This window comes from Pyxicephalus adspersus, chromosome 2 (genome assembly GCF_032062135.1).
Source record: "Pyxicephalus adspersus chromosome 2, UCB_Pads_2.0, whole genome shotgun sequence".
In the NCBI taxonomy this organism is placed as follows: domain Eukaryota; kingdom Metazoa; phylum Chordata; class Amphibia; order Anura; family Pyxicephalidae; genus Pyxicephalus; species Pyxicephalus adspersus.
Genome location: NC_092859.1, coordinates 34,627,176 through 34,699,264, shown reverse-complemented (window position 1 = coordinate 34,699,264; position 72,089 = coordinate 34,627,176). Strand labels below are relative to the sequence as shown.

General features: G+C 37.9%; 1 protein-coding gene across 1 annotated transcript; it reads right to left on the bottom strand.

Annotated features, from left to right (window-relative positions):
- Positions 1 to 24,450: 24,450 nt before the first annotated feature.
- Positions 24,451 to 52,662, bottom strand: LOC140324993 (tetraspanin-11-like). The gene is made up of 7 exons (XM_072403097.1): positions 52,576 to 52,662; positions 45,872 to 46,063; positions 31,994 to 32,068; positions 30,519 to 30,623; positions 29,189 to 29,347; positions 28,145 to 28,231; positions 24,451 to 26,010 (listed from the first exon to the last, which is right to left on the bottom strand). The coding sequence occupies exons 1-7, from the start codon at positions 52,660 to 52,662 to the stop codon at positions 25,930 to 25,932; spliced, it is 786 nt and encodes a 261-aa protein (XP_072259198.1). The 3' UTR covers positions 24,451 to 25,929.
- Between the last annotated feature and the right edge of the window lie 19,427 nt (positions 52,663 to 72,089).

Genomic DNA, 72,089 nt, shown 5'->3' with positions numbered 1-72,089 from the left:
GTTAAAACTGTCATGGATAACTACAGAGAATGATCAAGATGTTGTCACTAAAAGCTGTGTATAGGGCAGGGGCTGTCCCTCAATATTACAGCAAAGAATGCTTCTGCCATTACTGTCTTGTATGCATACCCTATAGAGGGCTATTGCTAGTTAAAGCAGCAAATCTGTCACTAATCTCAGCATTACCCAGCATGCTAGATATCCACTCAAATTATTGTGCTTTGTTATGGTTTGTGGTTACAAATACCCTGCAGAAAAGAGACATCTTCTGTTATTCTAGTATGTGTTTCTGGGAAATGGAGCACCGGCTATCTAACTGAACCGGCAGGGGGCAAACCTCAATCTGCTTCTGTAGCTAATCAGTCTTTACAAAAACACACAGTAGCTTTCCTTTAAAGCATTAGCACCAATTCTGTAAAATAATAACATTATAAAATCAGTTCTGTTCTATGTGACACAGTCAGATGTATGTTATACAGCGGATTAATCATGTAGGTGGTGCTCAGTTTTTAGGAGGGATCAGAATAAATCCCCGTGAGTGTTTGATGTGAGGCTCTAGGAAACCTTTGATCTCACTTTCAAGGTAAAATAAGCATGAGCTGTTTTGCTTATGGTGCATGAAAGATTTGACGTGTGATTATTTCATTAAAAACCCTAAAATAACAAGTGGAGCAAATGACTGGCAGAATTGTATTTTAAAGTTCACTTTTCCTCCGTCAATGACATGTGCTTGGTCACTTTAGTTTAACATCCATATGATAAAACATAAAGTTGTTACTGTAGTTTGGATGTCTGTCATTGGTGTTCCAATTCTCAATCCTTCATCACTCTGTGCCAACCAGAGGAGCGTTTTTCTTGCATTGTGTGCAGGTGGTAATAATCACTAATCCACCAGAAATTCAACTCTATGTAAGGTAGAATTTGCATGTTTGTATTGGAAACAGTAGGTTCAGTTAAATAAAAGCTTTCAGACCCATTTCTTTAAGACCCTTTAAATCCGACCACACAGTAAACAGCTGGCATGGTCTGTAGGACACCTATGAATGCTACCCAGGAGTACAGTGACTTTAGGCCGATGTAAAGGATGCAGCCCCAGGGGGTACGTCCATGGCGGCCTGGGCTCACAAAACTGGGTTGGATGATGTTGAGCTACATCCAGCTGAAATAGGATTGACACAGAATTTTTTTTTAAACCACTGCTGGGGCACTGACCATTGCAATGTTACTTTGTGCTATAACATTTACAAAGTGTTCCTTGCAAAACTCATGGAAGAGTTTACCACATTAGCCCAGAATGAGGATGGCGAAAAATCTTGGGGGAAAAAAGTTCAGCAGTGGAGGAATAAAGATGGCTATGTCTGCTTTTGCAGGGCAGGGCTTATAGTGCTTCTCTAGGAATATATTATTACCTTTCTCTGGCTAATATGCTAATAAATGTACCGTATAATCCAGTTATATCTTATATTATCTGGCTCCCATGTTTATTTAAAATGTTTATGATTTCTTCACCAGTAATGTCATCATCAGGTCATATCAGCTGCTTTTCTTTGCATTATAGGTAGATCATGGCTGGTGGACAGGGCAGGCAAGGTGCCTTATATTGCTTACTGAAAACATCATAGCACCCTGCCTACTTCTTCCAAAAGCCCTCAAGCAATAGCACTGCTCTTGGGTGGAGTTATATGAAAATTGATATGCCATAATGGGTTGATATCAGTTTGGTGGAATGGGTGTTCCAAGGTAGTCTCCATTTGCATCTGCAATATTTATATGGGAAGCTAAGACTTCAGGGTTAAAAAAAAAAGTTCTAATGTTGGTCAGAAATTGAAGTGTGGGCTCTATCTGATCTGCTGCTGCATTTAATGCACATTATGAGAAGTTCACAGTGTGCAGTGAAATCATTGTAAGCAGTTTTAGTACAGAAGAGGAGCCTGTACAAGTGTACTAGACTAAAAGTAATTTTGAGTTCAGCTTTTAGTGCTCTCATATTCATTCTAGATTATTTTATCTTTAGTTTTTATGTGTTGAAGGGTGATCTAAACTCTATCTGACATGCTTGTTTAGAACAATCCACACCAAAGCCTACCTTTTATTACCCATTTGAATTGCAATGATAACATATTATAGGTCATCAGACATATTCATTATGTGAACCCAAGCTGACATGTTTGCTTTCATGTATTCATTAAAACAGTTGATTATAAACAATGAAGTGCAAACCTGATGTAGAAAGCACATTTTCTTCCCAGACAGCAATCCAGGGACAACATGATAAATTAAAATAGTTTTGCATTGCTGAACAAATATTTGTGTTAATCCAAATACAGAGATGTTCTGGCATTTAACATTTAAATGTATAAATATTTTATACTCCACTTAATGTGACCCTCTAGGTGTTTGTAATGTTACATATACAGCTAGGTGCACAGTACACAACATTATCATTTATTCTTAAAGTAGAGGTAGGGACATGACAGTTTGTATTAAAGTAAAGTGTAAATCACAAATAATTGCTGTATTGCTGATTTTTAAAAAAAACATTTATGGTTGAGATCTACTTTAAATGAAATGCTCTATTAGTCATCTGTCACAGTGAATTTCTGTCCTTGAATTCTTGAGAAATATTTCATACCTTTTTTACAGCAGTTGATTTTATCCTCACGAGAAAAAATGTGTATATACTTAAGGTTTGTGATGTGCGATCAAAAACATTGCTGCCATGTTCTGGGTTGTGAAGTTTATTTAACGTGCGGCTGTGCTCACAGAACATACTTCTGTCACTAGCGAAGCGGAGCTACAAAATAATGTCGTAGCAGCACGCAAAAGATGAATTTAGTCTTCCAAGAATGTTTCAGTGAGTGGCTGCAGCTGTGAAGGGCCATGGCGTGCTACAAGATGGTGTGTTTATCACTTTAATCGCAGTTTAAGTTGTGCTGTCATCTCAGCTAAAATCACAATAGCTTCTTTAGCCTTACAAGTGCTGTTACTTGGGGCAAATCTTGTTTAGTGCTGCATAACCCTCATAGTGCCAGTGAGAAATGCTGTGAGAAATCTGGAACATCAAGTAGTAAGTCACCTGCACTCATGTGAATCCTTTTCAAAGATTTATTGGGAACATTTCAATTGTCCAGCATTTCAGGGGCTCGCAGATTACTTCAGGAGGCTTTAGAGTGGTTGCTGTCGACCCACTGAGTTCCTGATATATTGGAAAATTTCTTTTTGTGATTTGCAGTATTTTTTATGTCTGTAAGGCTAGGTACACACGTGCAATGGTTCTTGTTCGATAATCGGCTCAGGGCTGATATCGGACAAGAATCAGTGCTCGTCGTCCATCGTCTGAACAACCGGCCTGGCAGATCCATGGACGATGGATGACGAACGATCGTAATGGAAGTGAGGGGAAGAGAGCGCAGCGGGATGTTGCTCTGTCGTTCTCCCCCTCCCCTCTTCACGGAGCAGAATAGGGCTGTATGTACAGCACTCGTTCATGCATCATCCAGTTATTAGTTGTTGGAAAGGATATTGAAAAATCCTTTCCTAAAACAATTATTGCACATGTGTACATAACCTAAGTTTGGAATCTGCTAAATTGTTTGACAGTGGATCTCCCTTCTGGGGAGCTTGCAGTCACTCAAAAAGTTATTATCATTAGTCATTCTTGCACTATCTAACTGTATATACTATAGTAGCAGTTACAGTCCATTTCGTGCCCTAGGTTTATACTTGAGTCAAGGTAGCTTTCCTGTTTTTTTCAGGTAAAAGGAAGTACCTTTGTTTATATTCAGATCACTATATTTGGATGTGTTTTTATTCCAGTATATATTAGGCATAAACCCCTAATGTGAGCACAGGAAGAAGGGATTCTTTGGTGAGAATCTCCCAAAGCTTGCCAATCATGAATGTGAATCATGAATAATTGTACAGCCATTGCACTCCAGCATCAAACAGGTAAGAATTAAAACAATAAAGAAATCCTAGCAATGTTTGAATGAAATTTTTTTTTATCCATCAGAACTGTACATTTATATAGGTCTAGATAGGCCACACAGCCCGCGATTCCCCAGCTATTGTTAAATTACAATGACATGGAAAACTATCCATACACACAGTAACTGTCCCTGTATACTCAGGAAATTGTGTTCGTGCTGTACATAACATTTCAGCCGCGTCAGAATGAAACACTTATAGCCTTGCGGTGATCCACATGCATAATGTAATAACATTTTAGTGAGTGTTTGGGTGGCATTGTTATGTTTCCAGATGCATCATGGTCTAACTTTCCCAGTGTGATACATTCACTGCACCAGTAAACAGTGTTATATACATGGCAACATTGTAAATCTATTTCTTTCCAGGGATTTCCAAATTCTGAGTTTGTAAACTCAATGTGTCATATAGAATGAAAAGAATGCAGAACAAACATTATACATTCTCTGTAAATCGTATAAAATACTTGTTTTTGCATTTAAAGCACGGTTTATTCATTTGTGACTTTAAGTAGACGTAAACTCTAATTGGATAACATTGTGTATCAAAGATAATTGACATTTATTTATTAAATTCTGTTACTGCATATTTAAACCCCAAAACAAAAAAATATACTGTATGGCTACATTTTGCAGATTACCAGAATTTAGATGAGTGGGGGTCCTAAGTACTACAAAATAAAAATATCCCTATTTAATGTACAGCGCTGCTTAATATGTTGGCACTATATAAATCCTGTTTATTATTAATAATAATAATAATAATAATAATAATAATATTACTGGAGTTTCTTGGTGATGATAGGAGGATGAAGGTTTTTTGAATGAATGCTTACAAATACTTTAAATGCAGTAAATTGAAAGACCTTCTTAGTCTTTCATGGGCCATAATCTGTTATTAAAATCCCAGGTTCTCAGCCAGGACACGATCTGCAAGAAATTTGTATGTTGGATAGGTTACCTACCAGTTACCACTCACAATCCAAAAACATGCAGTTAGGTTAAATGGCCTTCCCTCAAAACTGCCCTTAGACTGTGGTAATGACATATGACTATGGCAGGGACATTGGATTGTGAGCCCCTTTGAGGGACATTTAGTGATACGACAATGAACTTTGTAAAACGCTGCATAATATGTTGGCTCTATATAAAAACAAGCTGATAATAATAATAGTTAATTATTGATATACCTATCTGTGACTGCTGCTATTACTTTATGTTTTATATGATTTTATGTTAGAAATCACGCTGTATTTGAAATCGGTCGTCCTATATTCTCAGATCGGTGGTGCACTGGACAACAGTACCAATTACATTCCATTACTGCTTTCAGGAGTATATATAAAAACCAGTGCTAGGAATAACAATACAGACTCTGGAGGCTGCAGTCACGAAGAAATAAGCCGTGGAGACATTGCAGCTTTATGTCATGATAAAGCCCAGAGCCGCATACATGTTGGATAATGTTTCAGTCCTGGTGTTGGGTATATAGATCTGTTTTCTGTTACAGTATAAAGAGTTGTTGCTTTTAGCTGTCCAGGGTGCAGATTTGTTTTCATACTAAACATGCATGTCACAAGGGGTTATCGACTTAACAGTACATGAAATTAAGTGCATTCATCAGACCTGCCTGCCATCACTATCTATGGCTCTTTCTATAATTTCTAGCACTATTTCCTAGTTTGTTGTTTTTCTCTGGATTGTCTATCTCCTGCATTGTTTAAAATTTCAGGTGCAGAAACTTTAGGGGGAACCATAGCATAATTATTTCTTAAATATATATGTGAAAAGAAAGAGCATAAAATAAACATAAACCCTAAGTGTATAACATTTGGGAATGCCATCTGCTCCTCTCTAAACAACACTAGGTTACTCTACACGATGGTTAGCATTTCTAATTCATTCATTAAATGCAAGCCATAGGGTGCAACCTTTGGTACAAATTAAGTAGGTCATGTGTTCTGGTGACAGTATTGCAAGTCGTGTCTCTGGGACAGAAAGGTAGAAGGGGGAACCTAACTCTTCAGCAGCCATGACAAGCATGTGAGCAAGGATCCAGGTGTTGAGAACTTCTTTGAACAGAAGAACTACTGCTGAAAAAAGCTGCAGTTTGCCAGTGACGGGTAGAATTTGAATAACCAAAGCTCATTTAACAGCAGATTCTTGTTTATTAGCCAAATATCTAATTGTGTTCCCTTCATGTGTATCTTCATCTAACATAGAGTTATGCATTAATCTTCCACTCAGTTTGACCTCAGCTTTGTTTTTTCAGCTACCCAGTTCTAAAGCTAGGTATACACTTCCAATAATTATCGTTAGAAAATGAACGATTACGACCGATCAACGATTATGCACGAATATATTTGAACGATCGTATTGTGCACAATTCTGTACATGCTGTAAGGATACGATCACTCACATATAATCCACCAATATTATACACACGCTGGATACAATCGTTTGAACGATGCAGGGAGCGACATGTAGAGGAGAAAGTGTATTGCAGAAACATGCACGATCCCTGAACGACCGTACACACGATAGATAGTGAACAATCATCGGCCAACCAGATTCACCGTGACGCTTGTTCATTTCCAACGACAATCCTCGTTCGTCAGCGTCCTTGGTCACCTTTTTTGTGAATGATTTTCGGCCATCATTTGGTCGTTCATCCTTTGTTTCCAACGATAATTATTTAGTTTAACTCCAGGAACTCTAATCCTAATCCTTATGGTCTTGAGATGTTGATTAGGCCCTGGCATGTTTTCTACAACAAATTATTAAGATGTAAAGGAAGTTTGTGTGTTCATTTATTAGGTTGATAAAGTTGGCTAAATTCACCCTTTAAGTATTCTGACTTCTCAACGCCACATTTTCAGAATGGAGCGGAAATATCCATAACAGGTACAAAGACTTCAAACCCAACAGAATATACTGGGGAACTCATTTTTTGTTGAGTTGGATCTTACACTTGTTTTTTACTAATTTTTCGTTGGTGAATCCAGAAATGACCCCAGTTTTTGCCATCACATCCAGTTTTTACGATACAGGGTACCCCCCATTTTTGTCAAAAAACATAAAAAATTTACATACAATGAAAAAATAATAAAATAATAAATTGAATGTGCTGTTTATTTAACTTTCTTTTGTTTATACAAAGGCTTTATTGTTACTCTATGACATTTTTACAGTAAAACATTTGAAAATTAATCGGGTAAGCGGTTAAGGTAAAAATTTACGCCTATAGCTTTTCCTGGAGAGTTCAGTGTTAGGACAATCCCGCTGAATGCTCCAACAATAGTCAGCCATCATATGTACATCTCATCTACCCTGATACCGTCCTTCCATGACCTTCAAATCTTGGTGGAATCGATCACCTTGCTCATCATTGACTGCATCAAGATTTTCCAGGAAGTTAGAAGGATGGCTATGCAGAAAATGCACCTTGATGCTCATATTGCAACCATGCATTTTGTAGGTCTCCAAGAGTTTCTGGATAATTTCTGTGTAATTATTTGCTGGTGTGTTTCCAAGAAAGTCCTTGACAATGGCTTTGAATGATAACCAAGCATTCTTTTGGACTTCTGACATTGTCCTGATGAAATGTTCATCTCTGATGAGCTTGCGAATCTGTGGACCATCAAACACACCGGCCTTTATTTTTTCAAATGACAGGTTAGGAAATGCCAAAATGAGGTACTTGAAACATTCTCCTTCAGTTGGCAAAGCTTTAACAAACTGCTTCATCAGACCTATTTTCATGTGCAGAGGCGGGAATATAATATTCTTTCTATCAACAAGTGGCTCATGTAGAGTGTTTTGATGACCTGGTTTTAGGGACGATCTTGGAGGCCAATTCCTTCCCACCCAATGCCTCTCACGAGCTCTGCTGTCCCACATGCACAGATAACAGGGAATTTAAGGTCAACACAGATGACCCAATTGTGTTGGTGATATGGCAACAACTCAATGACTCTCCCTATGTCTGTATATTCCCCACAAAGAGAAACTGAATGGCCAATTGGGACTGACCCAAATATATTGCCATTGTGAAGGAGGACACACTTTATGCTCTGCTTTGAGCTATCGATGAATAGTCACCATTCAATTGAGTTATAGATTGGAATTATCAATTCCTTCAATAAACCAGGTATGTTATGGCAATACACAAAGCCACTGTCAGTTCTAAAGTACTGCAGAAATGCAATTTCTCTGGTTGGAAAGTTTGATACCTTTGTTCCTTTTTCAAGTAAGTTTTTCTCATGCAGTCTTGATGCTAGGAGGTCTGAAGCCTTCTTCGATAATCCCAAATCACTTGCCAAATCACTCAACTCATGCTGATCAAACCCCTTACGAACAGAGTCCTCTTTGATTTCAAACTCTTCATCATTGTTGTCACCTAGTTCATCGCCATAATCAATAATCGCATAATTATAGACGTGATAGAAGAAAACTAACTGCACTTTCAGAATCAGCAAACCTATTTTAGTGTAAATAAGCTTAAAAATTGAAGTCAACAAAAACTTTGTTTAAAATTGTTCCTCAGTGATATCTAACTCAGTGTTTCTCCAGTTTCTAGGGTTCCTTCAGAGGTTACTAGAGGTTCCTTGAGCAATCTGTGCCTCTCAGGTCAGTTTAATAGATAATATTTTGGCAATCTGTAAGGGTGACATTCTTTCCACTAGCCAGCAATGTAAGAAGGATTGTTCACACTGCCACCACACTAATCTACTGTGAACTTTGGATATAGAAATTATAGCATGGGTTCCTGAAAGTTATGCCCATGTTAAAAAGGTTGAGAAACATTGCTCTAGCCATTTTTCAGTATGCAAAAACAACAAAGTTAAATAGGTTTTAGGCTGTGTTCCACATTATGATTTCATTTTTTTGCTTCATTCTATGTTAACCTTAGTAAGGACCTTCCATCTATATATAAATTTTGTCATTATACCATTAAAGTTAAAAATACATGCCTAAAAGTCTGCAGGGGTACATCAATGTCACTCTTGCACCCCACTTTCTAAACGCACTTCCTATTTTCCATTATCTTAAATCTAGAGCTGTCTGTTCCTTTTTTTTTACAGCCACCACTGGTGATATGTTGCTGGATCCCATGGATAAACACAATAAAATCTCACTGTCCATTTAAGTGTACACAAAATCTTGCAGTGCTTTATGTCTGCAGCCTACTGGAATTTATAACCATATTCTTGAGAAGGACAACACAGGGGCCACAGGTGGCCAGTGAAACATCACTCTTGCCTAGGTGAAAACTAAGAACGTTGAAGTTTAAAGTAAGAATATTAATATTATTGTGTTTTTGAAATATAAATAGCAATGAATGGCATAGGATAAAGCTGAAAAAAAAATACGTTAACATTCCAGTTGTTTCTGAAATGCTATAACTACCATTGGGACACCATCTATAATATCATGGCCAAGATCCCTCATCATTTCATTTTAATGTTTAGTCAAACAATAGCTGAATCTCTGACCCTGTCTGAATACAGTCATGCGGCTTGTTGTCTATAGGTATATGAAAGGTGTATTTGTAAGCAGGTGGCTACCGAGTGTCAATTTTTTTACATTTTTGCAAACATTTTCATCTAGGCTTTGAGACCTGATAATCTCCCTGCAGGAATGATTTGTTTGCTTTCTTGACAGCGAGAAAACCACAAATGATTCAGGATTGAAAGAAGGAGCTGTCAGCAGGCTGGCACATGGAAATAGGTTTGTCACTGCTTTCTGCATGTCATTTGCCACATGGCAGAGCTGTGCTATGTTTCCGGCGAGATATTCAGACACTAATATTACATGTCTAATGCTGCAGCCATTACCATAGCTATGTGATCACACAGCCTGATCCAACCTATCATTTATTGCATGGAGATTATGTACATTACCATGTAAGAGCTGCAGCCATCCATCTTACATCCCTTAAGTGCCAAGTTTACTGGATTTAATGGCTTCACTGCTTGCAGTTAGAGAAACAGAGCTTTATAAATCAGAATACAAAGACACACGATAATCTCTATACATAACAAATACAAATTTTGACAGGTTATTTTTCTAAAGCAAATGGAAAATGCAATATGTTTTGGAGAAGCTGATAGTGACCAATCATATTGTCATGTTCATTATTTCTGAAAAAATAAAGCCTATTGTAGGTCTTAAAATAGTTTTATCTCATGGTGGCCCTATACCACCCAACACAAAGTCAGGGGTCTAGTCATAAAAAAAGAAGAGGTGGAGTTGTAAAAGTGAAGGCTATCCATGGTGAGCATGCAGGGAGAACTTATACGGGGGAATGGGGGCATTCCCGAAAAAATGGGGGCATGGCGTGCCCACATGTGCCTGCCCCAATACACCCCTACACATAATATATTTGTGACTTGGAGATTCTTAATTTTTTTTAAATTGGTGTTTCTTGTTCTCCTGATGCAGCTACATCCATCTGCACAAATCTACCTCTAAAGCCGCATACACACTTGCAATTATAGTCGTTCGAAAGGATCTTTCAAGACCCTTTCTAACGACTAAGCACTCCACGATGCATGAATGGTGCTGTACATACAGTACTGTTCTGCTCCATGCAGAGGGGAGGGGGAGAGTGACAGAGCGGCACCCCGCTGTGAGCTCTCCCCTTCCACTTGCATTACGATCGTTCATCGTCCGTGGATCCGCCGGGACGGTCGTTCAGACGATGAATGACACACTTCAGATTCTCATCCGATATTGGCCCTGAGCTGATTATCAGCGAGAACCATTGGAAGTGTGTATGTAGCTTAATGCAGACTGCATACACAGGCTGGTATTTAGTTACCCTCCTCTTAAAAATTGTAACAGGAAAGTGCAGAGAAGACTGTGAATATGGAAATTGTTACTACAATGTCTATCTGACTATATATCTATTTCGGTAGCTACAAATATGTTTTGCATCAAGCGATTTTCTAATCTTACTGTCTCAGATGGTAAAGCAATCTTAACCATAACCAACTACAATAACTATTTTCTACCTTTGCCACTACCCAACCTTAAAAATGTGAGCTATGTGTAACAGTTGTTAGGTTTGTAGATCCTAGCCCAAAAAGATTTTGTGAGAGGTGACGCAAAACTGTCAGTATTACACTGGCATGTTGGTTAGCATATGTGCAACTGAGCTTTAAGTTTGAATTAGCTAACAGCACACCCGTTGCATCAAAACTAAAGGTGTGCAAAGTGTTACAGTTTGTTTTCTTTAGAAAGAAGCCATATTCTGAACCAAAACCATGTAAATAAAAACAGTGATCTCTCTGCAGAGGTCTGACATGCCTCCGGGCTGTTGCAACGCTAGAACACCTATCAACAGTAACCATAAGCTTGGCTTTAGCTGTGGCTGCTTTCTAAAGAAAATAAACTGTAAAACTTTGTATACATTTTGTTCTGCTGCACCTGAAATGTATTCATCTGGTTCATCATGAAAGTTTATTTGTGCTTTATTAAGGAAACAACAGGCAAAAATATCAGTGAGTCAGAAAAAAAAAACCAATCCTATTTCTATTGTGCCCTCTCCCTCCATGTGTAGCAAAAACCAGTGCCAGGAGATGTTGGCTCTCGTCAGATCAGGATAGTTACATACAAGGACTGAACATACTTCTTTGTCACCAGATATCCTCTTTATGGGCCTTTTAAAGAAGAAATCTGCTAAGTATTCTCACATCTCTGCATATATATAACAAGCAAAATACCACTGATTGCATATCTGAGCAGGTCTGAAACAAGAACAAAAAACAAGAATATCACCATGTCAGGCACAGCATGACTCTCATCGACTGTTGATCCTAAAGAAAGGAAAAAACAGACACAAATTGTTTAAGTTTGAAATACATAATAGTTTTTTTCTCTACCAAAATATTTGTCTTTCTGACCACTGATCCAAAGGTCTGCTCAGATCTGCCACATAGCACAGCTCTGTTTGGCATGAAAGGAGACCTGATTTTTCTCTGACCACATCACTCTATTCCTTTGCTTATTCTTCTTCAATATTTGCCTGTAACAAACTATATGTTGTGCTATTAGAAATGTTGGAAAGCTTTTTTCTTGGTGTCTTTTAATTGAATTCTTGCCGATTTCTGAGTGACAAAAGCTGATTACTGCATTGCATTCTTCTTCATGTTGTGTTATTTCTTGAGCTCATATATCTATAGCCTTTAAAATCCTGCTAAAGACGTGTTTTAATATTATGTATGATTTATGAATAACTGTAAAATATAAATACACATATTTATGGTTTAGGCTCCTATGTGTTGCTGAACTTTTTTTTCTTTTTCTTGAGTGAGGAAAGAGAAAATTATGAGCCTGCTGTTCTAGTGACATCCAACGTATTGTACAAAAATAATGATAGCTCCTAACAGTCAAGTGTTAAAGTAATTTACAGCCTTCCACCTTATCCAGGCTGAAAGTTTTATTCTGAAAGTAGAAAAGTCAACTGTAAAATAAAAGTAATTTGTGTGGAACAAAATAATGACTCCAAAATGAAAAAAAAATCCCAGCATCTTGCCACATGGAAAATGACTTATTAAAGAACACGGTTACTTTACCTTGTAAAGGTTTTATGATACCGCGCAACCGTACTAAAGTATTAAGTCTCAGTAGGGAGCTTGGCTTTACCTGGCCAGTTAAAGGTCCCTGGAGGGCGAAGAGGCTCTATGCCAGTGGCTTCATCCAATCACTCTGCTAGAGGAAGAAATATGAGATCATCCATTTCTTATGATGGAGGGGGATACTAAATAAATAAATAGTACATAAAACAAAAACATAATACATACCTACAAAAGGTCAACTTCTCAGGATTGGCATTTCAGTACTCATCAGCAGTCATCACAGCATGGGATCCTATTGGCTTTGGCAGCTTAACTGATAGTTGTGTTTGGACTTTGTTTTTGGATAGAGATTTGTAGAGATTAAAACAAAAAAGTGTAGATGAAGTGTTGCTGCAAAGAGTTCCTGAAGCAAAATCATGTCTGTTGGAATGAAAATTTAAGAAAAATGCCAGTTTTTTGGCCATGTCACAAAAATTTTGTCTGGAAGAGCCAGCCTTGACAGTGGTTATTATTACACAGTATTTACTTAGTGCCATTATATTACACATCACAGTACAAAGTCCATAATCATATCACTAGCTGTCCCTCAAAGAGGCTCACAATCCAATATATCTACCCACCTAGTCATATGTTTTTATACAGTCTAATTTATTTAGGGGAAAGCCAATTAACCTAAGTGCATGTTTTTTGGATGTGGGAGGAAATCCACACAAACACAGGGAGAACATGCAAACTCCATGCAGAAAGTGTACTGGCAGAGATTCAAACCTGGGACCTAACACTGCAAAGGCCAGCTCACTTACCTCTGAGCCACCATGCTGGTTCTAATTCTGCCCTGGTTTATCCAAAACTATATAAAGTTTTGGTTTAACATATACTTTAAATATGCTGCAAATAGGGTTTAAGCCTTAACATGTTTTATAAAGTGCTTTGAAGGGTTAGAGTTGAGTCTTTATTGTTGTCCCCACATTTCCCCTCATTTCCTGCCTATTTTATGGGTGTCCCAGTACAATAATACCTTGTACAATAATGCTAAGACCAAGTCAGTTCCTGGACCTCTAAAACATCCCATCTCTATCTCAGCAGCAGACTTGAGACTCAATATTGATGTTTTTTCCTTCTTGTACAACTGAACCAAATGACCAATATTCTGGTAAGTTTGACTTGAACCTGAAACTAAACAGCAACAGTTTTCAAAATGAACAGCATTTATTTGCATAAACTGAACACATTAAGTAATCTTTTTTGGAAACACAAGTAGGAAAAATACAGGTATGATTTGAGCTCATAAAAATGTACTGAATGTGTTTGTTCCTTAGCGAAAATAATGCCGTATCCGTCACTTAAAATGATTGCACGGAGAAAAGATTATACATAATTTCTTTATTGTATTTCTTTTGTGAATTCACACAAAGAGAAGAAAAGAATAATCAGTTGATATATTTAGTTGGGAGATGTGATGTCAACACATCCTGAAATCTAGAACGCAATTAGGAACAATTTATCTTTATACTGACATGCTTCTTCACGTTAAAATTGCAGCTTCATGAGAATCAGCCAAAAACAATTACGATATCTCACAGCTTCCAATATTCTCCAGAGTAAAATGCTAAGAACCTGATTGTCATAGACAAACAGAATGCCCTAACACAGGCTATTAAAGCTTGGGGAAAGTTTTTAGACTTGCAAAGTAGCTACTTTAAATTGAATCTTGTGAAAGGTATCAGCTAATGTGCGGAGTATACATGTATGCATGCATCCACTAGGGGAGGAGTACGACCCCATTGCTACTACTCTGAAATTGTGAAGCAGTCTGCACAACTTGTTGTCATATTGACGTTAATTGTGGAAAGTTAAAATATTTGTTGGTATGCAGAAGATAAATTGCTTTGTAATGTTTACTAATATAGCGTACCTTTGGCATTCAGTCCTTGCTCTGCTAAATTAAAGAATGGGTGCAGAATAAAGAGCCATTAGAAAAGGAATGCAATGGTTGTAGTTATAGTCAGCTGTTAGTTTTAAAGCACCATTTAAAAGCTATTTTTTGCAGCAACAGTCACCTGTTAAATTACTTAGCAAATCTGGTAAAAACAGCAGGGGTAATGTAAGCAGGAGTAGAGGGTCAGGGTGTGCAAATAATGCCAGATATAGTACACCCAGTATCTGCAACTGGTTAAATGAAATGTGTTGATTTAAATGTTACTTTTGTAAATACATTAACAAACATTATATGTGATATACATTTTCTATAAACCATCCACAATTCTAGGGTTGGTCTTAGGGGGTGCAAATGCTCAAGGCTCCCCCTTCTCTAGAACCTCAATTAACCGAATGGCAAGGGGTGCAAGAAGCTGGAATGCATAGATTGTTTTGCTTGGCCTGGGCCCTATTTTGTCTAAAAGCATTTCTAAAAATGCATTATTACCTGAATTATAATTCTATACTTACCTTATTTATATTTACATACAATTTCCTATCAAGTTGTTTCAGCACTGAAGCCTAAACCCTTAAAACACTGCAAGCAGGCAGGTTCTTCATTGCAGAAGGGACAGGCAATGTCTTTTCTGCAATAAAACAAACTTACTTGTCTGTTCAGACTCTAGAACACAAAGCTGTGCATGTGTAGCTCAGTGTATGTTTCTGGCATAGCTGGCGGCAGGGAATGAATTAAGTCCTGTGCACTTGTGTGGGAGGTATGGCACTCTGGCCTGGGCAATTAAGAAGTTCGAAGATCCTGATCTCCAGAAAAGGATTGTGAGAAGGTGCCAGTGAAGGAGAAGGGAGAAGTGAGTTAAGTTAAATAATTGTATACAGGCAGGTAAGTTTTATTGCAGAAGAGTCCTCCCCCGTTCCTTATGCAATAAAAAAATGACCTCCTTGCAAGTTATTACATTTAGTTTTGTGTTTTCACCCACCATGGTCACACTAATAGGAATGAAATAGAATGTTCGAATGGTGTGACTCTGAATACTGCTCTTTGTACTATAGTATATGTATTCCTTTTGCTGATGCCTTTGAAAGCCATCAGTTGATTTAAGTTACACAATGTTTTAATATTCTTGCTTTTGCACATTTTGCTGCCCTGCATACAAACCGGAATCTTTTTTAAATATTAAAACGCCAGAAGACAGAAATTGTTTAAAAACTGCTGCAAATACCCGTACTCTACCTCTGGGTGTTTCAAGTCAGCTCAAGCTAATCTCCCTGGACACAAGTAAGACAGATTCAAAACTGGAAAAAAAGAAATGAAAATGGCCAGCTTGAGAATATTCTTATGTAAAGCCGGAGAAAGGCTCCAGTCCTTAGGCTTCAGAGGATGCAGCAGACATTATGGGTTACCACAGTAGGAATCTCCCTCTGTCATGGTATAGACCAAGGAAATAGAAAAGAAATGACAGTTTACCCAATCAAGCCAAAAAACTTGTATGTAAGGAGCCTACAGGACAGGGCAGTCACATGAAACTGAAATTTAAATGAAACCCTGGCTTGGCTCACATGAAACCAGTTCATGCTTATACATGTTATATACTTATTATTACATTTGTAGATGAATTGTCTTCATGGTAGATTGAAGTTTTTAGTCCATTCAGATACGTGCCGCATTTTCTGTCCCTTTATATAGGTGTAGGATGCATGTACTGAAAGTGTGGGGACCTCAGAATGAGAATGGATTTGATTATGGTTCTGGGGCTTACCCATGTCTATTTCTGGTTCATATCGTATCAATATACAAGCTAAACTGGATTGCAAATTTTAACTTATTTCTGTTTTAGAAATATTGAGATTCGCCATGAATAGTGAGTCCTCGGAACAAGATAGATGGCTAGCTGTCATGCTGATTTTGTGGTAGATGTGTAACAAGAATGCAGATCAGAAAATTCAGAGTCAAGTCCACACTCCCAGCTTGTATACTTGTTCTGGCTCAGTGATCTAAAAACATTCATACAATGGCATAGCCAGTCACCTGGCATTTTCAGAACATGGGGTCTGAAAAAGCAGCTTCCATACTTCCTTAGTCTATGGTTGCTTTAGGGTAGCATTTCTCAACCCGGATTCTGTGGAACTCAGGGTTCTTCCAGAGGTTGCTAGAGGTTCATTGAACTTAGTTACATAGTATGTTAGGTTGAAAAAAGACAAAAGTCCATCAAGTTCAACCACTATGGAATTAAACAGATATAAAGTCTATAAGACATAGTTGGTCCAGAGGAAGGCAAAAAAAAACCCTGGTACAATTTGTTTTAACAAGGGAAAACAATTCCTTCCTGATTCCATGAGGCAATCGGATGTTCCTTGGATCAACAGTCACTGTTATCTTTACTTTAAAGCCTTAATGCCCAGTTATAGTCTGTGCTTCTAGAAACATTTCCAGCTTTTTCCTAAAGCAATCTATAGTAGTTGCTGAAACTACATCCTGAGGGAGCCGATTCTACATTTTCACAGACCTTACAGAAAAGAATCCCTTCCTTATCTGGAGCTTAAACCTCTTTTCTTCCAGACGCAAAGAGTGCCCTCTTGTTCTTTGTAATGATCTTAAAGTGAATAATGGGGAAGAGAGTTCTCCATATGGACCATTTATATATTTATACAAGGTGATCATATCACGTCTTTTCTCAATGGAGAATTGATTCAGTTCAGCTAATCTCTCCCCATAGCTGAGCTCCTCCATTCCTTTTATTAGTTTAGTTACCCTTCTCTGCACTCTCTCCAATTCCACAATGTCCTTTTTGTGAACCGGTGCCCAAAACTGGACTGCATATTCCAGATGTGGTCTGACCTATGCTTTGTACACTTGGGTTGATTCTTCTCCCATTTGATGATGTGTGCACATTTCTGGAGCCAACACCACTTGGTAGAGCAAGCTGCAAGGTGTCTATAATGTTTAATTTTAGCCTCCACAGGGGTCATTTTTTGCATTGTGCACTAATTTAAGAGGCCTTGTTTCCATTGACTCTCAAAAAAATGGTTTTAATAAGGGTGTCCTGAGACCTGAAAGTTTTTTCAAGGGTTATTCAGAGGGTGAAAGGGTTGTGAAAGACTGCTTTAGGGTAATGTATATTGGTTTTATGAAAGTTTTCTTACTTTTTTATGGTCAAATGTAAGGATCGCACACAGTAGTGAATTCATAGCTTTCAGCTGCAGGGTTAATGTACCATCTCATGGCAGGAGGGTGGCAAAATAGCCAGCAGGAAACAAGCTAAACAGAACAAGCTAAACTTCCTGCCTGCCTATAAAAGTAGCCAGTGCCAAATTCAATCAGATAAACAATCTAAAGGCAAACAGCTTCTGCCTTGCTCTCATTTTGGAAAACCTATAATAGTCCTGGAATTATATGTTATAGCTACACCCTAGATTACCCTATAATAAAATAATAACTAATTTATCTAAAATAGTGCCCTGCAGTCTGTGCCCCCACTGAGTAGATTTATCTTTTTGTTTAGTTCTAGTATACTGATATACATATACGTATAAGTTAAAGAACTTTTTTTCAGCATAGTAGTACTGGGGAAATGTGATATCTGTTCAATGACAACTAGGAGGGAATTTACCTTTGTTTTGTATCTGTGGGATAGGACTTAAAGTAAATTCTCCCCAAAGGGATGCGGCAAATACCTTGACAGCAGTTCTAGTAATTTCCTACTTTTTCTACATGTACACCAAAAAATAGTATAAAAGCATATTAGCTTTATTTTTGTTTTTAATTTAAATTGAATTATACCAGAAACAGTTCCATATAGCCAATGATCCATGTTTTAGCTATAGTTTTTTTTTAATAAAAAGCAAAGTTTTATATGATGATAATATACCAGCACCTATCAGTGGAAAAACAAAAGTCTAATTTCTTTTTTTTTAATTTTTTTATTATTTACCAGGCAGAAGGAGTGTACTTTGTGTACTTACTATGAAGCTTTAGTTTAGACTTGTGTTTGATAGCTCTGTAAAGACATAGAACTATTGTATGTCACTCTAATGAGTCCTCAACAAAGGCCGGGCTATGAAAGCTGACACAATGAGCCCAATTAAACACCAACACTACATACAGATGTCTCTTTATGGCGACAACTCCAGAAGGGTCTTTGAGCCCTGGTCTAGGTTGTAGTACAACATCTTGCATGTTCCTCCCATTGTGATTATCTTCTTTTTAATTGCTCGCTACTGGACAACTTTGTTCTAACTCATACACAACAATTCATTTGATCTATTCTTTACTGTTCCATGTCTGTTTGACACATTGGGGCCGGTTTGCTAATGTGAGTGACTGCATTCCTCCCATTAAGCTGCAAAATGTCATCATTTATATTTAAGAGCCCTTAGGTGTCCAAACCAAGCAAATGTTCCAGGATAGGTTTATATGTTACTTTCTAAGTACAAGCAGTAAATAAACTTTGATGTTGGGAGACATAAAAGGTATCTCCTGTTTGTGTCCTTTTTTAAACTTTCCTGCAGATTTTTAATTAAAAAAAATCCTGGGCTTTGGAGCTGCTGCAGTGTTGTGTAGACAAGAGTGCTCTCTAGTGGCAGATATGGATATGGCAGCTTTGACCAAATTCTTCAAAATTACTTTTAAAATGATTGGTTGCAGCCTGTTGTATGTGCTAATTTATGGATGCTGTATACCTGTCATTTATAGCCTTTTTGACCTCTATTTGTACAGTGTACTCAAAGACTGGTAAATATACTCAAAGGTACTCAAAGGCTGCTAAATATTTTTGTAAATGTGGTCTGGAAATGTAAACTTCTAATAAGTGGTGGGAGCAACATAAAATGAAGTGTATTCAAGCCAAAAAAGCAATACACTGCCTGGCCCAAAAAAAAAAAGACCCCAAGCCTGTGGGCACAGTGGTATGATCTGGGGGTGCTTCAGTTGGTCATTTCTAAGGTCAAATTCTAAGCAAAGTTATGAACCCCAAAATTAGGTCAGCTAGCAATTTGAATGACCATGTTTTTTTCTATCAATGGATTTTTTCTTTCCCGATGGCCACACAGTCCAGACGGTGAATCTTTGGCATGTGCTGGAGAAGACTTTACGCAGCAGTCCAACTCTCCCATCATCAAGATCTTGGCAAAAAATGAATGAAACTGTGGATAGAAATGAATGTTGTGATATTGCATTGGCTTATTGAAACAATACCATGGTAACTACGTGCCATAATCAAAGCTGCAGTACAACAAAACATTAGAATTTGTGACTTTTTTTTGACCAGGCAGTGTAGATTGCAGCTTAACAGTCCTTACATTGGCTACATTGGTTTTCATTTATTGGGGCTAAAATATTTTTTAGCAAATACAGAGCATTCCTATTGATCTTGAATGCAGTGTCCTTGTCACTTACAAAATATATCTCCAGGTAAAATATTGTTTCATTTATAAATTACTATTCCCATCAACCATCATGTTTTGCAGATTAGAGAAGCTAGTGGGGCCTAGCCCAGCCAAGGCTTCTGGCCTAACACACTGTGTGGCCTATGTCTGGTATTAGGCCTGAGAACGAGTGAGATAGCGGGCCTTGGACAAGCCCCATAGTTACTACAAGTTACTACTAAGACAGATTCCCATGAGTTCTTTGATGATGGGAAGTGTTATGAGAGAGGGACTGCTTTACCCAACCAGAATTTGAATTCGAAGTTGAAAATGTGAGGATAGTGACTGACGTCTAAATTCCCCTCAACCCTCCAGATTATGAGTTGCCTATTACTGACATTCCACAACCTAAAGTTATATTCACACTGGTTATGAGGTTGTGGTGTGTTTGCAGCTTCCTCATGCCAGGAAACCATTGCCTTTGGGCATATGCTACACGTAGCTTCCCCCAACTCCATAGAGAATGAATGGGGGCATAGTGGGGGTACCAGAACCACTCATTGTCACCAGTTGGTAAATGTAGAGATGCTAGTTCTTTAGAAATCAGCGCTGAGATGCCAGTGATAAAGAAGCAGGCAAGGTGCCAACCACCGGAAGCTGAACGGGATCACTTGATACCCAGGAAGCTCTGAACGTGCCCTAAACCAGTGTTTGCCAACCTTTTTGGTTCCGCGGACCAAAAAATCACTGGCTCCGGACCACGCATGTGCAGGGAGCTGGGTGTAAATCAAAGGGTGAGAAACCTCCCCCATAGTGATGTCACCGTGACATAGCCCCTCCCACTCTCCCATCACAGATTTAAGCCCGCGATGAGAGAGTGGGCGAGTAATGTCCAGGGACACAGCCCACCCACTTCCCTGCGCCTGGGACTTGTACGGGGACGTGTTCGGTGTTCCCCCCAGTGGGGTCCTTCTCCTGAACCCGCTTGGGGGTGCACCGGCCAGACCCGCAGCCCCCCAAAATTTTCTCGCGGACCACCGGTTGGCGACCGCTGCCCTAAACAATTCTTTTAACCGGTGTACTGAGTTAAGCCTGGACTGTGCTTGTGTATTTGTACCCCACTAGAAGTGAAAACCCAAAGAGATTGCCGAAGGAGTTGCAGCTACATCATATTGGAAGTGATGAGAAGTGTCTCCAAAAAGTAGAAAAATTTATTTTAGAAGGGTGATGAATGGTAAGAATGCTTTTATTGATTAATGTTCCTTTCATCCCAGTGACAGCCATTCTCATCATTTCCTGTATGGGTGTGAAAAGGGGAAATCTAACCAACTGAGTCACAGACAGTTTGTCACATGGCCCGATATTGCCTAGTGGAGTTCTTCTTAGGAAGTTTTTAGCAGTGTACTGATCACAGAGTTTTTACATAAGCTGCTACATATCATTTATCACATAAAAGTCAGCAGCAATGAAAACACACAGGAGGAAAGTACATTGATATTTTTTTTATTGCCCTAGTTGAATATTTATTAAAACTTATCAATTATTCACTGCACCAAAACAATACATAGAAAGTAAAATATACAAAAGTATCACAACATCGGTAGTAGTTCATTTTCCAGTCTGTGATTTGTGCCAATATTTCATTTTGTAAAAGGAAGGTATTGTGCTATAGCTGGAAACCTAATTACAAATCACAGTGATAGAGAGAGCCATGGATGGTTGGATGTAATTGCACACTGTGGGAAACAAGGGACATATTTGTAAAACACTCTTCTGTGGCGTCTTGTTATTGCTGTGTTCTGCTATACAAATAAAAGTATTAGTCTTTGTATATGAAAGTATTGTATTACCAGTACAACAGTCCCATGGTATGTCCAGTACGTATGGTCTGTGGCCACCTAACCACCCAACCCTTTATAAGCGTATTGGATGTCACATTTTAAAACCAAGGGCAATATTATGGTATTGTCTCTCTCTTTACAGCTATAACAATGCTCTGGGAAGGCATTTCAGAAGATTTAAAAATATGTTTATTCAGAAAGAAGAGTATTTGTAAGATTAGATAATGATGGTATCTGGAAAGATCTAGCTTACAGCTGCCATTTTGGTTCCAATGGTGTTCAGTAGGGATCAGGTCAGTTCAGTTTGCGAACCACTTGGGTTCCTCCACACCAAATATCTTTATGGAGCTGGTTTTGTGCTAAGGGCACAGACATGCTGTAACAGGAAAGAGCCTCCCCAAGCTTGTAAATATTTATATGTCTAAAACATCTGTACATTTAAAAAAAAATACAATGTACTATATAGTCATTGGACGATTCCAGTAGGGTTCCAATGGCCAATAATAGGGGTTTTGTTATGTGTTAACTGCTAACTGTAAAAGGTTTTGGGAGACATTGCAGTCATAGTGTATGTGAGTTGCAGTATTGTATACAAAGCTAACAAACTGATTAGGAAAAGATTAGGGACAGTTAAAAAATTGTACTTCAATTCTGATTATGTGTTTGCTCTTTTGGACTCTTGAACATTTCTGTCTTTTTGTATTGGGGGTATTTATATATTGCATTATATGTTGTGGTTGATTTGAGGCCAGTGGTTACTTTCATTTGACAAAAGGTTTCTTTTAAAAAAAAAAGACAAATAGAAAATGCCTTGGGCTGAATTATAACCAGACCTCATCCAGAAATGTTGTCTTTGTTGCAAGGAAGGAGGGCAACAAGCAAGTGCCCCCCTTTCCAGTCCATGCCACATGCATTTTACCATTGGCAGGTAACCTCACCTCCCTACAAGGTACCCTAGTCCTTCAATGTTATTAGACAATTTCTTTTTATTTTATATTTTCCCCCACAATGTATGAGAGGGTTGTGGAGGTGATAATAGTGAAGCTCTAAAGCCAGCATGGTCAATCGAAATGGCTGGAGATCATGCAGAAGTAGAAGAACAGAATGAGGAGAGTGGCACTCAGCGATGGAATGCAGACAATTGAATTGGCTGAGTTTAAATCCACTTTAAAAAAGAGGTGGCCAGATAACCACCCCTTCCTATGGGAATGAGTACTAGGGTACATTATTACCCCACTCCAAAGACTTTAAATGTAAAAAACAGTAATCACACAAGGTGAAAAAATATTTTATTTACATAGCAACAGCTAGTGACATGACTATGGACTTTGTACAGCACTGCATAATATGATGGCGCTATATATATATATTGTGTAATATTATTAAAACTAGGAAGACACATAATTACTGTTAAAAAAAGTTTAATACTGTCCTCCGACATTAGTCTATCTTTATTGAAGTTATCAAGCAATGCAAATCGATGTTTAATCAAGGGGTCCCAACATCCACTAATGTTTACATGATGAACCACTGTTGGTAAAAGACAGATAATTCATTGACTAAATTGTGAGCCCTACGCTGAAATAAACTTTGAGATCTGCCATTCAGTAGAGGTAATAGGTCTGATTTAATAAAGCTATCCAAGGCTGGGGAGGATACAGTTTCATCAGTGAAGCTGGGTGATCCAGCAAACCTGTAATGGATCGGGTCCAGGATTCAAAACATTTCTTAGCAAACTTTGAAGAAATCCATTCCAGGTTTGCTGGATCACCCAGCTTCACTGATGAAAGTGTTTCCTCTCCAGTCTTGGAGAGCTTTGATAAATCAGGCCCTATGTGTCAAGATTGGTAGGTGTGGAGTTGTCTTTAATTATAGATGTAGACTTACTTCTAGAGATATTAATAAACTTTTTTTTTTTTTTAAGTCAGTAGGTATGTTATCTGCTAAGGGTATGTGATATATTGGAGGTCCTCTTATACTTGTCCCAAGTCATGGTGTACCAAACACAAAAATTGCAAAGGCGTGCTGACTGTATTTCATATTATCTCAGGTCACACTGCTGCTATCTGGTTGGTAGGGGTTCCTGCAAATTGTCCCCAAAATTGTTGAAAAACACAGAAAATAAATCTGTGTCATAGCACCAATGTATAGTATATACAGATCTGTACACTGAAAATAAATATCACAATTGCAGCACAATATGTACTGTATAGAAAGTATTAGGATATATGTTATTTTTGCTGTACCAAATCTTCAGTACAACAATTACAATCCGAACTTTATACAAAGAATTTCAAGTTATATTCACCAAGTAGAAAAAAACATCCAATATTGTGCTGAATAATATATGTCATAACCCATGTACACCTATTAGAAATAAAATGCAAAATGGAAGAAGCAATCTTACCCAGTACAGTGCTTTAAATTACCAACACTCCAAAAGTTTCATTGATGATAAAATAGGGAAATATTTGATCATCTTTTAGGTATTCATTGCGGTTTGTGTTCCCATCAGTAAAATGTTTTCTCACTTCCTGTGCACTGTTTTCAGGACAGGAGGTATCTGCCCAAAGGGAACCCAGACAGCAACAAGAACATGAAAAGGTTTCAACCCTTAACCTTCCCTTTAAATAACTACATTCTAGGTTCTGTACTAATAGAGTCAGTCCATCTCAAAGTGATATTTTTGGTCAAACTAATGTTCGCTGGATCTAATGGATTATTTCCAGGATTGTAATAAACGCTAGGATGTCTTGAATCAGGGAGAGTAATCTCTTGCACAATGATGCCCATATAGTTACATTGCTGGTTTCATTGGGGCAGCAGAGGCAACAGTGCAGGAGCATCTGTTAAATCATACACTCAGTTGGACTCCTCCTGTGTCCTTGTTTGTAATGTGTGCATAGTATATTATGCAGGCTTGTCATGGCCAGGGGTGTAGTGGGGCAGGCACGGGTGGGAACGGCGAATCCTCACTTTTTTTGGGAATCGGCACGTGTGTCCACTTTTATTTTGCAATGAATTCTTTGGTGGTCCACGGCGCTGGCCAGTACACCCCCCCCCCCCCCCAGGGGGTCAGGGGAAGGACCTCACTAGGGAGGCGGACCATGTCTATTGTATGGAATTGCAGGCTCATGGAGGTGGGCAGGTTGTCTCTCTGAACACATCCGCCCACTCTCCCATGACAGACTCAGACCTGTGATAAGAGAGTTCTGGTATCATGACATCACTCTGGGGGAAGTTTCTTCCCCTTTGAGTGACACATAGGCAGTGGTGTAGTGGGGCGGGCACATTTACATAACAAAGATGCACAAGCCCACTTGTCATGAATAGTACCATGCCCCCTATCTTGGTTTCTTACAACTACACCCCTGGTCATGGAGTATCATGGATATGGGAAAGAGGACCTTTCTCTCAACATCTCTCATCCAATTTGTGTATATATTTATAGGGATAGTGCTAACTGACTCAGAAAAATCTTTTGGAAATAAAAACATTGGGATAATAAGGAGCTAAAATCTTATGTAATTTGAATCCCCAGTTATGTAATAAAATGTGCTTTTCTTCTAAAAACAAGGTTCTTACTTCCTTTTCACTTGGCCCATGTTCCCAAAGGTGCCACCAATCTCTCTAGTAAATATGGTGACAATTCAATGTTTAGAGGCTTTACAATTTAAAAGAATAGTTGGTGGCCATAGACTTCAATGCAAATCAATCAAATTAGTGGTATAATTGGATTTGTGCATGCAATTAGCTATGAATTTGTTTTTGTAGCATTATCCACATCTAGCAGTGACAGCTTGAGCCCATTGCAATATCTGCAGTAGGTGTATAGAGCTGGGAACTCCAAAGAGGAGATCTCATCAATAGAGTTCTAAAGCGATAGAAGAAGGTAGCCATATATAAGTAAACTTACTTTAATAAAAAATCCTGAAATATTCATTTTGGGTGGACTGTACTTTCAAAAATTAGTAATGTTTTATTGAATAAAGGTGTTTGTATGTTATTAAGATGTGCGGTCGCCATGCTCTACCACTACACATTCATTTCTGACAATAGCAGAAAGAGCTCAATTTATAAAATGAGGCAACAGACATTCCCTCAAACATTCCCTAGTGGGAATCTTCCAGGTCCATGTGTTTCAATACCAGTAATCGATTTCCCCCGGAATGTGTGAGGGAATGTCACATTCCCTGTTTTATAAATAGAGCCCCATAGCAATCAAATGGTATTGTACAGCTCCTCCTTTTCTTCTTTATAGAGGACGCACAGGAAGCAAGCGCTCATAGATACCCCGATCAGCTGGAACAAAAATATTTTATTAATATTGTGATTAAATTTATTGTTATATTTAATGCCTTCCATAGACTAGACATGTCATGTGTTATATACAATAAAGTCCATAAACAAAGCAGGATTGTGATGAATGGAGAAGCAGCTCTATAATAAAGTACATCATCTGACCTATTAAGAATATTAATTACTAATAATTAAAACTAAACTCCAGGCAGATATAAAAAGATGGGAAACAAAAAGTCTTCTTACAATTACCAATTATATGAAACTCCCACAATGCATCTAGTAGGCAGAAATCATTTCATTTGCAAGTGATAAAGCTCAGAGTGATACGTTTATTCTTGATGGAAGAAAATGGTACTTTCTGGATTTAAAAATATTTAGCAATTTACTTGACGTATGTTTATTTTTTTTAATAATAGGTCTAGTTTAATCTGATGATTGACTGAAACATTTTGCTCCACCAGCTTTAATTTCCTGTTCTTGCTATGGCAAACATACAGCCTTGAAATATATCTTTCATTTCCTTTTTTTTTTATTAAGTTGTTTTATTTAAAATTTCATACTGTATTACTGCATCTCTTCCAGTAGGAGGAGCTGTTGTCTTTTATTTCCTATTTGCATTCTGGTTCTCTAAATCATCAACATTTTTAATTGTGTTTCTATTTTAGGCTTAGTCTACACGGACTGTTTCCCCAGCGTTTAACCTGAGGCTTTTAAAGCCCATGTTTGAAGTCCCCATGCATTCCAATGGGCTAATCTACACCAGGACGTTTCCTTCAGGCACGTTTTTGAGCGTTATCTTAAACGTTGCTTGCAACGTTTAAAAAATTAAAACGCTGGTAAATCGCGGGAAATCGCGGGAAAACGCGGGAAATCGCGGGAAAACGTGTCCATTGATTTTAATGGGAGCGTTTTCCTGCGTTTATGCATGCTAGAAATTGTCAATAAAAAAGCTTCCATTGATTTCAATGGAGGCTTTTACAAACGTTTTAACAATAGCCTGTGTCCTGTGTCAGTATTTCATGTGTCATGCATGATTAATTACATGTACTATGCTGTTAAAAATTAACACCTATGCCTGGCACGTGTGAAATTGTCTGCCATTGTGTTTGCTTTTGGTGCTTTTCACACCTGCAAATGATGTCATTCATTATCACTTGTGTGTAGTCATTGTCTTTAATTGTGCTTCACTTTGCACTCTTTTCACTCTATTCTGGGTATACTGTTACATTTGTCACTGTACTGTTGCATGATCACATTATCACATGTATGCAGGGATGTATGTACTTCCTGTACTTGCAGAGATCACTGCCCAGGGTTACAATTTGCATTTCTACCAAGTGCTAAAACGCTTGTAGAATCGCGGTAAAACGCGGTAAAACGCGGATAAACGCGGCATAGACGTTTTTCAGCTTTTTCCAGCATTTAAAAAAAGTTTTAAAACGTTGAAATAAGTGCATAAAAACGCTTATAAACTCAGTAGGAACGTTTACATGCCTTTTTACAAAACGTCCATGTAGACCCAGCCTAAGGTAGGTAACCTTAAATAATCATTTTAGTAAAAAACTACTGCCTGTGATTACTGAAGGTAATATTTACATTGTACTGTAACACATTTGGTTTAGAACATATAGGGCTATGTGAGCAAGAAAGGTGAGTGGCTGGAAGCGGTGCTTCCAATTCCAGGTTCAGGCTGCACTGGGGAATTTTTGTTTTTGTTTGGGGCAACCTGGATCTATTGCTGGATTCTGCTACAATGTTCTTGATTTATCAATTTAATTTCTACTCTCTCTAAAGTGATTATTAAATTAGATATCCTCTGATCGGACTTTTAATTCCTCCTTAGGTCCTCATTAGAACCCTCATACTGCCCTGGTACTGTATGGCCTAGCATGAGATGACACCATATTACAGAGCAGCAGGAATATGGTAATTAAACCAGGAAATGAGGGAAAATAAGATAAGTATTGAGCCTGTCCTTTACCAGTCTGGACGATATGTTTAAGGGATTCAATAGTGACATAGCCACCTCAATATTAACCCAAATGACAACCAGGCAGAAGAAGAATAACATTAATGTTTTTATCATCTCATGCACTTCTCTTTTAATTTTAGTTATCAAAGAAGTATTTCATACCTGAAAACACGCAATGCCTATAGAGATTGCTCCGATCAGCAGCAGATGTTCCTGGAGAAAAATTTCCAGTTTTGTCATACATCCTCCCTGGAATTACAAAGAATCTTGCAGATAAATGAAGTCATACACAGCTCCACAATAATGGCCAGCTATTCAAGGTGCCCCATGACCTTTTGGAGTGAATTTAAAATTGAAAGAAATTTTAAAAAATTAGAAAAAGTAGATAAACTTTTCAGCAGTGTTTTCTGTGTGCTAGCAATAGTCTGACATGCCGACATGCCTTCTGCTAGAGCTAGAGTTCTCCAAACCAACAAAGACAATCCTGTTTGTTAATGGGACATGTTGCACTTTATGGCAGACCTACCTGCCAGTGTACCCTATTTCAGCACTGCAATGGTTGTGATGCCACTTGTTGCTCCATCACTGACATTCTTTGCCATTCTTCTAAAACAGTGGTCCCAACCTTTTCGGACCCACAAACCACTAAATTTACTGGCTCCATACAACGCAAGTGCGGGGAGCCTGGTGTCACTCAAAGGGCAAGAAGTCATGATGTCAAAACCTGCCCACTCTGAGTGGGCGGGTTTTGTCTCACTGCCCTGAGCCTGCGTATGGAGGACATGGTCCGTGGCTCTGGCCGGTGCACCCCCCCAAGCGGGGTACTTCTCTTGACTCCGCTCGGGGGCTCACCGGCCAGAGCCGCAAACCACCAATTTTTCTTGCAGACCGCTGGATGGCGACCGCTGTTCTAGAATGTATTACTTTGTTCCAGCATGGAATCACACTTGTACATTGAGAGAGAGAGAGAAAAGGGCTTAAAGGGGGCCATTTCGGAGGAGTATCAGTATGACAACCAAGCAACTAGCATTTCCAAAAGAAATTGCCATGTTACTTGAAGGCAAACAACCCCTAGCAGAGTTTGTCTTTACTCATAAAAATAAGTATGAAGAGTCCATGTACTGGCCCAATGTCTCCTTTATCACATCCCTGACAATCACTTATTCTTTCCTCTATCCATGGCTGAGCAGAGCGCATTCTCCTTACCTCCACTCTGTATATATTAGAAGGATGGTCCCGTCTCCCACACTCCTCAGTCATGGTTTTGCAGCAGCTATCTGGGACAATGGTTCCGCTGGTATTAGCTGTAATCGTATACAAGCTGTACCTCCAGTCTTCATAACTGTCACTGCCACAACACTTAAACTGATGGACACAAGAAAGAGACAAGCTCAGCAATAATTCTGGACATTACCGTACACACAGATGACATGGTACCAGCTGAGCTGTAGATTGGATCGCTGATACCAGAACAATGTTGGAGCCCAGCAAAGAAGCCAGCAGGTTAAGTGGTAAATCCTCAACCTACAAAAGTGAATTGTCTTCTGAAATCAGGTTACATGATGAGGAGCAGCTGCTTCGGGCCTCAGGTTTACCATTGCTTACAGTTACAACAAATGAGGACTACAAACTTCTGACATGAAGGCTGACAGTGCCCATAGCTGGACTCCAGGCAACATGCTATGTACAAAAATAAAAAAATAATAATAAAAATGTTGCATTTCTGCATATCCAGTCCAATCCAGTGTGGCGGGGAAAGAGATTTCATTTTTCTGCTGCGGTTAGTTTAGACATAGGCCTTGTCTCTTCCCCAGCATGTTTACTCTGCTCTCTCCTATCAGCGTGCAGCATATGATTAATGCTATACAACTGGTTGGCTCTTTGTTCAGCAATAAAATTAACAATATATTTATAATTACAGAGATACATGAATTTTTGTTTTTTTTATCTCTGTCTGGTGTTCAGCTTTAAGTCAATATTCTGTTCACTGATAAAAATGGGGCTCAAAGCTGAACTCCAGGCAAATCACAGATGAGATACATACATGAGAGCTGCTGTGCTTGGCAAATAATTTGTATTTCTATCTAGTCCTGAGATTTACACAATCCGACCAAACAGTCAGCCCGCTGGTCGTAGCTACACACCTACATACCTACCTACCTTTTGAGGTAATCTCTTTCCTTACTACAGCTTATTCCATTATAGCACATGTACTTTCTGTACCCTTGGTTGGCTCCTAGTGCCACTTCTCCGTCTGTCAGTTCTGCTTTATCTATGTCCTATAAAGAAACCATCTGCTTTATTTTTTGATGCAGCTACCACAATTCAGTCTGTTTATTTCTGTATCTAAAAATTGAATCTCATCAGGAACCTGCTGTCCCCCCAATGAAACCAAACATGACCCCTAGAATTCTGACAAATAATTTGGATAAGGGCCTATAGTGATGTGAGTCTTGAGTGGTTTATAAATATTGTCTCTATTACCTGTATAAGTACATCTATTTCACTTAATTATAGGCAGAAAAAAAGCACTTACGTCCTGCTGCAAATGATCAATGGCATATGTGACGTCGTTCATCCCAGGCTGTGCATAATTATGTATAATGGTCTCATTAAGGCTGTCTTTTAATTCTTCACTTATCTATACAATGAAGACAAGATCAGGAATGTAAAATAAGGGGATAATATAGTGTATTCTGTAAATCAGAGCAAGGTGCAGAAACAAAGATCTATGGGTGCAATTACATAGTAAGCAATGGGATCCCCACCAATATACAATCCCTAAAACAGAACTAGAATTCTGTTCTTAGTGTAGTAACTCATCACAACCAATCAGAATGACTTCTACTGTATTCACAGTAGTACAGTATGGATTCTCATCGATTTCAAATAAAATGGCAAAAGATACCAAACCCAGAAGATGTGATGAGGATATCGGAGGAAGGAGAGAGTGTAGTTAAACAATTCCACAAAGGCAGGTGTGTTATTTCCTGCAGACTTCATCTGTCCCTTCTGCAATACACAATCTGCCTGCTCTCAATTTTTTTAAAGTATAGATGTGCCTTAAACAGCGTTTCTTAACTTGTCTAACATAGGGGAAACCCTAACCTTTCAGGTCCTCACAGAGCCCAGCTTGGGAGACACTGCTTTAAACTAAGGGCAAGAATGACATATGGAGCAGTCTGTCACCAGCATTACAGCAACAGTTTTTGTTTTTCTGAGCCCCCCTCCCCTCCCATAACATAATTTTTAATATTTAAATATTGATCCTACCAGTAGATCCTTAAATTTTCCATTTCCAGTATTGTTAGTTTTGCATGGTCACCCTACGGATATCATGGTCTCAGTTGGATGTATGTGGCTTCCTCCAATCCTGAAACCTGAAATTTTTGCTGGACAGCTTGCTGGTAAAATATTAGAATCAAAAGCAAGTACATTGGGTAGATTTGACACTATACCCTTAACCTAAGGTTGATTTGTTTCAGTGCTGGTCCCAATCATTAGGAAGTATTAAGGGAGAGTATTAAGAAACACTCAGCTTGCACTACATTCCAGCACCAGCACCTTTGATTGTCTCCAAAGGAACTTTGAAGATATATTGTATACAACTTTGTATATATTTACTGCCCAATTTCTACACTGCTTGAACTGCATCCCACATCAAGTTCAGGACATCTTGAATATCAGAGTTTAATCATCTCTGGAGAATTAGACTTTACATAGGAAATTTACTGCCACCAAAACTATCTAACGTTCACAGTGCATACCCTGAGGAAGCCTATCGGCGAAACGCATGCGGTAAGACTTTTTTTATTTGTGTTTGGAATCTTTTTAGCTGTTTTTGTTTTGATATTAGGGATAAGGATTTAACTGGTAATCATCTATCTATTATGAATGTAATGCGCTGATATGCAACCAAAGAATGGATGCTGACTGTGAACCAAATTCAATCATAGTAGAACAAGATCAGCACCAACACACAGAATACCCATACTGTAATATAACACTTACTGTTTCATAGTATATATACGCCAGGATGCCTGCAGCAAGTTCTGCTGCATAGACCGAAATAAGAATGATCAAATACTGAAATAAAAAAAAGAGAATACAGTTTAGGATAAATGTTATAAGCCATAATAATATGTGTCATTTACCTATGGAGCTTGACCTTCAAAGTGTCCTTTTTCCCTGCCTCCAAATATTGTTTCTATAGCTGGAAAACTCATTTTGTTTAGATTTTATGATCCCATTTATTCGATTTGCCTAGGTATTACAGTGTGGCAGATATAGTTGCAAATGTGTGCAACATAACTCGATGTTCATAGCTGAGTAGTCGATACAGCTTAGTTAGAATGTTTTGCTTACTAGCTGTACTATAGATGACTAAATGTGGCCGGTACAGTAGGCACATATCTCACGGAGAACATAGGATGAGATATTTGACCTCCCTGCACCAAACCCTGCTCTGCAGCAAACCAGTATTGGACATTGGACTCCTACTTCAATGAGTGTCAGGGATATATTATTACACTAATCACACAGGTAACACAAGTCACATTCATCACCATGAATGATGTCAAGGCAGATGTTGATTTTGCAAGAATAGGATGGAAGGCATGAAAGTTAATGAAAACACTCTGTTCTAATTAGACAATGTGATCCCTTGGAGCCGAAAAGTCTGTGATAGGTGTTAATCCTTTACCCTGTGTGGCTAATTGTTGTAAAATTGCAGAAGTAAAAGTTTTTATCTAGAAAACTCAGAGCCTGCCCACAGAAAATGCCTAACAATTTGTAAAATGTTTGGGTGTTGGATGATTTTGACATGTCTCATTACCTAAGTAAACTTTGCATCCTTGGTCTCCCCAAATATTCATAGCACAACTCAAATTGAACCGATACCAGACCAAGAATGACCAGCAGTGGACAGTCTCCCCATAGCAATGAGAGGCTCAGCTACTTTCAATTAGAAAACAGATACTTTAAAAACCTGCATGGTCATATTAGAGGTAATATAGTATCCGGCCTTCAGGATTACAGCTCCCCATTTCTAGTGTGACCACTAGTAATATGTCTAGGCCACTAAAGCTCAGCTTATCTATAATGGTGTCTCTTCTTTATGCCAGAAGCATAAAAGTGTTTTTTAATGGTTGTTCCATTTGAAGGCAGATTTTTGGCCAATGGGGGAGTGACTTCCAACCTGTCTACTTACCCACCCACCCCCTATTTTTTATACTCCTTTATAGGCATTTACCATTTTAGGTCTGCTGGATCAACTGGTATGATGAGCAACAAAGCTATTCAAATTTATTTGTACAATAAAGTTACATTTCCTGCTTACAGGAAACATTTACCTCTCATTGCCTAATTAACATTATATTGAGCTGACAATAATTAGATCAACATTTCACAGCACAACATATCCGCAAAATTCATTGTTTAAACCTGTTATTGTAATAATTTTTTATTGAGCCAGGATTGCTGATGGAGTAGGGAAGGTTTTTCCATGGCCGGATTTCCTGATGTATTTAGGATAAATTAGCACTATTGGCTTTTTATAGACCTCGTAGAGATCTAAATATATAGAACAGAATCTAGACACACATGGTCTGTGCTCCTATAGTAGACAATGTAAAGAATAGCAGCAGCTGAGCAAGTGAAAGGGGAATGACACCTCTTTTTGGTTGTTTGTGCACAAAACAAGGTTTTAGAAACTTCAAACTGCTGTATATATACATATATGATAAAGCAGTAAAGCGATAGGATAAATGACAACACAGGAAGCAGTTCATAATGGTAACATGTATGCTTGGTTAAAGTAAAAAAAAAAACATACTCAGAACATCTCAGCAATACATGCACATTCCCCTATTTTCTTCTTTAAATATGTTGCAAGCACAGAAAAATTGTTGATCTGTTAGAAATCCAATGATTTCCTAACTTCCCATAGTGACCTGACAACACTAACTCTGTTTTACAGAAACCCTTAGCAATGCTGTCAGCTTAGTTCTTTCCGGTTGGAATACAGAACCCCTATGCTCTCCGCTCCATATTAGAAGGGAGGCAAGCCCTGTAAGTTCACAGGTAGGGATCTAGGAGCTCCCTGGATAAATGGGAGGATTAGCAGACATTTTTTTCAGGCTAGCAGCATATAGAAAGAGCCATACGTGGGGGAAATGTGCACGTGTTGCTTTTTTCTCTCCAAGTTAGGATAAAATAGAATAGGTTTCCCAAATAAAAGACTACCCCTTTAAGTATTGGAATTTCTCTTGATTTTGTGTGAGATACACCTGGCACCCAGCCCCAGTCCAGAAAGATACACGGCAGTGGCCATACATATGCTTTTCAACAAGATGCCAATCCCTGGCCAACCCTGGGATTGGGGGTATTAGAGATGCCATGGCTGGTGTTGGCTCTTCTAGGCCTGTTTGATGACAAAGGGTTCAGCAGTGGTTGGTGCAGGATAAACAAGTTAAAAACACTTTAATAATAGCTCTGGTATAAAACTCTTGCATCTCCTTTACACACATGCATGCTTTGCAATGTCTTGCACTTTAAAAAAAATGTTCAGGATCTTTGTGTAGGATGTATTGTAGTGTATTGCCAGGCAGGGGTAAGAAACAACTTAATGCAAAAAATGTGACTACATAGGGAAGTACTTGGTTATGTGGGCCACACTGAGGGCATGGGATAGAGGAAATTTATTGGACACTAAGAATGGACAGCTAACTGATATAAGCCTCAAAGTATCATATATGTATAAATGGCCCAAATCTTATAATGGTAAATGAACAGCGCAGATTTCTGTGTGTTTAATGCTGAGTACTGACAAGAAGAACTATGTGTGCCTGTATTACTTTATAACCAGGAAGGAATTGTAGGGTTCATGTTATAATATGAGTGGGATAAGTCTGTGACTGTGGGACTCACCTTCAAAGAACTAGAGTCGGCTTATTGCAAGGGCACCTGCAGTGATAAAAGAACCACTTGTGGTATATTTAGCTCTCTGTGAGCATGGTTAATCATGAAATTAAATTCTGCATAAAGGAAAAGAATGCTACCCAGACTGACAAAACAACATCGGAACATGTAATTATCACCTGTTAAATGACTTTTTACTTTGTAATATCTGTTTTTTTGCTGGAAATGTATTTCATTTGTACAGTGAATCACTGCTTTCAGAAATCACATTAAATGAAAGAAAACCAGAATTAAAACCTGGGAGAGGAATTAAAGAACCTTGCTAGAGAAATATGTAAAACACTCTTTAGTTCCCCTAGGCAATCCTTCAAAAGTCAACTTCTCATTTTCTAATATATCCTATTTAATTACTGGAACTCTTTTCTTTTCACCAAAGCCCTGCTGAAAATTGTGATCAGGCTCACATTGGCAGTACCTGTTACATAGTTATATAGTCAGGTTTAATAATTAGTTTAACCAAAAAAACAAAAATATCATAATTTAAAATCCTGCATCCACAGAACCTTATACTTACATTTTATATAATGTATAGAAAAAAGCCAAATAATGGGCTCCAGTGAAGGGTTAAAATAGCTGATCTAGCTGGGGTCATTGAAGGGAAAAATTGCTGATCTAGCTTGAGCCATATATCTTAAGGGAGGTGTATTTTCTTTTCCTGTCTAGTAGTTTAAATGTAAAGAAATGTCAGGAATTGTACTTTCTTTGAGATACGATGTATGTCCTGTTTTCCTTACAATGTGTCAAATAACATTATATATGTAACTAAAGTCCAACCTTCTTTTGTATAATTATATGTATAAAAAGACCACTTCGTTAAGTAAACTTTAGAGTATATTCCTAAGACCATACTGTGTGTGTGTGTGTTATTGGGATATCTCTCCAGACGTCTGTCTCTCTGGTGTAGGAGAAGTCAGAGTGCATTCGATTTGTGGAACCAGAAGTAGAAGCAGATCCTTTCACTCCAGTATGCTCCACCACCCCTTTTTATAAACAGAAAGCCATATGTGATAATAAAGTGTGTACAGGTGTTCCCCAACATACAGAGGTTGTTAGTGATCTGCTGCTAGTGATCTGTTGATTTAGTAATGCCAATCCCTAAATGACCACTTTTGTTCTATCATTGTATAATAATGCCTTAGGGAGCCTTTCACTTGTCCTCTTTTTTTCTAGAGAACAGAACAGGCTGGTCAACAGAGAGACAAGCAACCTGTAAAATATACCAATATAAAAAAAATAGGAATAAACTGAATTTTTTTAAAATGGGACACTTGTTCCCAAAATAACTCTTGAGTCATGAGTTCGCTTTCCCTTTATAATGAAATGATATGCACCCACATTCTGTTTGAGTCTACAGAACATAAAGAATCAGAATCAGTCTCCCCAATCAGACAGCACTGACAAAAATAGTCAAAAACCAGAAAAGCATTTTTTTGTCCATGAACCATTTTTAAACACAATGGCACAATTTAGATTTACTTTAAATTCTAGTATATAATAGTGGTGACAAGATGCTTGCTACCTCACCATTTCTACCATCGATGTGGAAGGCCAAAGATACCACTTGTGTGGCTACATGTTCATTTTTTCAGCAAACCCAAGGTTAATTAAAACAGATGAGCACATCCAGGGGGGGTTGTGTTTGTGACAGATAGACAGATTTGGACTTGTTTATACAATCTTGTACTGTAGTAGGCAACAACAGCCCAGGGCAGCCTAAAAATGCACCTTCTGTAGTTTAAAGGAATAATGGAAATAAGTCTCCGTCCACAAGGGAGGGGATCAGATAATGATAATGGCAACACTGGAGAATGAACAATTACAGAGTTGTACAGACAAGTGGACAAGGTATGAAACCAAGCCTTGAACTCTTACAATATATGATCTTTTTTTTAACGTACCAAAGAGGACCAGTGCAAAAAGTAACAACATTCCACCCAGTACTGCTACAACATCATTATATATATATATATATATATATATATATATATATATATATATATCATTGGGTTGAGGGACTAATAAAAAAAAATGAATTTGAATATTCTGACTTTTGTGCCAACTGAAAAAACTAAACCATTAGCACAAAAAACTGTACAATTTTGTGTTCTTCTCAAATCTTCCTTTAACACAGAGACCGAAACAATATTATGCAGAAATGATATAATGTTGGCATATATTAGCTCTTGATTGTCTTTCTTTAAATGATTTGAATATGTAAATTGCCCAGCAAGTATTGTTTGTCACAACAACCGCATCCAATATTAAAACTTTCCAAAAACAGATTGCGTGTGGTCTAGGGAACAGGCCCCTTGATAAGACTTGATGAGATTAGTACTGGGGAAGTTTTTTTAGTAACTTTGCACTCCTGGGGAATCAGTGTGGCTTTTAATGTGAATTTTATCTTCCATAATTAGGGCTTCAATTTAGAGCCTCTTTTGTCACATTTTTTTTCTAGGCAATTAGAAAATCAATTAATTTTAAAGCTTATTGTTGCAGCTCTCTGTCTCTTCCCATGCTTCTTGTTAATGTCTTCCACAGACAATAGCATGAAACAAAATAAAGACAGTCACAACAACAAATTTTTAAGCACTGTAGATGCGTTTGCAGCTTTAGAAATGGCACAGCGTCATCTTCTGTCAACTTCAGTGCTATTTTAAAATACCGAATGGTTTGCATGTGTATTCCACATGCCAGGATCTCATTAGCAAATGTCATTATGGCTGCTTTGAGATATATTATTAGTTTATACCAACTCAAATTGCCAAAATCTTTGTTTCCTTGTCCCTGTTCCCCTGGCAAGTTCTAGTCACTAGGGATGAGCGAGTTTTTAAAACCCGATCTCGTTGTGAATTCGGCAGATCAAGCTCAAATTAAAAAAAAAAAAAAAAAAAAAGATTGCGGGCTGTGCTGATCAATGAATGCAGCGCCGTGGCTGCATTCATTGAGGACAGTGTGCGATCCCCGGCACTGGAGGTTAATTAATCTCTAGAGCCCCAGGGATCACAAACAGGAGGATTCCCAGGGAATCCTGTGAATCCCCTGTGAATCCTCCTGTTATAATTTCCTCGATCTTCCGATGGTTTTGCAAAATCGGTTCTCTGAAATTTTGCATAACCATCGGAAGTTCGAGGAAATTTTCACAATAATGCCAGAAGCATTCTCGCTCATCCCTACTAGACACCTCTATTTCTTTCTAATGGCTACTGCATAACTACAAGATGCAATAGTGACAAAAGGGTTGGTGAAATGAACCAGCAATTGGACCAATATCAGCCAAAGTTCTAGAAAAAAATGGAACTCATGTTTGTTGATGCAGTTTGTACAGATTGGGCCTTATTTATTAAACCACTCCAAGGGTGGAGAGGATACACATTTATCAGTGAATCTGGGTGATCCAGCAAACCTAGAATAGATCTGATCCAGGATTCAAAACATTTGCTAGCAAATGACTTTGAAGAAATTCATTTCAGGCTTGGATCACCCAGCTTCACTGATGAAAGTGTATCCTCCCCACTGCTTTAATAAATGAGGCCCATGGTATCTCTCTTCTTGTTGTGCCTTAACACAGGATATAAAGTAAAATTGTCCCAATTACACACAGATGAAAACACTACAATTTAGCAGAAGACCACTTTATTTTTATGCATGTACTTCCAAAAGAAAATCTCCTAAAAAAATCAGTTTCCAGTAGTTTAGGAACTGCTGTTCTAATACAAATACTTTAACTTTGTTAACAAAAGCTCGCCCTTGACCCACATAGGGCTTGAACGCTGCTTCTGTACCCAGGGTCTGTCCCTGTGTTACCTGTAGGAGTTAAACCATTAATGCAAAACATGTTGTGTTCTTAATGGTTCTTTTATTCCCGTTCTGCCTACTTATGACTTGTCTGCACTTCTTAAACCTACACAAATTAGTCCCACAGGGCTATAGAAAATCCTGAGGATCCTGACAGGGCCTGGCTAGCAGGGTACTAATAATCCCTTAAACAACAGAATTTACTTCTTCCTGGCTGTTCTGCGTCCAGCGGAGAAAAGAACGTGCACATCACACTCTACTGCTCATTAACTCCAAATATTGAGTAGCTTTTGTTTCTCTTTTCGAATTACAGAGAACTGGCTGCCATCAATTAATATTTTCTCTAGCTGCACTGTCGGAAGCTGCCTACGCCATATTTTATGAAGGTTTTAGCTGGCGATATGTTATGCATTAATCACCTTCTAACCCCCCAGGTGAAAATAAAATAATTAGAAAAAAGGGTTAACAGCACGGGAACTCTAGTCAAATCTGCAGTATTTAAGCTGATTTAGGGGGATACTATTTTTCTGCTGATTGGTTTTCATTTTTTTCCCGGCTTTTACTTTTTGCACCTGCTTTCTCTGCTAGCTCCATCCCCATGGTTGCTGGATTCTGATTTTACATATAGTGCCCATTTGGAGCTTATGCTATGCTATATGCAAACCAAAACTTTTTTTTAGGACTTTTACGACTCCTGTTTTGTTTTTTTGTTTTTTTTTTAGTTCTTTGGAGATTTAGTTTACTTTCTATTCTACAGAAAAAGAAGAAAGTAAGATCAGGAAAATCCCCTCTTAGAGACACATGTCAACAGTATAGATTAAAAATGAATTTCAATATTTCAATACCAGACCAATGGAGTGGAAATAGGAAAAGTTTAATTCCAAGATATTGGTTTTTTTTTTTAGTATTCAACAATTATATTTTAGGAAAAAATATCTAATAATTTTGTTAGAAATAAAACTACTATCATAGGTTACTCTAATGTACCTGCTATATGAGGAAAGATGCCCAGAGCATTTGGTTCTAAATAGCAAGTGGTGTGAGTGGGGTTATGAGTGGCAGTTCTGCTCTGTTCTATTTTGAGAATTGGAATTTGCATCAGTGTGCCCTACCTTCTTCTACCTATACTAGCATCACTGAGGGCCCTTTCCCATGAAATGTGAGACACTAACAATTTTAGAGGGGTTTCCTATCTTCACAGGTGATGGCCTTGTTATTGCTTTACTGCCACTTTTGCGGGATATATTGCAATTTCCTTATTCCTTATTCCGTATATTTTTAGCCATGTTGAGATTTTTCATTTCCCCCCGCCCCCAAAATGGTGCTTTCATGCTGGTCTAAACCTGGTCATATAGCACCATTTTAAATTATATCTAAATTAAGCATTGTTTAATAAGTGCAAACCTGCAAGACATTCACTGAGTTTGTAACTTCCTATAATGAGCTGACCGCCGAGCCATTCTATGGATAAGAAGAGATGTGGGGGGTGTATGGTAGTCTCATCCTACAGTTTACCCATAGATATATTACAGTGAGCATTGTCACCTTAGGACAAGATGTTTGTCACTGGCTGGATCAACAGGTAAAAATAAATGAATGCAGCCACCTCATCTAAGAACTGGCATGCCTCAGTATATTAAATTGTTTTCTTGTATGTAAATACACTCACAAGTATTTGAAATAAATAGATGCAAGGCTGATTATTAGCCATTTTTACTTTTTTATATTGTATGTGAGCAGCACATAGATAAAAAATTAAAGTTTATTACACTGCTTCCTGTGCGTTTTAGACTTCCTTTGAGTAGTAGAAAGTTTACAAAAGCATTGTGAAAGTTAGCAAAAGGTGTGCTACTTTGTGATCTCATTTAATGTGAATCTGTCTTCTGGAGATCTCCATGCTGTGTGGAATTGATGGGGCTATCCAAGATTTACAATGTAAACGGTAGCTCTGTACACTGCTGGGGGTCTGCTATTCAGGTCTGTCCTGGGCCTTTGTTACTGAGGTCTGCACTGGGGGTCAGTAACTGAGGAGTTTATCACTGACACTGTTTTAGTGCAGTTATTTTAATACAGAAGATACTATGGATTGACTCAGACCCCTTAAAAACCATCCTCAGTATTGAGTACTATTTAGACACATGTATTGTGCATCACTGCACACTGTATTATATCCATATTATCTGCTTTCATAGCTGTCCCTCCTTAGATGAAAACCTGAAGTTAGTAGGTATGTGTCAGGGCTACGCCCCTGGCAGATGTCATGGAGTCTTTGTGTCCCCTGGTCTTCACCAGAACCCCTTCCCAGGAGTGAGAGGCAAGTAACCCTAGTGGTCACTGGACTACTTTGGTATGGGAAGAACCCTCACGGTCTGCCCCCCCCAACAGACAGCTTTGGTGTAGGTGTGGGGACAGCCAAAGATCAGGTATTGAGTAGGCTGGAATCTTGGAATCTCTGGAAGGAGTTAGGGCAGGCAGCTGGTGAGAATCAGGATCAAGATGGCTCAAGGTGTCTGGGCAGGTGGCAAGGAAGAATCAAGATGGTCCGAGATCAGGGCTGGCAAAGACAAGGAGCAGGGTCGTAGCCAGGCTGAGCTCAGGTATCCAAAAAAGACACTCAGGCAGAGTACCGTTGGTTAAAATCACTGGTAACACATTAAGGATCCATCCGCCAGAGCCTTGAACAAGAACTGGCTGCCAATAGTAAGACAGGATCAAGGCCATAAAGTAAGCCGCTTACTTTAGGCTGCAGGACATTCTGCCTAATCCCCTCTAGCTGTACACAGTGTGCCGGGGATGCTGAGATTGAAAGACTACATATGACCAAAGGGAAGCTGGTGAAGCTACAAGCAGAATGATTGGACCAATCAAGTGACATGCAGTATCCTAGTCCTCTTCTCTCATTCTCCAGCATTGGGTGTTTCTCTATATCTATCTATCTGTAAGTGCTGTTCAGCATCACTGTTCTGTGAATTGCAGACACAGTTGTGGTATTTTTTCATGACGTATTGCACGTACAAGAAATGGGAGACAATGCTGGATGTTTTTCCTTTTGGAACAGCTGGGCTACTGAAGTTAGGTGTTAAAATACCTTTGACAGATGAGGCCTTGAGAGCTTCCCATTAGAATTTTTGTAAAATCTTCCAGGCATAATGGTTACTCTAGTTTTTTGTGTTTAATATTAGTTCATATGTTTCATATTTTTTTTTTTAGTTTCATCATATCTTGGCTATAAATGTTTTTTGTTTTTTAAATAATCTATAATGCAACTACAAATACTGTACGTGTTACTGCATTCATTTAAATAAGTAATTTTGTTACAACAGATGCTATCCTTATTTTAGTAAGACACTATTTCCCCACACAATGGAACCTTAGCGTTTCCCTGGGGATACAAGCCCAGCATATCACAGAAAGTTATACAGTGTTTGATAGCTTTCATATGAATGTATTTATAGTTCGTATTCAATTCCAGAAGTCATTTTCTGTCTATATATGAGGACTTAGGCTTTTGAAAACTGAAATTCTTTGGCAGGTAACACATTTATTTTTTTTACTTTTTTGAAGTTCTAATTTATAAAAAGTAATGATTCTGAAAATAATATATTTATATGGCACATATTGCAGAGTGACTGATCGCCTTTTCACATCTCATGTACAGCTACTCTATCTGTAATATTTATCTGTGTTCAATAACACCAGCTTCCTCTCTGGGGTCACTTCGGTAGAGCTAGATCTCTGCATTGTTTCCTACGCGGTCATTTTTCAGAAAGCGAGAATTTTTTTTCACTTATATAGTAAACAAACATTGTGGACACATCCTATTTATGGACTGCACTGGATCCTGGTTCAGCAATTTGTCATTACAATGGCCTGTGTGTGCTAGGTAATTAGACCAGCATAAAGCTCACTTGCTGTACAATATAACATTTATTTTTAGGGCTTTTTTTTCAGTGTCACTTATAGTTTCAGTCAGTATTCTGATTTTTTTTTTTACTGTAAAATTTATTCTGTACAGAACTTTATTTTAGGAATATGACACTGTGCCACAATGGATCTCGGTAGTAATAATGAGAGCTGAACTCCAACAGCCATTATTAAACACCAGCTATACAGTCTAAAAAAAAAAAAAAAAAAAAAATAAATATATATATATATATATATACACACAAATATACTGTACTGTGAAGAATAGGCAAGCTCTGATACATTTTACAATACTGTCAATCTAACACCAAGAGACTGCGGACAAGAGGTGAATTAATGGAGTAATAGTATAGTGATGTATCTTTATTACCTAGTAAGTAGGCCAAGAGACCAAACTACATTGCTTGACAGTAGCAAAGAAGAAAGTCTTTGCATACCTTAAAAAAAAAAATCCTGTTATTTCTTTTTACCCTAACCATCCCTGAGAATTCCAATGTCGCTAGTAGTGTTGGTCAAATAGCTCACTATTCGATACGTCAGCTATTCGCTCGAATAGAGCAAAATTATTCGGGTGGTTGAATGTCAAAGTCGAACACCATTAAAGTCAATTGGAGGAAAAATTCGGGTTTTTTTCAGCACTGTGTAGAGCTTCTACAGCCTCCAAACAGATGTAAAAAGATACATTATAAAAAGATACATAAAAAGATACATTATAAAAAGATACATACCACTATTACATACCCCTGTACTTCACATGAAGATTAAAGAGCACCTGTCACATCAATATTAGGCTAAAGCTAGGTACACACTTCCAATAATTATTGTTAGAAAATGAACGATTACGACTGATCAACGATTATGCACGATTATACTTTCATATTGTGCACAATTCTGTACATGCTGTAACAATATGATCGTTCATATTTAATCCACCAACAGTGTCCACACACTAGATACAATCGTTTGAACGATGCAGGGAGGGACATGTAAAGCAGAAAGTGTACCGCAGACACATGCACAATCACTGAACAACGGTACACACGATAGATAGTGAAAGATCGTCGGCCAATCAGATCCACCGTGGCGGTCGTTCCTTTCCAACGACAATCCTCGTTCGTCTGCGTCCTTGGTCACTTTTTTTTGGCCAAGCCCTGGAAATCCTCCTGACAGTGAGGGATTGCAGGGCACTAGGGGTTAAATGAGGGTCTATCCGAATTTGAACAGCCATATTCGGGTCGAATATAGGGTCAACCTGAATTCGAACATCAACACTAGTCGCTAAGAGCTCAATTTTTGTAGCTGCAGATCTTTAATCAGCTGTGCTTTGGTTTAGCAGAAAAGGTAGTGAAATCTCCCAACCAGAGACAGCAATAGATAACCTGAATTGCAACGCAATCCAGAGTTTCCAGCAGTTTTTTGGGCACTATGACAATAAAATGTGTGGTTCCTTTAAAGATGCAAACATGTCTAAGACTTCACTATATAATTAATGAAAACATGTTTTCATTTAAAAAGCAAAATTTCTCACAACATAAAACCAAATCAGATCAATATTGATCTCCTTTTACGATACCCATTGTAGTAATTAGAGTAATCCTTGGGGCATACTATCTCCCCGTGTTTCTGGCTCGCTGCTGTCCATTCTGTGTGATAAGTGCCCTTTGCTAGGGCTTGAATCTATATCCTGAAGAAGTGTACCGCCTAACACGTCAAATTACTCCAATGGGTATCCTAAAAGGAGATCAATATTGATGCACAATGTTTTTATGTTGTGAGCAATTTTGCTTCTTAAATGATATTTAATAAAGAATAATTTTTAATAAATTTGCATTTAAAACATTTGTAATGTGTTTCTAGCCTCAAAAGTCCCATCAAATGGTTATTTACCTATATACCATTGTCTACCCAAGGTATCTCGCCATGTTGATTTAAACTGCAGATGGGGTAATTCATTTTATACGCATGTATATATGTTTTATTGTTTTTATTTTCTTTATTATCTTTTTTCTCTAATGGTAAGAATGACCTTTGATCCTTCTGCCTTCTATCCATTTACAGGCATAATTTGCAATCTCCTATTGGGTGAGTGGTTGATGTTTTAGACCAAGTATTTGTTTTAATAATGTTATGTATAATTTAGATCTTTGCTTATTTTGATTCAATAAGTGTTTGTTATGCCTTTTAAATTAGAAAAATAGTTGATATCTGTGATTCTGTCCCAAACACTTCAAGCTGTTTAAGATCCCAGTATTATTTGAAGGTGAATTTATATTTCTGAGTAAATGGTGGTTAAAATTGGTGTCAAATTGTTGGGATTGCTGGTAGTATTTAGGCTCAAGGTTTTGGTTTTCCCTTTAGTACATCCACTTTTGGTAAGGGTTTCTATAAGTTATTCACCATATGTTTTATGTCAATGTATGTTGATTAATAGATATATGTATAAATGTACCATCCTTTCCTCTATATAGATGTCTAACTTTCAAATTCCCACATCCCCCGAGGAAGTGCTTTTGCAAAACGTGTTGGGCTAATGGGATCAACCTAAACAAAGGACATAGAACAATTCACTGTATCCTTTTTGATGGACTTGCCACTATTTTAAAATACTGTGCAATAGTTACTTTTATGTCAGTTCCTGATCTCTCAATAATAATAATGTTTTATATATACTTTCCGAAAATGTGCATTTTTTGTGTTTCTTCTTCTTGTTTTGTTTTGATAACATCTTAAAGACCCCCTCTTTCATTTTGACCAATTCTTGTTGATCATTTATAACTGCCCTAGGGTTGGTTGTACACTGGAAGGTAACTCCGCTACTTTCTCTTCTCTACTAATATTTAACATTCATTATATCCATATATAAATAATATGGAAAGATTATTGTTGAATGAATGATCTAATGACAGGGCCATTTCCAGAAATGATAACATATCCTCTCTCAAAGAGTTGTCACTAATACAGGTGTCCCCTGTAGTGGATTTCGTAGGAGGTTCATCTTCAATTTCTGTACCAGTGATAATAAAATCTCCCCATTAAGCAAACCCACAGCTGAGACTCCTCACCACTCTATTCAAAATGAATCCAAAATGAATTTGTCAGATACACACAAATTCATTGCTCTGCATTTTTATATAAAAAACATCACTTCTCATCTACCACTTTAGGTCAATTATTATAGTAGGAGCTACTTACAAACAAGAGGCAGGCTTTTTTCTCCCGAATCACAGCACAGCATCCTAGGAATCCAGTTATCATAACCACAGCTCCAGCAAACAGCAGAATATATGCAGATATTGAAAGAGTACTGTAGGCAAGGAATGATATATAACTACTTTTCTCCAGCAAGGTCCACAATCCCATTGCAATAACTGCAGCGCCACCGATCTGCACAAAAGAGAGAGATGCAAGTTACACAAGTTGCACTGCCTACCAGGAGAAAGTCTGAACTTTCTTGCAGTTTCACATTTATTTACATGTAGTTGAAAAAAGTAAAAAGAACACTAATGCAGCTACCATATCTAAAAACCATTAACCTGCAATGTATTTAAGTTTTTGGAAATACATATTTAGTATAGGTTGGCTCTAAACATAACCAAACCTCTCTGAAGTCAGGAAATTTTCATTGCACTTTGAGGGTCATCATCTCAGTTTGCTTGTGATTTATTACCCACTGTGATTATTTTAAAACTGTAGGGGCTGTTTACAATCAAGGGCTAATTTTTCCACAAATAGAGCAAAACTTAGCATAACTGCTTGACTAATAATTAATAAGCTGAACTCAGTCCCAGATAAAGTAGGTCACAACTGGAGACAAGGAAAAAATGGATTTTTGCCCTCTTTCACCATTCTCTGTCTTTTTTTTTCCACCAGGAAAATGTCCAGATTTTTCCTTAAAATGTTTCTATATATAAGAGTTATTCAGACATAATACAACAACCTTCTTAGTGCAATGTATAAAGAAAGTCCTCCAGGGAAGGCAGCTATAAGTAGACCTACACATCGTTCTTATTTTGGATTATGCCGTTTACAATCAGGCCCATTGACAATTCCCCTCAAGCTGTATCTTTCCCACAACACATTAAATATACATGAACATGTAAGTGTTAGCTGACTGAAGAGATTCAAAGTTATAAATTATTGAGCAAATATATAGAACTAAGCTACATGTTCTACACAACAGCAATTCTCTCTGGTTTAAACGTGAACAGTGCTGTAGTAAAAATCCAGATCAGTCAAATTTAAACAGTTGTCACAAGGACAAGAGGTAAAAGTAACTCTTTCATCAGGTACACATGAGTTTTTCATTTGATGATATTCTCAATTGATTTTAAGATCAACATAGATATTGATCGTTTAATTTATTGATCAGGTCAATCATCTACATGTATTTAATGTACCATACACTTGTCCAGTAATTGCTCTGTATTTAAAACATTGATCTGCCCAAAAACATTGAAATGCCACCCAAAACTTGATCAATAGAAAGTAGTTTTTTTTATTGATTTGGTGTTTTTCACATTGGAGTATGTTTATATAAGAATCTGACATTCCCCAAAATATCCCGTGATGAAAAATCAGATACCTTTTCAAACACATGGACATGGGAAATGATTGATCAGGGAATGTCAGATTCACTTCTTTATAAATAGACCATGCATTGTATGGCTAGAATAGGTAGGGGTTCCCCCACACTTTGTAAATATTACATCTAACTGGTTTTGTAAGACTTGTAAAGTGGTGATCTAAAAAAATCATCACTTTGTTATTGGCGACTCCCAAAAGGTCATCAGAGGTGTTTCAAACCAACCCTGTTGGCTACTTTTGTTGTGATCACCACTTGGCAAATATAATGTACACGGCTGTAATGAAAGTGAATAAACCAAATACCTTCCAAATATAGTGATCAGGTATTCCTTTGAGCAAATAGAGTTTCTGGCCAGCACTTTTGTGTGAATATACTACAAATGTTTGCTACTTCTGAATTCCTAATCACCAGGGCATAAAAGCTGTTCCTAGTTTTATTAATATGTTGTTATTATTGTGGCTAACAGAATTGCAAAAGCAGAAAATAGGAAATTGTCGATCTGAATGTTTGTTTATCAGCAATCATTCATTTTTATTATTGTCTAGCATCTCGTATTTCATGAAAGATTCATGTGAAACTATCTGCAGACTTCTGAAATCAAATCAAAGAAACAGTATATTACACAAACAAGTACTGGGGTTGGCTTTGAGGTGGACCTGTTGCTGTGTCCTGTGCTTGCATTGCCTTATGTGCCTAGTGCAATATTTATAGTCTGTCCTACAACATTATACTTTGTATTTCAATCATACCAAGGACCTACTCCATGGGGTTTATACTGTACCCCCATAAAAGAAGTTTTCTTTTATTTTGAGGGGGTAGCAGTCCTTTTAATTATGAGATCCATGCAGCTGAGACATGTTTTTGGTTGGACGGACATGTCACAGAGGCAAAATCACTGTGGTTGACTTTATCAGCAGTCACTAATCTAGGCAATCAATCCAACCAGCACAAATGTCCACTAGAATTAGAGAAACAGGGAACATTTTGGAACAGACAATGTTGTAGTCTTTAAATAAAGTTTAGAGCAGGGGTGTCAAACCCAAATACACAGAGGGTCAAAATTAAAAACATAGACCAAATGGGGGGCCAAACTTGAAATTTATTGGAAAAATTGAGGAAGTTTACCACTTATGCATAACTAACAAAAACAAACCCCTCTACACACACTTGAGGGTTGAAAAGACTAATTTCTATCTATCTATGCAGGCTGTGTGTTGTTCATCCTCCCACATCACAGGTTTGTCTGACACTAAATATTACACTATGCAGTCTCTAATGGATTGAAACAAACACAATGCCCCTGGTAGTCAGGCACCATGTGATCATTGCCTATCATTGCCCGAGGGCCAGAGTTTGACACTTAGACCTTGGTTTAGAGGGACTTGACATCAGGAAGAACAGAATGTTATGGACAGCATCAAGACCAACATTGGGGAAATACTGACCACCACACAGAAAAGGAGCAACACTACCCTTTAGGCATCTTTCCTGCCTGAAGTTTTCTTTTCTTTTCATCAGTACTGGGCCTGCGTTTACTAGTACCCAGGGATGAGAGAAAAAAAGATGGTAATGTTGAATACCTGTTGCTCATTGGACAACCTTTTAGACAACCTTGCAATCTACCTGTCTTTCATTGATTTCTAGCAACCTTCCCGAAGCTCAACCTGCATGTACCACACTCCGAGGATAGAATGAATCCAGGAAGACGTTCATCAGACAATGGAGTTGTTAGTGGTCCTTGCCACATAACTTATTGGGCCATTTTTCCTTGTTGTATTCCTAATAATTCCAAGGGTCCCACCAATGGCAGGTGCTGTGTCAGTTATTCCTACTGGTCAGTGGTTAGCTAGGGCTTTGTAAGTGGCAGTTAGTACCCTTAGTCAGTTACATTCCTCTTCATCTAGTGTAAAACAAACTGATAACATTGATCTCATTTATTGTTATTTCATTTTGCTTTATATGTTTGTTTTCATACTTGTGTGTTTTAGGTCAGGCCTCTTACTGGTGACAAATATTTATCCTTTCCCTGTCACCGAGTCATTAAATTGTGCCAATGTAATTGAATTATGGTATGATAGGAGAGACCAAAACAATCCAGCAGCTCTTATAGGGCTCCTGCTACAGGACTTTTTCCTTATCTTCTTCTTTATATACTTACCATTTTATTTAAATATGTATTTATTTATAAACCATAATATGTATTTTCCGTAACAATGGTTACCTATAACAGGTCCTTGCGTCTGTCTTATACTGGAATATCATTTCCAGTAATATGCAGAAATAGCTTGGTGACTGTCTGTCTATTACTGTCAGTCTAACACAGTGAACACGTTTATAGGATGTATGAATACAAAGATCAGTCTGACACTACTAGTGATGAATTAATTCTGCTTTGCTGAATGATTCTAGAGAAATGCATATTTCTGTGGAAATAGCAGAATACTTTGAGGTCTACAGGAAAGACAAAAGCACACTTTAGGGCTTGATAGACAAAATATTGTAGAGGAAAAGCATGGGGAGTTTGACATTGCAACACTGAATATATCACCGTGTGAAATGTTTATTTTAAGTTATCATGTACTCATCTCATCTCTCAACTCAGCTACTGCCTTATAGTTTGCTCAGTGGTGGTAACATGGTATTGGATCAGTCAGTACTGCTTGCTAGATAGAACAGGAAGCCTTCTTAGATGTCACAGATATTTTAAAAAAACTTTTATTTATTTTCAGAACAACCCAAGATTTTTGATATTTCCATTTTGTTCGTCATTGAATCCTTTAAAATCAATGGGGGGCATTTGTAAGTGTTTGTAAATTCTTCTATTGAAAACAAATAGAATAGTGTACACGCGTTTAAAATAGTTTATAATAGTTTACAACATGTTATAAATGTTTGCTTTAGGTCTACAGAGGGTTTCTTTAAATGTTTATAAACTCCCATACAACCTTTAAATGTGTTTACACTTAATAAGTGGTTAAGGAAGATTTCAAACAAGCCTAAAGTTGCCTATTAAGCCTTTATTGGATTTATGGGCATTTGTATGCATTTTTAGACATTTTAAAGCAGGCTTTTAAAAGTAAATATGAAAGTTATGGCTTAATGGAAGTCTTTATAAAATGCTTGTAAACGCCTTCATCGATTTCAGTGGAAGCATTTATAAGCATTTATAGGCGTTACAAGCATTTACAAGCAGTTAAAAAAACATAAAACATAGCAAGAACCGTTCTCTTTAATACTCAAAAACATGCTACCCATGAACTCCCTGGTGTAGACTTGCTCATTGAAATGACTAGGAATATCAATATGCATTTTGGGCTTTTATAGGCATTTTTAGTCTTGCTTTAAAACGCCTTTAAACACTTGTACAAAAACTCCCATGAACACCTTTAAAAGTGGTATAGGCATTATTAAGCATTTAAAAAAACGTAATGTAAAAAAATGTCTATGTAGTCTTAGCTTAAGTCACATTAGGCCAGCCTGTAATAGAGGCTTTACTTACCTTACGTATAGTTACAGGAAGTGAGGAGAAATCTCCCCAACGACACACAAAAGGCACAAAAACTTTTAGGGGTTATAACTCTACCCTATTATCTCTATCATAAAAAATCTTTACATATATTATAACTGTATAGAGGTGTAAGACCTGGCTACGCGGTCAGAGTTTGGCTGGATCACAATACTATCAGAATTAGGGCTTTTCTTCCCGCACAAGCTACTGGGGAGGCAAAAACAATTTAATGCGTTGAAATGTACGCTGAGTGTTCCAAAAACCATGCTACATTTGGCTATACACAACCCTTACAAATGCTTTGGCAGGTGAAATAATTCACACTTGTATTGAGCTGCTAGCCTGGAGTTTGACTTTAAGACCAGACAAATACTGTCCATAATAGAGTACAATTCTGCATAATAAACATCAGGGAATTTTAAGTACTTACAAGCCCAGGAGAAAACAACTTTTCAGGCAATAATTTTGCTTTGAAAATGCTAAATATTTCTGTCTCTCTCCGAACATGCTATTTAAAATTCAGAGAGCAATTTCGGTTTGTGCTTGGATGTCAAGCGGAAAATTCTTTATCTTCATTTGAAATATTCTTGTTTGTCAGCTAGTAAAGATCCAAGGCAGCAATCCTGTTTTTTAATAGTATCAGCTGAAATAGTTTTCTAATAAGCATACTAAAGAGGACTTGTAATATGGAGACTCTGTCCAAAAAGACAGAGGGTAAAGGACAAGTCACAAGTAGTACATGGGGGCAGGTGATCTTTCCCCCATCACTGGGCCTGGAATGGATCTGGTCCGGGATTCAAAATGTTTGCTAGCAAAGAGCAATGGACTTTATAGAAATCCATTCCAGGTTTGCTGGATCACTCTAATAAATCAGGCACACTGACTTACAATGTCATGTTCCTCACTGTGTCTCTTTGAGCAGATGGTCATCTTTGCCTCCTCATGTCAGGGCTGCAAATACTCAGTTACAGCTTCCTCTCCAATAAGGAGAACATTGATTAGTACAGTAGTGACTTTAGTGACCAAATCTCAGCTCAAATCTTGTGTAACCATTTATAAATACCCCCTACAGGTCATCACTTTAAAAAAGAGACACTCACCCTAGAAGAACTTTAAGATGAGATGTTGGATCCTACAATTCAGAGGATGGATGCACCTAACTTTCCTTTATTCCTAGCAAAGACATGCCATCTAATATAGTCTGTGCTGGGCATTCATTCAGCGGACTGAGTGTCATAAACACAACCTGTATTAAATATTTCTTTAAATACTTTACTTAAAGTGGAACTAAATTCCATTATAGTCACCTGTGCCCATTTCACCACAGGACGTGGCCATCTTTTTTCTCCTCTTAATTTGGATCTTTGGGCATCTTGATTGGCTGGGATCATGTTATATCTGCATGTAGGCATGTGGGAATTCAGTCCCAGAAAGTGAGGGGAAGCTGGGAAAGCCAATGCAGCTCGGTGATTTTGACAGTTCCACGGAGCAACCAGCCACCTAAGAATAATTATTGCAGAAGGGATATCACCTGTCCCCTTCCGCAATAAAGCCCTACCTGATCACAAATTTTTAGTTCTGCTTTAAGTAGCAATTTTAATAAAAATATATAACCAATCAGCTGACAAAACAAATACATTAACAAAACATAAGAAATACCTAATCAATATGCATTGCGCTATACATTAAGGATAACCTGTTATTTTGTAGCAGACAAAAGGTTAAATAATGAAGGCCTAGGAGAAATTCCATCACAGCTTTTTACACAAATTTACTATTTGAATAGATGATATTGAAACTTACCCAAAAGAAGAAATTGAAGAGGAACAGGAGATATTTTAGGCAGATTGATCCCCTCTCATCTTTCTCCTCGTCCTGTTCATGTCCCATCTCAGCAAAATCTAAAAATAAACAGTTTATAGTTTACGAACCGTTCCACACGATTTATATGCATCTAGTAAATAACTTATTGATTTTCCTTTCTCTGCAGATCTGTAAATGGAACAAAAAATCGTTTCTCATAAGAAACAGCAAACATCGAGAGGACATAAAAAGTTGGGAGCAAGCAAAAATAAAAATGTTAATGAAAGCAGCCAATCAGAATTCAGGATTTATATTTCCAGACAAATAGGATAAAAGTGGAAATGGTTTTGTTTTCTTTTCTCCACGTTTGTGCTCCAGCTTTAATATTGGTCTGTCGTTATATTTATTGATCATTGTTTTGAATTTATTGTATTTTGTATTTATTGTATGTTAAAGCTGTATTTAACAGTAGACATATTTCAGTGCTAACATCATGATCACTTTGTTGGAAATTGAACCCATATGTTTTTTTTTTTCCAAGCAAATTTAGCCTTAAGCTATGTACACATGCCAGATAGTCATCTGGGAGTAAATCACGGTAGATTGATGAACGTCTTGTCAGGAACAACCGCTGTTTACTCCTTGCTCACAGAACAGAATGGTGCCGTGTGTATATTGCACGTTCTGTCATCAGTCACTGCAAGTGATTTCAGATTACAGATGTTTTATTTTTCAAAATAGAAGGTAACTAATGTATACAAAATTTATGGCCTTATCCTGGAAATATCAACTTCAAACTTTTCTTTGATATTAACCGATTCTGTTGATATTTCATCTTGTTGGGAAACGCCAATCAATGTCACAGAAAATGTCATAAAGAATATTTTATTGGATAATAGTAGAATCATGTTACACAGAATGACCACAAGATTCAGAACAAAATGCCACATATAATACTATGCTGTAGAGAATACAGCCATATAGATGGGGCCATCCAGCAAAAACAAAACTACAAAGCTGAATTCTTGCCAAAGTAAAAGATCAACAAATAATCCCCATTTGTTCCAAGAGAACAATGAGCAGTTTAAAAAAAAATGACATTCAGACCTACCGCCAATTTCCACCAGAAACATTTTACTCTTGATGTTGCTATAATCTGAACATACATGAATTAAAGTGACAGACTAGTGTAATATACAAAACAAAAATTGTTGTTACAAAAATTTTGAAAAAAAATGTTGAAAGAGACATCAATGTAAAGGAATTTGATTAAACAGATATCATAAAGAACATAAAAGCAAAAAAATCATAAAGTGTACACAGTGAATGTGGTCCAGCACGTTTGAACTATTTGAAGTGGACATTTCAGCAAATTTCCAACTTTGTATAACTTAATTCCTGACATGTCACAACGTACAGCAACAACAAATAGAAAACTTCTAAATTTTATCAATAAACAGCCATCCTTGATTTTACTCTCTCCTGGTAATCAGACTGCAACATTGTTATTTTGTAGGAAGTCTGTAATCTGGTTGCAAGTTCTTGGAAACTATGGGCCAGTGTTGGACCACGATGATCATCATGATGATGATGTTGTTCTGGACAAGACGTGGGAACATGGGAAAGAGTGATGAGGAGAACAATGGTGGTGATGAAGAGAAAAGTATTTGGAAGACAGGGCTTTCAGGTCTCTGCCCTTTGAATGTCCAGACACCTCTGCTCTTAGTGCTTCAGGTTGTAGGAGTTTAGTTCATTGAGTATTTTTAATAGCTCCTGATGATCTATGTTTTGCTGTGTGCAACACATGTACACACAGATTAAGTCATGGGTGACCAGGCACACAATATTTAACTTATCCCCCCGTCTAGCACATGAACAAGCATCATCTGCTTATCTAGCAGAAACAATGTACCTATTAAATCCTACCTTGTTTTTTCTCATTCTCTATTCAGCTTTTAAAAGGGTAAAAAATAATTCAAATGTTGATGCTGGCTGTAGATTGAGCTAAAAAGGTAATTACGATGATATTAAATTACAAAACTGTTTGTGCATCACTTAAGCAAAAGTGGAGCTTCCCTTTAAATGTTATTAATAATGGAGTTAAATTTGGCTTTTCACTTCAAAAATTACTTAATGTTCCAGCTTGATGCAAGTGAATTATCCAAAAGCCATTCAAACTAATAAAAAATTCATCAGCCTAATCAATAAATGTGAGAAGTGCTGTAGCATTCTCTCTGTCAGCTCCACCAAAACCCCACAAGTAAACTTGTACCATGGAATAGGAGGCTACTATTGCTGACCTTCTCCTTGCCCAGCTGTTATTCTGACCCTCTGTGCCCCCCTGAGCAGGGGCAATGAGTGTGTGGCCCTCACTCCTGTGAGGGAAGGCAGTGGTGGATGTAGCCCTTGTGCAGAACTGATATGGGGTCCCCTGCTGTCCCCTGCTGACCTGATTTAGGGCCCCTGTTGGTTGAGAAACGTCTATGGTCCTCATGCAGTGTCATACTTTTCACCTACCTATGTCCACCCATACATTGAAGGATAGGCCTCATCCTAATAACCCAGAAAGGTTGATAGATGGTGGGGGAAGTCTTATTGAAATGTGATAGTCTCCATTATTAGGGGGCCTCCGGATAGTTGCCCCCTAACCATAGGAATAGGTACAGGAGTACATAATACCAACAAGTACCCATAAATAAATCCTGCATCAACCGCAGTTCTGTCAGTCTATCCACAATGAGTATTGATTGCCAAATGCTGAACCTAACTCATTCACCTCCACTGCTATGATGACAGATGAATAGCAAGTACAGTACTGGCTGGTTATTCCCACTGAATGAATGTCCTATGTGAATGATTTATTTGATGAATAAATGAGTCATCAATGCCTTGTAGATAAGTTTCTCCATCCTCTGACTAGTCTGACATGGAACATATGATCTGAGACAGTTGTTTACTTTAATTACACTCAATTAAGAAGAGAAAGCAACATTTTTTTATTGTTGCAATTCTACTTTAAAACAGCAAATAATGGAATTTATGAATAAAGCTGCAACAGCACAATAAATCTTCCTCATTGCTTTTGTTTGCAGCTCCATGCTGTGTGGAAAGATTGATTAATCTTCTCCGCCGCTCCTAAAATATTGTCTAGCAAACAAAAGTTACTCATTTGATTCACAAATATTGCTTGGTAAAACTCAAAGCTCATGTTTAAGAAAAAAGTGCTGATGTATGCTGCTCAAGGGAGGTGCATATATAAATATACAAATGTGCGTCTGGGGTGGGGATTTGAAAAGTGGAAATGTGATAACAGTAGAAATTGTGTACAAATTGTGAAAGCCCAGCTCCCCCTTAACTTCTGAATATAAAAGTAATTAGCAATGCATTCTTACAAGCATTTTCTTGTTACAGAACAGTGAAAGTACTCAGCTGCATAGACTTTTAAAGATTGGCTGGCAGCCCATACAGAGGAATAGATTGACAGGCAGCCCATACAAGTCTATACAGCTGACTTGTGTTTGCACAGCAATACACTACTGTAAGCAAAACTGGAGTGCTGATGGTCTACAGAATGCTATGATATTGACTTGTCAACTGCATCAAATTTGAGTTTCTAAATTAGTTCTGGTATAAGCAGCTTGGTATCCCCAGAACAGTAGCACAGAGGCAGAGCGATATTATTAGTAGCCAATCAGGCTCTGCTGCATGCACATGTTCTGGCAGGGGAGGACGGAGGGATGACTTCATTAGTCTGCTGCTGCTTACTGTTTAATCAACCTGTTGGGTGTATTTATTAATCTATATATTTGACCAAGTTGTGCTTGAACCCAGGTTGGGGATTTGGTTTTTCTACCTGGCAGGATAGGCTGGATTACAAACTAGTAAATAACTTTAATAAATACAGGTAGTCCCGAGTTAAGGACATCTGACATACAGAAGACTCCTAGATACGAACAGGGCTTCCCTGCTCTTCCTGTTCAGGACGGATGCTTGTTGAGGGGGGGGGGGGGGGGTTTGCATTACTTGCAGAAGAAATCTTTTGCTGTTCTGCAAGCTTTTGAACTCTTTAATTACCAAGACAAACTCTGCAGTTGTTTCTTTTTGCACATCAAAACACAGCTTGCTCCAGAAGTTTTTGAATATTTAGGCTTTTTGTTTGTGATCAACTCACAATGAAGATTTTATACAGTAACTGACAACTGACACGGTGCTGCCCAATAAGATGTTGAGACAAACAGAAGTCCTAAAATATATACCTGTTATAAAATAATGTACCTGTTCAATGTACATACAAATTCAATTTAAGAACAAACCTACAGTACTATCTCGTTTGTAACCCAGAGACACACAAGAATGCTTATAAAAAATGTTTTATTTGAAAAGTCTGACAACAGGGTCATTTATAATACTTTAACATACCCAAAGTACAGTTCCCCTGTAATATGTATTTCTAGATGCATCTATAAGAATGTATTTAGGTCAGTCTGGGTTGTAACGTGTGTCAAATTTCAACAGGGAAAAGTTTTATTCTGATATTCCAAAAAATTCAATTTCTTTTGATGCAAAAATTCATGAGTCACCAGAGATGATCATGTGATCTATGCCATGGAAGTATATTGGGTAGTCTATCATCAGCGGAATAAATACAGGGTTCACTCGTCTGTATTGTGGATTGTATACTGGAGTTAAAGTTAATGTTAATCTGTGATTTGCGTGACAGAAAAAATAATGTGAATTTTTATTATGTTGCGTCTTTGTTCTCTCCACAGACTCTTGATGATTATATACGGTGCTAATACACAGTAGAATACAGCAAAGCCTCCTCTGACCTGAATTTGCCTTGTCTTCTGTGCTTAAATTACCTCTTCTTATTCAATGAAAGAAAAGTATAACACACAGACAGGAGAGAGAGCTTTCAATTCAAGTCCTTCTTTCCAACAGAATTACCCCATCTGTGCACAATTCCAATTCATTTCCAGCTAAATTGCAATTTTAATAAGTTGTGAACCCAATAGGTGTTTTGTGCTTGATGCAATACCTCCTGGCAAGGTGAAAAGAACTATCTGAAACTGCATGTTTAAGACTAACTCTAAACCAATTTTTTCCAGTCTTGCCTTCAGTTGTAGATTCTCCTCTAACCTGCAATTGCTTACTGTGAACTCACAATGTGAACTTTTTACAATGAGCAACAGAATCTGCAGCAAGTCCACCTCATTCCCTGTCTGTAGGATATCCAAAATCAGCAAATATGCACAACATACCCGCTGACTATGGCACAGATTAACCTGTTGATAGGTACTATTTTTTTTTTGCCGACCCCTCAGCAGACTTCTGAGAAGATGGAGATTCTCTTTGTGCATGCACAGAAGATACATTGCATCCAGCAGGGCCACGCATGCGCCGTACAATGTAGCTCTGTTTTTTTTTACAAAAGAGACATTGCATGCCACTTTTGTCAATTATCTCTACCTTGTGGTCATCTTTTGTTTTTTTGAGGTTAGGTCCATTTTATTTTATCCTTTGTTTTCCTGACTCATTCCAAAAGCAAGACCACTGCTTGTAATAGGACTGGGGCTCTTTAAAAGAGTACAGAGTCAAGGTGTTGTAAAGTTTTAGCAAGTTATGTACTACACTCTACCTGTTCCTCCTACCAGCCACAATCTGCCACCATTGCATGGAGAATCACAGGGAACCTATTAGTGTTGCAGACATTGCATTCACATCACCCAACTGTTATCATTCTGCAGTTATTTGTAAACTGATCTCCCCATTATTAATATTCTGTTAACCAGCTGCAATATTTTATATTTACAAATAAATGAAATTCTGGAACAATATAACATTGTTAGTGCCAATTATAATACAGAAAAATAAACACAAAATGTAAATTTACCTAATGTTTTTAATATAATGTAAAATGTACAAACGTCATATACCAATACAAAAACAATACAATAATAAAACATGTTTAGTTTAATACTAACTTAAGCAAAGGGATTTAAAACGTCCCTAAAACAATCTGCAAAAAGATTTAGAAATACCTGTAGGGTGCAGTTTCCAAAACATTTTTTTCTCACAATGCTGGATGATGCAGCAATCCTGGAATGGATTTCTTTAAAGTAAATTGCTTTTTGCTAGCAAATGTTTTGAATTCTGGACCAGATCCATTCCAGGTTTGCTGGATTACCGAGCTTGAAAGTGTATCCTCTACAACTTTGGAGAGCTTTAATAAATCAGGCCCATTGTATTACAATACATAAAAACAAGAAATATAATTTACCTTGTATACTTTTATTGTTCTTATAAAAGACCTGAACCCCTACAGTATTTGATACAATTTGTATGAAATATACAATGGTGTATATAAGTACCTCAACATTTTCCTAATATTCGGCTGTGGCTTTACATTACCTATACATCTTATACCCACTCAGCTGTGATTTTACACACTATGTCCCAATTCCCATATAATAATAACTTTTACAACCCCCCCCCCTTTTAAAATCTAACCTATAAACTGGATCCCCAATCCTGCCAATAAAGAGGTTGCAGATCCTCAAAGGCATAAATCCACGTCCCTTTAACCACCTAGGGGTCTACCAATAGGTCTTCCTTTTGCTCCCAGCCGCAGATCACCACCTGGGGAATGATAGTCCTTCTTACCAGCCCCTCCATAACAAGGACACTATCTCTTTAAATTTAAAATCTCTTTTAAATAATTAGATATTACCACCAACAACTGGTACCCCCATCACTGTATGACTCCATCACCACTTATTGCCCTCATAGACCCCAACTGGTCCACCGACCCCCCCAAAAAAACAGACCACAAATACACCCAAGGTAGGGTGGGAGGGAAACTTTTTCCTTTAATGTCCCAGGTGTTCTCTCCCCCCTTTTCCCACACCAAGTTCCTTAACTAATCACTCCACCCCCTCCAATCCCCAGCAATCCCTTCTATTGACCTCCCTTCCCTTCCCTTCCTTTCCCTTTCCTTACCAGGTCCCCTAGCCCTTTCCTTACCAGGTCCTCTGTTCCTTTGCTCCAGCTCCTCGTTTTTAGGAATCTTTTTAAGCAATACTCCAGCTCAATACTAAAGGCCTGCCTCTGGGGATCCTCATTGACCAGTTGGGAGATTAGAGAAGGCATTGTCTAAACAAAAGTTTACATAAAAAAGATGAGTGGTACCTGCAGCTACCTGTTTATTTGGGCTTTATTAAATTTTACTAACGTGGGGTACACCAAAGTCAGATTTAAGCCTTTGTGATCTTATGCTACACACTCATCAACAAAGTTCATGCCATACATTACAAAAAGACAGCTCATTCATTTTGACCACAAGACATAACAAAGAACCTTTTAATTTGCACCTTCAATTTTTTTTCTTTTTACCACACCACAACACAAAAATGCCCACATGTGTGCATTGCGGTGGACAAACATGAAGGTCCATTGTGGTTTGCTGTTAGCATTATTTGGGGTTTTATGTGTGCACTTTAATGTATGATGCCCTAACTTGCACGGTACCATTTGTTGCAGCAAAATGTGCATTTTTACCCCACTACTGGGTGTGAATCTGACCTAAAGCTATGCAGTGCCTTTATACGTTTTACAATATGGTAGGATTTACTTTTTTAGGTTTGTGACATGTTTATTTTAAATAATATATGAAGTAACATGAATATAAAGTAAACCATAAGGAATGGCATTTGCATTCTATAATTACTGTCAGTGGAGAAATAAACTCAGGAAACACAGCCTAAATTTACACCAAACTGCATATGTTAACATACTATGTATTGATGTGTTTTAAACACATAGCATTGAGTTACAGATTTTATTTAAATTAGTATGAAAGGCAAAATGAAGGTCAACACACCAAGCCATGCAATGTTAACCAGCCCCAAAGTGCATCATGCAATGAATAACTACTTCCAAAAACCAACCAACTAGCATAATCCATTCTTCTGATCACTCTAAACTTATGAAAGCAGAACCTTTAAATGAACAGAAAATCATCTTACTTACATTGCATCATTATCTATGCATGTAGCAAGTCGCTTAAAGTTTCTATAATAGAAAAAAACCTTAAACAATAATAACAATAACAATAACAATAATACATCCCACAATATAGAATATTATGGTCCACTGTTTGCACGTACCTTTAACTTGTGTTTGGTGAAGAAGGCGACAGTTACATGTGTCCTCTGCAGCAGCCGAGCTTAACAAGGTCTAATCAATGTTGTTTTCCTATTTTTTCCCTGAGAGCCAGTGGTTGCACTAAGCATGAGACAGCAGCTTTCAACGAGCATGTCTCATCATTAAGCTGACTGAGGCAGATCCTGTGGTATTATAATAGTTTCAGAAGAGAAGGTTAAATCAACCTAACTTGAGCATATTCCAACTTTTTGACATCAGATGTCCTGTCAGTTGGTTACTGACATCTAGTGGTAGAAGTAGAAACCCATTCTGTTCATCGCACAACTATAGCGCCAAAATATTTGATTAATTTTGCAAACCAATGTAGCACTCCAATCGGAATAGCTGGATTTCTGAGGTTTTTCTCCCTTGGTGGGGTAAAAATACACAGGCTTAATCCGTCATTGTAGTCTAAAGGGTTATTGAACTTGAAAATGTCCCCTCCCATCCACTGGGTGCAGAATGTCCCATCACTACATATCATATACCCAAAGATCTGGAGGGAATTGTATCATAAACCAAGTGGTTGCTGAGCTCTCCCTAATCATCTTTCTCTCTCTCTTCTGGAAACTCCATTGAACTTTAGTCCAATTCACGGATTACCCATTTCCACGCCCATAGTTGGCTTCTAGCTTCCCAACTTCAGATGGTGTAACCCCATACTTGACAGGCCTCAAGTACCAGTGCAATTTCAGCATCCTGTCCTCTAAAATTAACAGTCAGCCTTTCCTTCCCCAGAAATCAAATTATTTTTGATTAGGTCCCAGACAAACTTAGGCCCCCTGGCTGATTAGACCCCAGGCCCTGGCTTGGCTAGGCCACACAGACTCTTTAGTTACCCATGGTTCATGAGGATAAACATCCCTCACCCCTGATTGGTTAATCCCTCAACTATATACAAAGAAGTCTTCTTGACAACTGGAAGAAGCCATCAATCATCAGAACTCCTAGGCATAGTAATACATTGTTTGGTGATCAGAATACAATATATATGTATATCAGTCATAGATACTTCTAGAATCAGGCTAGGGATAATTCCTCATCTAAAGGGCCCTTGTTTGCTTAGGATAGTGTCTATTGTCACAAGGCAGGCCAGATTTCAAACATTAGTCCTTCTTGTCTACTTTTATGATGGCCATCTGTAGGCTCCCAATATCCCCAATCAACCACCATTTTTATGATACATCAGCTTTGCAGTGTTTTAATGTGACTGTGCAACCCAGAAGGAAGCTAAGTTAGACCGGGTATCATTAAGGTTACCCTGGACCACCAGCCATATAAAGCTTCAGTACACTTTCTTCAGCTAATATAGTACATAAAAACTAAAATATAGCATAAAAACAACAGCTACTTCAAGCCACTAACTAACACTCATGAAGATCCTTACATTGTGCATGTGGGAAATATGCACTTACTGGCTATACTTGATAATCAGTTTAATCCAGCTAGGTGTTCTGTAAAATAAAGATCAAATGTATTTTTTCATAGAACTAACATAAAATCTGATTCATGCAATTATCAAAATACCTTGACAGGTGTAAAGAGTATGTCGGTGAAGAGGTTTGGGTTTCCCTAGGCATGGTGCACTTGCATGCAGACTGCCCTAGGTAATCCCCATATTAGATGCTCAACAGCATGTGCAGTGAGATCGGCAATTTTTTCCCACTCGATCTCGTGCCTGCGCAGTGCAAGATCGGGTGACGCAGGAAGAAAAATCCAGAAGAAGAGTGAAGAAGATGCCCCTTCTGCGCCAGGCCAAAGACTGAAACCGGGACGACTCAGGACCCGGTGGAAGAATCCTCCCGATGGATAGACTGATCTGCGGGATTGAAGGTAAGTGTGATTTTATTGTTTTGGGTTTACTTCCACTTTGAGGAAAGACTAAAGGTTTTTCACTTGTGGAGTGTTCCTACTGTTCAGCTGACTTCCTCAGCAACTTAAAAAACTTAAAATATATTATTGACTCTGTCCCTTATTTTATTGCTCTAAAGAGGGGCAGTGTCTTGGACCAATGGAGACCTTTAGAGGTGGAATAACGGTGTATAACAGTTCCAGTTTTACAAGGAAAAGTTGAACTTTTCGGCCTATATAGTTCTAGTGAACTACTAGATCTATTATCTGCCAATCATTTTGACATTTTAAAATATTTTAATTTTATCTGCAGTATAGCCCAGATCATATGTATCAGCTGTGCTTTAAATAAATTCCAGCACATCTAACTTAGCTGTGAATGGCACACAGTATAATACAAATCTGTTATATAAGTTTGTTCTGTTCTGTTCTTTTAAAGCACTGCACGACAGAGTCAGCTGAACCTTTTTTGACTATATAGTTCAAAGCTGTATAAAATAGGAAGTAACCGCTGTGCTTATATAACTTTTTAACCACACTGTGAATTTGATAAAGTGGTTCATCTGAAATGTTAAGCTGACCCAGAAAATGACATATAAGAGAGGGAACTACTTTTAAAGAACCAAATGCGTTAGTCCCAGAAAAATCATTTCCTTTTAATTTTGGTTCAAAATGCATAGAAGTTATTTTAAAACTCATCTAATCCATCGAGATTTTAGATTATCAGTTAATTATCCTTAACCCTTCCTATAGGTAGTGTTGTGGTTACGTGCAGATCGGTGGCCGTACAGTGCTGGTTCCAGTGTTTGGTTTGTACCAGGAATATGGTACAATACCGGCAGCATGGTTGCTCAGAGGTAGCACTCTTGCCTTTGCAGTGGTAGGTCCCAAGTTCAAATCTCAGCCAGGACACTATCTGCATGGAGTTTGCAGGTTCTCCCCGTGTCTGCATGGGTTTCCTCCAACATCCCAAAAACATGCAGTGAGGTTACCTGGCTTCCCTCTAAAATTGGCCTTAGACTGTATAAATGACATATGACCAATGTAGGGACATTAGATTGTGAGCCTCTTTCAGGGACAGTTAGTGACATAACTAAGGACTTTGTACAGCTCTGTGTAATATGATGGTGCTATATAAATACTGTATAATAATATATATGAACTTACCTGGAAGGCTACCATATGACTAAAATTTGTGGACAACTGACTATTACACATACTGTATGTACAATTGTTGGGGATACCATCCCATTGATCAAAAATATGGAGAGGTGGCTAGAACAGCCTCAATTTTTCTGGAAAGTCGTTCCACAAGATTTTGTAATATGTCTGGCTTTTCAGGTACTAATGTTGGATAGGAAGACCTGACTGGCATTCCATTACATCCCAAAAGTATTTATTGGGTTAAGGTCAGAGATCTGTGCAAGACACTTGAGTTCCTACACATCACATTGGTAAAATCATGTCTTCATGGAGCTGGCTTTGTACAAAGGCAAAGTTAGAATCGATAACAGCCATCTAAACAGTTGTTTTTATCCTGTAGCATTAACTGTAACTTTGCTTTCAACTGAACTTAACAATATTGAGAGTTATCAACATACATTTTTCTTAAGTAGGTGTGATGATCAGATGTCTACATGCTTTTGCCCATATAGTGTATGTTGAACCTAGTGCAGGGGTCTGCAACCTGCGGCTCCAGAGCCGCATGCGGCTCTTCAGCCTCCTTGTTGTGGCTCCCTTCAGCTGCCACGGGGAGATCTCTGATGGGGGATCCCCTTCCTCCCAAGACACTCCCGAGGAGGGGGAGTCCCTATCCGGTGTTCTAATGAAAAAAATCTACCAGTGAAATAAATCTACCACGGGCCGTGTACAAATGGGTGTGTACAATGACATCCCCCTCCTTTGAACCCCAATTCCTCTGGAATGCTCTTTTGATAGTAAAGGTTGCTGACCCCTGACCTAGTGTATATGAGTTCCCCTGAGCTCATTGACTCACATAAATAGTTCTACGTTGTAAATGAGGCAACTATTAAATGGAAGACCTTCAAGAGAGTGTGTTCTAAACTCTTTTATACTTTCTTGCCTTTCTCATGGACCCTCATAAAATACCCATGTGTAAGCTCCAACACCATCAACACCAAAATAGATCAAATACAGGGTTTGATTCCATTACTGTTTGGCAGAAAAGTTTTCAGGAAGTGAAGTAAATGCAACTGAAGTTTCAAGTTTAGAACTTGTGATATTCCTTATGCCTTAAGCATTTTTACTTGCAAGATTTAGTGAGCTTACTTTACAAAGACTGAGCTCTTCTACAACCTCTTGTAACTCTTTAATGACCAAGACAAACTCTGCAGTTTTCTTTTTGCATATCAAAGCACAACTTGCTCCAGAATGTAATGAATGTCTAGGATCTATAAAGTTTTTTTGAGTTTTGTTTTGTTTGTGATTAACTCACAGTGAGGATTTCATACAGTAACTGACACCACAATGCCTAATAATATGTTGAGACACACATCTGTTCTATTTGCATTTATTAAAATAATGACTTACATACAAAATCAACTTAAGAACAAACCTACAGTCCCTATCTCATATTCAACCCTGGGGACTACCTGTATTGTAAGATATTGTCAGTGAACTTGCTATCGGAAAGGAAGTGAACTTTGGGTTTCTATATGTGGTTTATTTGTTTGCATTTAATGATACTTTGTAAGACATTGTTGTTTTCTGCTCTATGGGAACAGTAATGTTGTATTTTATTGCACCTAAGAAGTTGCATTATTGTTTTAAAGAACCTGTAGTAACTTGTTTGAAGCATTCTTACCTGCCTGAACACTCACATGAGCTTCCCCTGCGGCTGTCAGGACTGAATGAACTCCCTGCGCAAGAGTTACATTATTCTGGCCCAGCCATGATGGCTGAAGACCGAAAGAAGGAAGAGAAGAAGGTAGAAGATGGCAGTGCCCTGCAATGGAAGAGAGACACGTGCGTATCACAGGGTTGGGTTCCTCTTAAGGTTAGGTTGGAGAATCCTAGAACTGTTTTCAGCTTTTATTGTCAATGTTTTTTTTCCCTTACTTCTTGGCTGGTAAAAGTTTGTCACAAGAACAGAAAGTGAGGGGAAATATCACTAATTGAACCCTAGAGAGCAATAAAGTTGACGGGGGTTCTAATTTTTTTCATTCTTTCAAAACTAAAAAAAAGTTATAGATACACTTTAATGCTATTTAAACCATGCATCATTGGATTTTGCCCATAGTGCATACATACATTCAGGGTGTACTTTTACATTTTTATATTTTGGATTTGAATTTGTTTCCTATAGTTATAAAGAATGTTGCAAAGGTCGCAAGAGGGAAATAGAAGCTCTGTTAATAATTGAATATTTATTTTGTTTACAATACAGCCTGCATTTTTGAAAGGCATTGTTCCAAATGTAATCTGCTAGATCCACCTAACTAATGTAAAGTAGAAATTGTGCCAATAACTCATTTTGTTTATGAGTTCTCCTTCTTCCCTTGCCAAATTTACCCATAGATCAATAGACAGACAGGAAAATGGATGTAGTATGTTGCAGGGGAAACCTCTGGACGCTGTTAGGAGAGGAGAGCCGTTTTATCATTCCTCAGGAGGTTTAATGCAATCAACCACCTACGACTAAATTCATTTTTCTGAAATTAAAGCTGCGGTATGCAACAGGAATTTGTTTATTGTATTGTATTATTATTGTATTTATTTATGTAGTACTAACACTCTTCCAAGTTTTATGGAGTACACTTGTCATATACAGTACAGGTTCAAATATCCAGCAACCTCTGGACCTGAGATATGGCAGATTTTCAAAAATTCCAGATTTTTGAGGGTTATAAATGCTGTATATAATAAAATGAAATAACACTAAATGAAATGACACTAAAGAAAAAGCAAATAAAATTTTAATGTTTACCAACTAAATCAGTTTTACAGAATTTTAATCATTAATTAACCTTGAAAAGAAGCTAAATAGCAGATATCCTTAACCTGGCTGTCAGGATGATCATCTTCATGACTGACAGTAACAGCATCCTCAGCAGCAGGAACAGCTTCATTTTATGGAGGAAAAGCAGGACCTAACAGCTGATTCTGGAGTACAGCCCCATCAAAACATAAACAGCACCTCCAGAAAAAAGTGTCAATTGAAAATACGCTCCGAAATCCATGCCGGAAAATTGAAGGCCGGATTTTTGAATGTCAACTGTAAATATAACTATATATATAGGTAATTCCTCCTCGCCCACTCTCCTCCCTGTTGGTGTTCCTCAAGGGTCAGTCCTTGGACCGGTTCTCTTTTCTCTGTACACCTCCTCTCTCGGTAGTCTCATATCCTCCTTTGGCTTACAGTACCATCTGTATGCTGATGACACTCAAATCTATCTGTCCACCCCTGACCTGTCTCCCTCAGTCCTGGATAAGGTCTCATGCTGCCTGTCAGCCATATTATCATGGATGTCTGACCGATTCCTGAAACTCAACCTCAACAGAACTCATCATCATCCCCCCCCCCCCCTCAAATTCCAAATCTCCCCCTGGCATATATTAAACTGTTAACAACATTCGATTCTGCCCTGTCATGTACCCCCTCATATTCAGAACATTTCCAGGTCCTGTCACTTTCACCTACGCAACATCTCCAAAATCTGCCCCTACCTGCCTCCAGAGACCACCAAACTCCTTGTACGCGCTCTCATCATCTCTTGTCTGGACTGCTGTAACATCCCCCTCTCTGGTATTCCACTAACTGGACTCTCTCCTCTACAATCTATCATGAATGCTGCAGCCAGACTCATCCATCCTTCCCACCGCATCCCTTCTGCTGCATCTCTTTGTAGTTCTCTCCATTGGCTTCCATTTCACCTCCAATGACCTACTACTGTCTTCCTCACTCATAACCTCATCACACGCACGGCTCCAAGACTTTTCTAGAGCTGCTCCAACTCTCTGGAATGGTCTTCCTCGTCCTATTCAGCTTGCTCCTAGTTTTTGCTTATTTAAAAAAGCACTCAAAACCCATTTTTTTCAAACTTGCCTACCCGTCTTCTTCTGTCTTTTGAAACCATCACTATTTCCCACTGCTACATATCTCCCTTCCTATTCTGTGTAAATTCCCCCACCTAATAGATTGTAAGCTCTTCGGGGCAGGGTCCTCTCCTCCTATATCACTGTCTGTATCTGTCTGTCATTTGCAACCCCTATTTAATGTACAGGGCTGCGTAATATGTTGGCGCTATATAAATCCTGTTTAATAATAAAATAATAATAATATATATATATATATAGCCCCTTAGCTTACAATTGTCTGTACCATGGTTATTCAGATACGTACAGTGGCCACTAGGACTGTAAGTCAATTGAATCCGCAGTATCTTTTGGGGCAGGAAAAAAACTCAAACAAGACCAACAGAAGCTTGGAGAAAGTACAGGATCCATGAAAACACCACATCATGTTGAAATCAAGAACAAATAAATAATATTCCAAAGACCCATTCAGATCTTCTGAGTATGGTGCATTGCAGGAATGCATATGTTATCACATGGGTTACTAAAACATGCTTTAACACGTTATGTGAATAAACATATTACAGTGCAAATCATTAGCTGAATAATTGAAAAAGGTCAATGTACCTCTGACACATACCACAACACACATAATACATTACCATGTGTTGTAGTGCCTCATTATATTTGGTGCCTGCCTCATCTTTCAGTGTGTTATATATATATATATATATATATATATATATATATATATATATATATATATGTATATATATATATATTATGTGTATAAATGTAATTTATTATTATTATTATTATTATTATTATTAATAAACAGGATTTATATAGCACCAACATAATATGCAGCCCTGTACAATAAATAGGGGTAGCAAATGACAGACAGTTACAGACAGTGGTACAGAAGGAGAAGAGGACCCTGCCCCAAGAAGCTTACAATCTATGAGGTAGGGGAAGTCTCACATAATAGCTCAATCTACCTCTCAATCATCATTTATATCTATATTACATCTTGTCCATTATACAGCCCTATGAAAGATGATAGAACTATAAAGATTAATAATAGAATTTTATAAATACCAATATTGGGACCCCCACAGATAGTATAAGCAAGGATTTAGTTATACTTAATGCATGAGCCCAACTGCATATCTATACATCTGGATTGATATATGGTGTATTGCAGTTATTGCTATTTTTTATTTCTTCTGCTTTTCTTTAGTTAACCTCCTTTGTGCTCACTGCTGTGTTATATGGATTACAGTTCTAAACCAGCCTCAAGAAGGATCAGGATATCTTGGACAACAAACTCACATCATGCATGCAGGGCCACAAGCCATAAAGTCACATGATAACCTACATTTACCACGAGGTGACAAATATCTCACTATGAATCTCTCACCGCCGACTACTTCTACATAGGAAAACCTATTTTAAGGTGACAGTCAATAAACACAAACCCCTTAGGAATCTCTTCAGTTTTTGCATGGAATAGGAAATACGGTATGACGCATAAAAACAACAAGTTTACACTTTCTAATATATCCTTTACTTTAAATAGAGCTGAAATAAATGTTATTTTTAGTTTTCTTACTGAATGAGATTCAGCTTTGCTGACTTCAAACATTCAATTGTGGGGAATACAAAATCTGATTTGTTTTCCTAGAAGACAATTGGAAAGTCTTTGCAAATTGAATTTTCCTACTACATTTCCTACTACATTTACAGTCAATAAAATATAGCTGAAGGACGTCTTTTCATAAAAATAGGGATTTTGTGACATTTACACTGCTGATTTTTAAATCAGTAATTCATATTGGCAGATTTGTAATGTTACCATGTGGTCCATTTTCATCAGGACACCTCAATGATGGGAAAGCAAATTGGATAAAAGTTAGGGGGCTTCCAATCCATAATCCCTAAAGGTTGTACAAGTACATAAGAGGATGCTTGTTGGTGATTGGATGCGAATGGAAGATGTAGAACAGAAATACAACAAATTTACAAGCATCTGGTCTAACAAAGTGTAAAAACCATGTCAGATGGACTGACCAACTCAACCTTATTCATCGGCTACCTATTACTGATGCATGAGGAACCCAGCTATGAGTGATTCATGGAGGATCACAGTCATGTATGTCTATATGCATTTTAGTCTACAGCATAGCAAATCCTGGGCAGATGCTTGGCTATAACCCTTAAAAATAAAAAAAACATATGTTACTAAAAAATAATATAACTAAAAAATTTTTACTAAAAAATAATTTTGCAATTTAATGTTATTAATAATTACCTTTCTATTTCAGTCTGCAATCTGCATTTTTTTAAAATTGACAAGAAAATTGACAAGAAAAAAAGAAGATTGACTTCTATAAATTTTATAGCAACACAATAGCTTTCTGTACATTATTACTAAACACCCCCAGAAATTCTTATTCATATATAATTAGCTATTTTTCCTGGAATCTCCTAAAATACAAGCTTCAAGTTTGGTAAGGTGTGCTTTAAGCCTTATCCTGTTCTAAAGGGATGCAGAGACTGTTTTTTCTAACTTTTGGGTATTTGTAATACATGTTTATCTTCAGATTCAAAAATCTTTTTGATAAAGGTCAAAATGAAAAAAAAAAACATCAATTCCTTCAACAAAGAGAAAGGCCTAGAGACAAATGGAACATAGTGGAATCTAGACAGAAAGCCTGCATGACTGTGCATAGAAGGAGTCAAATGTAAAGGGTTAAAGAAAAGGGCAAGTTTCTGAGGGCTGGGGGAAAGAGGGTAATTGGTGATGTGGAAGTTTTGGGTGGAGAGTAAAGAGAAGAAAGAAAACAGGAAATAGAGGGTCTCTCCTACCAGGTCACCAGCAAGGAAAGTTCCCCACCCAACTTCCTAATAGGTGAGAAAAGAATGGTGGTTTTGGTATTGGGGGTTGGCAGTTTGGGGTCCTTGGGGGAAGTGTTTTGGTTTATAGTTGGGTGAACCTATCTATTGAATGGAGATGGTGTACCCAAAAATGCATATATGGGTATTGGTGGGCTGCCAGAATTGATATTCATTCCCAAGGCAGTGTAGGGCGGCTGGGAGCAACAATATTATGGGAGTGGCAGACCCTTCTTGGGGGTCGGTTGTGGTTAGGGGGTCGAGAACCCGCAATCTGACGATACAGTGTTAGGGGATTGTTATACTGTATCTGGTTATGTTAGATGGTAAAAAGGTTATATATATATTTGGTTATTTAGGAAATGGTGTATTTTGGTTAATAAAATGTGTTGAATAATAAATGACTACAAAGCCATTTTTACCCCAATCTGGTGTGTTGTCTGTATTTGGGGGAAAAAAATTGGTGAGGGGTAAAGAGGGAGGGGGTTGTAGCAGCAGGGGAAAGGAAGTGAGTATCTGGGCTACACAAGTCAAGCTATCTATCTACAATCTAGAGAGGATTGTGTTTTTTCCCAACTTGTTCTCAGGGCTGCCATGATGGGGTTGGGTTAAGGAACAAGAGGTACGTCTGTAATGGGCCCTGATCAAAAATGCCCTTTTGCAATGCCTAAAAGTTTTACAAAAGCTGGAAGTTTTAAACATGAGGAAAGGGGGCCCAGGAAGTTTACCTAGTATGCGGCCCAATAATTTCTATTGTATTCTGGTAAATACACAGTTTTCTTTTTAATTATTCATGATGGGTAACAATACCAGGTTTTTAGCAGACCTACCCTTTAGCAGACCAGGTTTTTAGCAGACCTACACAAACAGATAAATGTGTTGGTTCACTGACTCACAATGACATGTTTTTTATTAATATTTATTTCTGTACACTACGCATCTGTCACATTGCATGTGTTCCACATACACTCGTATCCAGCTTGACATTGGCAGCAATTTTATTTTAGACATCTTTAATTTAAAAGTTAATTAAATTACTAATGAGGATTTAAACTCGACAATTAGAAAACATTGCACCAACTGAAGGAGTTTCTTTTTTGCAACAAGCGTTTCTTTCAAATTAAAAACATTTGATGATTAATTACAGACTTGGGTAAGTTTTGACAGGTTTTTGCAGTTCCTAATTGCAGATGTATTTTGGTGACAAATTTTGGGGTCCCAGGGGCATTTAGGAAGAAATAAAGCCCCCTCAAACCTTTTCACTAGCTTGAATGGCAATGCCTAGATTTAAATAAGGATGACAAAAGTATGCAATCCCTTTTAATAAACTGCAGATTGTTAGAGCTGCTATACAAGTGAAAGGTGGGTTTACCTTCTTTGTTCAACTGTGGTCAAGGGGTACTGCTATACCCGTCAATGACAGGTAAAGTAATGTTGAACTGCTTGAATATGAGGTCAGAATAGCCAGGATTAACTCCAATCAGAACTATCCTACCACCACTAATGAATGGGTACTCTAAATCATCCCTGTC

Coding starts and splice junctions, on each gene's coding strand:
- LOC140324993 (XM_072403097.1), bottom strand. CDS start 52,662: ATGGGACATGAACAGGACGAGGAGAAAGATGAGAGGGGATCAATCTGC. Junction 32,069..45,871: donor AAAAAGCCTGCCTCTTGTTT/GTAAGTAGCTCC, acceptor TTTTTATTTCAG/TATTTGATCATTCTTATTTC. Junction 26,011..28,144: donor TAGGCATTGCGTGTTTTCAG/GTATGAAATACT, acceptor TTTTTGTTCCAG/CTGATCGGGGTATCTATGAG.